The sequence below is a fragment of the Canis lupus genome, chromosome 6 (genome assembly GCF_011100685.1).
Source record: "Canis lupus familiaris isolate Mischka breed German Shepherd chromosome 6, alternate assembly UU_Cfam_GSD_1.0, whole genome shotgun sequence".
NCBI lineage: Eukaryota > Metazoa > Chordata > Mammalia > Carnivora > Canidae > Canis > Canis lupus.
The window spans coordinates 68,901,002-68,970,020 of NC_049227.1; the positions used below are offsets into that span (position 1 = coordinate 68,901,002).

Here is a 69,019-nt window from a genome sequence, read left to right on the forward strand (position 1 = left end):
TCCAGAAAGTCATATTCCCAGCTCTCCTTCTCTTGAGCTTTTGGAAGACACCAACTCCCCACATGAGCTCAGAAGTGTGATAGGGCCCATCTAAGGACCTGTGTTGGAGGATGCCTCAGTAGTTCAGTCCGTTAAGTGTCCAACTCTTGATTTGGGTGCAGGTCATGACCTCAGGGTGATGACATCGAGTCCCGCATGGGGCTGTATGCTGGGTGTGGAGTCTACTTAAGATTTTTTCTCTCTCACTCTCTCTTTGCCCCTTCCCCTTCTCCCTGCCTGTGCATGCATGTTCTCTTTCTCTCAAGAAAAAAAGAAATCCATTGTTTTAAAAACTTTGAAAATTATATTTTCACACCATTATTTAACATAGCTTGTTATTCTTCTTCTGCATCTCCACTCCCATTCCTACAGTCTCTACCTGCAGTTTTGCTTACGCTGTCATTCCTGTCCTGGAGTCTGGAAGAGCTCAAATCCATTGTGTGAGCTGTACCGGGAAAGGAAGGGGAGGGGGCATGCAGCTGGATATTGACCATAATCCTAAATTCTCTTGTCTGGCTGGCCCCTGCAGTCTGCATTTTCTCTAACACCAGAAAAAGGTTTTGCAAAGATTTGCAACTAGTATGCAAGTTTCCATCTTGTTCAGATTGATGGCAAAAATCAGATCTACTTACATCTACTATTCTCTCTAAATCGGCCCAGAGATTCACCACATTTGGGATGGGATCTGGGGACTTCCAAATTCCCACAGCTTTTAGGAGCACCATGAAGACTTCTATCAGCCTTGTTATCAATATAGCTGCTTTAGCGTCAGATTGAGTTTTGTCACTTCAAGATGATTACTCGTCAGCTGGTATCTGAAGCATCTGAGGGTTTATCTGAGTCTCTCAATCAACTTTGTTGTATTCAATGTGGACTTGCATTTTTTTTATGAAAAAGCAACATGTAATCTTTAAATTTAGCCTTCTAAAAAAGACACAGGCTTCCACACCACTCACCATAATACCATCTTGGTATATTATTAAGGTGGATGCTGGGTGAATTTGTACCATGCCACAAACTTCTGTCAGAAACAGCCACTTTTACTTTACTTTCCTCGCCCCCAGCTTTATTAAGATATAATTGATACAAGCAGACTTTTAGACATAGAGAACTGACGGTTGTTGGAGGGGAGGCAGGCAGGGAGATGGGTTCAATGGGTGATGGGCATTGAGGAGGGCACTTGTAACAAGCACTGGGTGGTATATGTAAGGGATGAATCACTAAATCCTACTCCTAAAATTCATAGTACACTCTATGTTAACTAACTGGAATTTAAATGACAACTTGGAACTGTGAACAAGATTAATTCATTACAATTAAAAGATAAATCAATAAATAGGACTCAAGAAAGTTGTTTTCAGACTGCATATGTTACTCAAGAACTAGTGGATTTTATTACCAAATAAATAAATAAAAATCCCCAGGAAAACAAACAAACAAAAAGATATAATTGACATATTAAAATTGTGTAAGTTTAAGATATTCGATGAGATGATTTGATGCATGTATATATTGCAAAATGGTTAGCACAATAAGGCTAGTTAACACATCCATTACCTCAAATAATTACCTTTTTTGTACATGTGGTGAGAACATGTAAGACCTACTCTCCTAGCAACTTTCAGGTATATAATATCTCATTGTTGATTACAGTCACAATGTTGTACATCAAATTCCCAGAACATTCTCAGCTTATAACTGGATATTTGTACCCTTCGAATGACATGACCCCATTCCCCTCACCCCTCAGCCCCAGGCAACCATCATTCTACTCTGTTTCTACGAGTTTGGCTTTCTAAGATTTCACATGATAAGTGAGATCATGCAGTATTTGTCTTTCTCTGACTTATTGTCCTTAGCATAATGCCCGTAAGGTCCTTCCATGTTGTCTCAAATAGCAGAATTTCCTTCTTTTCATGGCTGAAGAATATTCCAGTGTGTGTGTGTGTGTGTGTGTGTGTGTGTTTAGTATTCTTTATCCATTCCTCTGTCAACAGACACACTTAGGTTCAGAAAGTCATTTTTTAATGCCACAAGCCAACCCACCCAGCCACCTACCACACAAAGTCTCTTGCACTGATGCTTAAATTGTCTCCACCATCCCTTTCCCTTCAGGTGATGTTCTACTTCCCACTATGTTTGTGCTTTATCCACAATGTCCCTTCACACTGTTTTGTTAACACATATTTTAGTGACTTTGGCTGGACTGTACCTGTATGTACAGGTATTATGTAAGTTATGTAAATTATGTAAATTTTCCAAATCCTGGGTGGCCTCTAACGTGTGGCAAAGTGGTAAGTCCTCCTGTTAGGATGGTAAAGAAAAATCAGCGGAATCCTCAAAGTCAGGAAAGGTCCTTTCCCAGATAAAAGAGGAGTCTCCCTTTTTGAGGCTCCCCTCACCAACCTTTTCCAGCCTAAGTCCCAAATATACATTTAATCCCATTAAATGTTTAAGTATCCCCAAAGTAGTACAGTAGTGAAGGATTAGAAACTGTGACATCCTTTACCTAACACTGTCCTTTTTAACACACAAAGAAAGGGGGGAACTTAGCCTCAATTTTACACTCTCAAATGATGTTGATCCACCTGGACAACCCCTCATTGTTCCTCTCTCTTGATCTCTCCGTTATTCCTCTTTCTTTCAAGGTCTCCATCTCCTTCATGAGGGTATTCCAGGCTACCCCTTCAGAGTAAAGAAGTTCCACTTTGAATTTAATTTCACATCTAGCAAAACTTTCCTCTGCTCAGATTTTTGCGGAGTCCCCCTGGAGATTGATGAGCTATGGCCTGATAGGTGAAGATGTCCAGGAAGAAGTCTTTAATCACCTTCAGTCTTCTAACCAACGAGAGTCAAGGCTTGTTTTTGTCGTCAATTATGTGGAGAAAACACATCTTACTCTTTGGACCTGTTCCTCCCTACATCCACTTCCCAATCATCCTGGCTGGAACTCTGCTTCTGTTTCCAATATCCACTTCTGGCTCTCCCCTTCAATATCTGACCATTCTATTCCTTTCTTTTAAAGACCCTCCCCATCACTTCCGCTAAATCATGAATCCTGAGCATTCATTGGAGCACAGCCTTACCTCTAGCTTTGCTTTAGGAAATAGTTCTTTCTCCATAACTCTCCCCAAGGAATTTTTGCCCTCATAATACACAGGACTTCCCAAAGAAGACAATAATTCTGACTAAAAGTACATTAGATAGCTTTAATATCAATAACTATTGAACCAAAGTCTATTCATTTGAAAAATACAAAGAGATTTGGACAAGAGAGTTAGGGTTTTGCGGGGGGGGGGGGGGAATCTAAAACCTATCTTCTGAAATTGTTTTTTTTTTTTTTTCTTTACTAAACAGTCGTAACTTCTACAGCTGCCCAGAGGAACTTACAATCACTTATGGGCACTTGTATAGGGCGACCTTCTCATTGACTTACACTAGTAACCTCATTTGATCACTGGACTCATGATGAGGATGGTTTAGAATTCAATTCATGCAAGTCAGGTATAGGTTCATTAAAGGAAGAAACTCTTGTTGTTGTTGTTTTTTTTTACAGAAATAACATGTAATACATGTAAGTTCTTAAGAAATATTTGCTCTTTTTAATTAGCTTAAGTTCATATCTTCATCTGGAAATAAGTGAAACATTCTCATTCCTCTATGTACATTTTTCTCTCCTTCATTTCTTTCTCTTACAGTCTTCATTTCTGTAAGGAGAAAAATTTTAAGTACCTGTTATCACCCAGGGGAGGTTGGGAGGAATGCATAATGGCAAGCATGCTTACATGCTATCAGGCACTGTGCTAAATTCTATGAATACAAAGCTATGTAAAAGCCAAACCCTACTTCTTAAAGAACTCACCATCCATTTAGGGAAGTAACTATCCATTTTTAAATTGTTACTCCATGTGTTCATACTCACACACGTTTTAAATAAAGTGCTGTAGGCAAATAAGTAAGGGGCTAGTCCATTTTGCTGGGGAGGTTGAGAAGAGTGTCTCAGAAATTAAAATCCTAAACGGTGGTTTTGCAGTAGGGCATGTCTTAACCCACTTCTGCTCAGGGTTGGCCTTTGAACTTGAGATATGACTGATCCCAGAAGACACCATCAGTTAGAAGCTGTCAGGGACTCTAGACAAAACATGAATGAAAGCAGAAGTCATAAGGAAGCTGTCAGCAGAGATGGACTCTAACTGGGGCATGCCAATCCATATTTAGCCAAGTATCAGAACCAAGGCAACTGGTGTCAATGCAGAGCTGAAACATTCCTACAATTTTATCTGAAAACAAAATAGAATAGAAACAAAGCAGATATCCTAACATGGCTATTAGGTCTAGAGCAAGCAAATCAGCACCAGCTATCCAGTGAGGTAGAACTCTGAGATTTTCAAAAAGCACCATGCTTTATGAGAAGAGCAGAAAGGGGCCAGATTACCTATTTCCTCAAGAGGCATATCCTCTAAGAAGTCATCTACTATCCGTAACATCTGCCTTAGCACAAAGAGGATCTGAGTGTCCTTTAAAGGGTCCAGCTCCCATTCTGATGTATAATTTTCAACCATGAAGGTATTATAAATAGGAACACTTAGCATTTTGCTGACATCCATTATCTGTGGAAAAATTGATAAGCATAACTCATCTGAAAATTGACTGAATTCAAATGTAATTCAAGAAAGAAACTGAAAAGGCAATAGCTTGATAAATTCTCTTCTGAATATAATCACAATGCAAGTAATTATTGTTTTAAGCTGGGGCTTAAACTTGAATTAACCAGGCAATTGAATCATTTCTTCATTTACCTGTAAGTATGTAGTATAAACACACACACAGACACACACACATTCACACGTACACTATTAACACCATTATAAGAATGCCTGGTTAAAAATATATTCTTTACCTGGCTTTGAGAAGTCATAGCTTTAGCCATGTTTAAAAAGTTGTCTTGAGGAAGGGTACTGCAATTATCCATGTTAGTAAGCAAGAGTACACATGCTGTACCTACAGCAAAGAAATAAATCAATTATTTTCTATCATAAACAGCAATGTGTCAACAAGGTAATTAAGCACATGTGAAAGCAGCTTTCTATCAGATGAGGATCTAACAAATGAGATATCCCCAATAAATGAAAATATGAACCTGAAGTTCTTCTAATAGAAGAAATGATCTTTTTCTTTCAACACAAGAGATCATTCCTAATGCAACTAAATGCACATTACATTGCAATCATCTACTATTCCAAATAGTGTGTTATAAAGTGATCTGAGGGAGAGGGGGTGAAAGTGGTTGCTGCACACTGAAGACTGAGAAAGAACCCCAGAAAGTGAGGAGGGTTATGTGTGAATATTTGTAAAAGCAAGACACATATTTCACAGTTCTACTAAAGACCTCTTGCCCTCTCCCAATTGGCTTCTAACTGAATCAAAGTTCTGCTTCACTAACAAATGCTTCCCCAGGAAAATATATAAAACCAAGATTCATTTTCATTTTCTTTGATAAATACCCAAAAGTAGAATTTCTGGATTGCTTGGTAGTTCTATTTTTAATTTTAATTTTTTGAGGAACCTCTAGACTATTTTCCCAGTTTCAACAGTTTATATGCCCACTAATGGTGTACAAGTATTCCCTTTTTTTCACATCCTCACCAATACTTGTTATTCCGTCTTTTTGTTAACAGTCATTCTAGCAGGTATGATATGATACCTCATTATGGTTTTATTTAGCATTTCCTTGATGATTAATGATGCTGAGCATCTTTCCAGGTACCTTATGGCCTCCTGTGTATCTTCTTAGGAAAGCTATTCACTTGTATTCTGCTCATTTTTAATCAGATTGTTTTTTATGTCTTGTTTTGGTTTTTATTGGTATGAATTCTTATATATTTTATCTTTTTAAAGATTTATTTATTTTAGAGAGAGAGAGTGAGAGCAGAGAGAGGGAGAGAGAGAGAGAGAGAGAGAATCCTCAAGCAGACTCCCCACTGAGTGAACGCAGTGTCCAACTTGAAGCTCGATCCCAGGACCCTAAGATCACGACCCGAGTCAAAATCAAGAGTCAGACACTTAACCAACTAAGTCACCCAGGTGCCCCTTTATTTATTTTTGATATCAATCTCTTATCAGTTACATGATTTGCAAATATTTTCTTTCATTCAGTAGGCTGCCTTTTTTATTTTACTGATAGTTTCCTTTGCTGTGCAGAAGCTTTTTAGGCTGCTGCAGTTCCATTTGCTTATTTTTGCTTTTGTTGCTTTTACTTTTGATGCCAGATTCAGTAAATCATCTCCAAGACCTATGGTGAGGAGCTTACCACCTATGTTTTCTTTTAGGAGTTTTATGATTCCAGGTCTAACTTCAAGACTAAAATCCATTTGGAGTTGATTTTTGTGTATGGTGTAAGATAGTGGTTGAGTTTTGTTCTTTTACATGTGGCTGTCCAGTTTTCCCAACATCATTTATTGAAGAGACTGTCTTTTGCCACCGTATATTATTGGCCCCTTTGTCATAAATCAATTGACCAAAATGTGTGGATTTATTTCTGGGCTCTCTATTCTGTTCTATTGATTTTATGTATTCATTTTTATGTTAATAGCACACAATGCTTCCAGCCTTGTTCTTCTTTCTCAAATTGTTTTGGCTCTTTGGGGTCTTTGGTGGTTCCATACAAATTTTAGTATTGTTCATTCTATTTCTATAAAAAACACCATTGGAATTTTGATAAGGATAGCATTGAATTTGTACGTTGCTTTGGAGGGTATGTGCACCTTAATATGAATTCTTCTAATCTCTAAGTACAGAATATCTTTCTATTTATTTGTGTCTTCTTCGATTTCTTACACTAACATCTTGTAGTTTTCAGTATGCAGGTCTCTCATTTCCTTGGTTAAATTTATTCCTAGATATCTTATTCTTTTTGATATAATTAAATAAATTATTAATGTAAACTCATTATTAGTATACAGAAATGCAACAGATTTTTGCATATAAATTTTGTATGCTACAACTTTACTGAATTTATTAGTTTTTTTTTTTAATTTATTAGTTTTAATAGTTCTTTCGTGAAGTCTTTAGGATTTTATAATATAATAACTTGTCATCTGCAATTAAAGACAGTTTTATTTCTTTTCCAATTTGGACATCTTTCAGCTTTTCTTCAGTAAGTATGACTTTAGCTGTGGGTTTGTTATATATGGCCTTTATTATGTTGGGATAGCATTCCCTCTATATATGCTTTGTTGAGAATTTTTATCATAGGTGGATGTTGAGTTTTGTCAAATTATTTTTCTGCATCTATTGAAATGATTATATGATTTTATCCATCATTTTGTTAACTTGGTATGTCACACTGACCGCATGGAACCAATATACGTTTCCCTATTCTTCTTTCTAAATATAATTAGAAACACTAGACATTATTTCTAATCAAACACAAATATTGAAAGGTGAAGAGAAGAATTAACACTGGGAAAGGACCTCAGGATCCAAGGAACAATATGGTGGTGAGTTCTCTAGATTTTCTTTTTTACTTCATAAATCCTATATTGGCTGCTGGAGAAGAGCACACTATGGAAAAAGCCAATTGGAGCTGGTGAAAGGAAAAGGAATGAAAGGAACAAAATGGGAAGGAAAGGGAAAGGGAAGAGGGGGAGAAAGGGAGGAGAAGGCAGGAAGACTGCTGTCTCTAACCAAGCATGAGAAAAGAAGCAACCTAACAAGATAGAAAACTTTCACACAACAGATACACTATCCCAGCCAAACACCAAGAAAGAGCTGCAGTCCCATCCACAGAAGTGTCTCTTCCCTTCTCCATCCTCCACACTATGCCAGGATAGTATCACAGAAGAAGAACAAGTAAGGAGCCAGGACTTTTATACCTGTAATTTTCTAGGTCCCTCTTGATGGTATCAATGGAAGCTACTTGGGGTTCCTGGACTTCTACCCCAATCATTAGGGTAGGGTGCTCCCACCCTCTTCACCAGTGTCAGAGGAGGCCAACCGAAACAGCAAAACTTTAATCACCATTCATCCAGTCTTAAGAAGGCTCCTAGCCTCCTTTGGTATCAGTGAAGGTCATGTGGGGAGGAAGAACAAAGTTTGCTTCCCCCTGAAGGTGTCAACCAAGGCCTAATGGGGAACCTACACTTGCAGATCCACAAGCACAGTGTCACAAGACGTCTGCTAAACACAAGATTTAAATAAGATCCAGGGGCACCTAGGTGGCTCAGTCGGTTGGGGATTTGACTCTTGATTTTTGGCTTGGGTCACAGGGTCAAAGTCATGGGAGGGAGCCCCGAGTTGGGCTCTGCACTCAGTGTGGAATGTGTTTGTCCCTCTCCCTCCCCTCACTTATGCTCTCTGTCTTTCTCAAATAAGTAAAATCTTAAAAAAGAAAAAGAAAATAAATAAGATTCGAGTCTCATTGTATTATACCCCAAACATTAAAGGTATAAACAAAAATGACTTGTCATACTAAAACCAAGAAAATCTAATCAAATTTATAGAAAATACACATAATTTTCAAGCATCCGTGGAACATTTACCAAAATATACTATAGACTAAGACATAATTTAATTTCAAGAGCAATTTAAAGCATTTAAATCAGAGAGTGTCCTTTGACCATAATGGATCAAACTGTAAGTCAGTAACCAAGTGGTAACAAGAAAAACCCCCAAGCACTTAAAAACTATACAAAACATTCTAAATAACTCATGAGTCATAAAGGAAGTTTCAAGGGAAAGAAAAAAATACATTAAACTGGAAGATAATAAAGATACAGCATATCAAAATCTGTGTAGATCACTGAAGAACTGTTTACAGGAAAATGTGTAGGACTCAATGCTTATAATAGAAGAGGAAAAAAGTCCAAAATCAACAATCTAAGTCCCTCCCCTCAAAAACCTAGTAAAAAGAAAGCAAATTATATCCAAATCAGGAAGATGAAAGAAATCCAAAAGAGCAGAAATCAATGAACAAATTGAAAACAGAAAAACAATTTAAAAATCTATGAAACAAAAACATGGTTCCTTGAAAAGATCAATACAATTGACAAACTTTTAGAAATAGTGTCAGAACAAAAGATAAGACACAAATCACTAACATTAGGAAGGACACGGGATATTCCTACACACCCCACAGACATAAAAGGAATAATAAGGAAATGCTATGAACAACTCTACACACATAAATCTGACAACTTGGATGGAATAGACTGAACTAAAAACTACAAACTATCCCAATTTGCCTAATATGAAATAGATTATTTTAATAGCTTGCTAACTATTTTAAAATTAATTTTTTTATATTAAAAACACTAAAAAAGAAATCTCCATACTCAGATGATTTCATTGAAAAACTCTACCAAACATTTTAATAGAAATTAGCACCAATTCTTCACATTCTCTTCAAGAAAATGGAAGAGGAGGGGCAACTGGGTGGTTCAGTGGCTGAGCATCTGCCTTTGGCTCAGGTCATGATCCCAGGGTTCCTGAGATCAAGTACTGTATCAAGCTCCCCGCAGGGAGCCTGCTTCTCCCTCTGCCTGTGTCTCTGCCTCTCTCTCTGTGACTCTCATGAATGAATGAATGAATGAATGAATGAATAAATAAATAAATAAACAGAAAGTGGAAGAAGAATACTTTCCAACTCATTTTTTGAATTTAGTGTACTCTAACACCAAAACCTGACAAAAACACCAACCAGGGGCGGGAGAACTACAGATCAACATCTTTCATAAATATAGATATAAATATTTTAACAAAATATTATCAATAGATTCAGCACTATGTGAAAAGAATTATATATCATGATTACACGGCTTTTATTCTAAGGAGACAAGGCTGGCTCGAGAGATTCAAGAACCAATATAATCCACCATATTAAGAAGATAAAGAAAAACTCTGCATGATTATATCAATATGTGGGGAAAATCTATTTGATAACATTCAACAGCCATTCATGGTAAGGAAACAAAAACTCTCAGAGAACTAAGAATAAAGAACTTCCTCAAACTGACAAAGAACAACTGTAAAAAAACCTTTTGCTGTATTTATAATGGTGAAACACAGAATATTTTCCTCCTAAGATCAGAAACACCACAGAGTTATCTGCTCTTACCACTTTTACTCAACATAGTACTGGAACTTCTAGGCAGAACAACATGACAAGCGAAGAAAATAAAAGGCATACAGATTAAAGAGAAAGACAAAATTACCCCTATTGAAAATGTCATGAAAATCGAAAAAAATAAAAATCCTTTCCTAGAACTAATAAGTGAGCTCAGCAAGGCCACAAGAAACAAGATCTGCATGCAAAATTCTATTGTAATGTGAGGTACCAGCAATAAGCATCTGGAAACCAATACAAATATGATACCATTTTAAAAAATTAAACACTTAGGTATAAATCTAATAAACGTGTACGGAACTTGAATCTTAAAAAATGTGGAGCACTTTTGAAAGAAATCAAAGATCTGAATAAATGAATAGACCAAGTATGTTCACGGATTGGAAGACTCCACAGAATAAGATGTCAATTCTCCCCAAATTGATATATGTGTTTAATATAATTACTATCAGTATCCAATCAAGTTTTTTTTGTAGAAATAGACAAAGTAATTCTAAAATTCCCATGGAGGAGGAATTGAAGATGGCAGTATAGGAAAACTGTGAACTCATCTCCACCTGGAGACACAATAAATTTATAGCTACATATGAAATAATTTTTTCTGAAAAGGACCCGACAACCAGATGAATAATATCTCCACAACAAAAAAACAAAAGTAGTACATCTAGAAGGGTATGAGAGGCAGAGACACTGCCTTACCCAGGATCCCACTCCAGATGCAGTGACCCTACAATCAGGTGGGATTCAAAAAAAAATATGAACTCTTTCTCAAGGAATAAAGGGAATGTGCCCCACATCAGGCACCACAACCCTGGGGGTTGGCCCCAGAAAGACAAGCCCCCACAATATCTAGCCTTGAAAATCAATGGGGATTAAGACCAGGAGAATCATAGAACTATAAAGAACAGAGATCCCAATCCTAAAGGGTTTCCACACGAACCCAATCACCCTGAGATCTAGTAAGAAAGCAACAGACTGGAAAGCACCTAGATTGTAAGTCAAGGAGACCCACTCACTACTTTTAAATGTACACATGTAATAAAACAATACAGAGCCACACACACACATTATAACAGTGTCGATTTCCTGGTTTTGATCAGGTCACATAATGTGGGGAAGTGACTATCCTACCAAGCCACTGGAACATCACATGTGACAAAAAAAAATACATGATTGATCTGTGTCTGCTATTGCCACCAACCAACCCAGGACTCAGGAAGTAGGGTATAGAGTGCATAGGCCCTCTCTGAACTCTCTTTCCAACTTCCTGTGAATCTGTGATTATTTCAAAATTAAAGGTTTTTCATAAGGATAATGAGACTCACCACATTTCAAGACTTCTTTTTGAATTTGTTTTAACTTTGCCACCATCTTAGAGGAGAGATCTTGGATAGAGTTGATATCTAAGACATAAGCCACACAGTGAATCCTGTCCTTCAGCGATGGAGAGGAGATGAAGGTAGGATGATTGGGTGTAATTGGTCTATTGGGGTTCAACTGATATGGAAACATAAGATAACATTTAGAGATTATTAACTGAGTTCTTTATGACACATTCATGCTTCAAATGCAACTACCACTAACCTCCAACTTTTCTTCCTCTAGCCACTCTTCCCTCAAGTTAATAAGTAGTACCCCTTCCATACTTCCTCTCCACTATGAGTGTAATGTTATTATATCTTTCTTATGGAAAAAAAAACACTTCATTGCATTGGTGAAAATGAGAATTATACATACTTTATATTATCCATACTGGAAATATTTCAGGAAAGTACAAACTATTTAAAAAGCTAGTTTCACATTCCAGTCTCCAGAAAAACAAAACAAAACAAAACAAAACTACCATTGATATTGGTTACACATCATTTAGGACTTCTCTCTAAATATTTTGTGTACTTAAATGGACTAATGGATAGAGAAAAAAGGAGAGTGAAAGATAGATGGAAAATACATTTTAAAATAAAATACTATAATTTCTTTAATTTTACAGAAGAAAAAGAAATTAAGATAAAACAGAAGAAATACCAAATTTCAAGTTATTATCTCCTTACCACCGAACAATCATCTTTCTAGGATTAAGAAAATAGATTTTAAAGTATCATAAAGGGCTACATTCATTATTTTTTTACCCATATGTTTCAATGTTGGATTGAACTGACTGCCTCTCTGTTGTGAAAAATGAAGGTTCTCATAGGTTCACAATTTCTCCCATCTCTCTGCTCTGTTCCATCTCCCTGTAACTTATGTCTCCTTGGATTGTGAGGATAAAAATTATGTTCTTAGTCAGTTATGTGTTTCCAGTAACTAGCATAGTGTCTGGCACAAATTAGGTTTTTAATCGTGGTTTTTAAATATATAAGTACATAATTAAGGTTTCCAATCAAGCACAAATGAAAGGCAACAGAATTCACTGTTCAGAAATTGAGGCTGATTGTATTATACCCAATGCCTAAAAGAAAGGTGACAATAATGGTTGACCTTTTGAGAATTTAAAGTACATCATCTCATTTATCTTCTCGGGCACCCTATGAAGTGGGCATTATTATTATTACCTACATTTTACATATGAAAAATTAAAACTTACAGAGACAAGTGTATAACTTGCTTATGGGTACACATCGAACTCGTGGCAGAGTCAACCTTTGAATGTAGGTGTTTAAGTAGCATTTAAGTGTGATTCCTAAGTACTGACAGTATAACAATACAACACTTCAACAAAAAGTGTTTAATTGTTCCACTATTTTGTCTGATTGATCAAAAAAGTGCATGAGATTAAACTATTATTTTCCTATCTTTTACAATTTTACAATATTGTAAAGAGTGATATAAACACGACTTCTTCTTGTCCTTTTTCTAGAATCTGTATGAGTAAAATGCTGCCTTTTGGCTGTATTTCTTTTCTTTCTTTTTTTTTCCTCTGAGGTCCCATTTTTTTAAGTAATCGTCATATTCATTGTGGAACTCAAACTTATGACCCTGAGTTCAAGAGTCACAAGTTCTATCAACTGAGCCAGCCAAGCATCCCAGGCTTTATTTCTTATTGCTATAGAAAATAAGTTACTCTAGTTTACCTATATGAACACTTAATCACCCAACGTAGAATAGTATTGGTTGATGTTGAAAACATCTTAAAGACAGTTGAAACTGCCTTATGGGATAAAAATTTAACAAAAAGCATTGATGAAACTGATTTAAAACTTTTGAGAGATTGGAGAATTCTTACCTGGTATCTGTCTGGCACGCAGCCTTTTAAGATGTAGGGTATGTCTTCCATGCACAATCCTACTCCTTCTTTCTCATGTATCCCCATGGAGTCACACAAGCTAAATTGCAGACATGTGCCATATTTCCCATATTTAATAGGATATATCCTATACTATAAAACAAAGTATATCAAAGGTAAAAACTCATTCTTCAACTAGCATTCAAGACATGACAATAGGAAAAACAGAGTGGTTAATATTTTAACACTGTGGTCCTCAAACATCTTGGGGAAAAATTATTGAGAATCTCAAAGATATTTTATTTATGTAGGTTATATCTATTGATATTTAACATACTAAAAATTTTAAACTGAACAAAATTTCAAATGAATTCTTAAATCATTTAAGAATACAATTATAAATCTGTTGCATACTAACCTAAAATATATTTTTATGAAAAAAAATAAATTATCCAAAAAGCATTAAAAAGAGCAGGACCAATTTACTTTTTGCAATTCTCTTTATTATCTGGATTAATATAAGATGGCTAGAGTCTCATATCTGCCTCTGAATTCAATCTGTTGTGATATATCATTTCGTTTGAAGTGTATGAAGAAAATCTATCTCGCATACATGTATGTAGTAGGAAAAGGAAAGAGTGTTTAATTTAACAGCTTTCAGAGAATTGTGGCTATTCCTCATTAATAATCCATCAAAGCTCAATAAGTGATAATTTCTCCAAAGGTTAGCTACAATGTGGAATCTGTGACATTTTCATACTCAGCTACATTAAATTCATTGATCTATCTTATGCTTTGAATATATTTTTTACCCATGCATGACTTACTAACCCAATGCATTTGGTCATTTGAAAATATTGGTTCCTTGGCTTATCTAGATCTTCTAAATATTGGCACATTTCACCACACAATATTAAAACATCATATTTGTTACTAACACCATTAATCTCATCAGGTATGTCTTTCAGTTATGAAGTTATGGAGCTCAAAGTGATGGATACAGGTTTCCCAAAGTTCTAATTTTTCTTAAAAGTTCAAATGTTATCACTGGCAACAAACATTGCTGGTTGGTTGCTTTTCTTGTAATGATATGCTCACTTTGTGCATTGTCTATTAATGTCTACCAAATACCTAAGTATGAATAAGCAAGTCTGTCAATTGTCTTCTCAATTAAAAATAACATTACATGAGAAAAGTTCAGCTCACACTCAATTGCACCAGCATCTTAGCTTAACAACCACCATATCTTGATATACTTAAAAACCCTTTGAATGTACTTCCAATTTTATCACACAAAATATTAAAATAATGTGTTCTCAAAAGTTAAGGTCTTTTTTTTAAAGATTTTATTTATTTATTCATGAGAGACACAGAGAGAGAGGCAGACATAGGAAGAGGGAGAAGAAAAAAAAAAAAAAAAGGAAGAGGGAGAAGCAGGCTCCCCGCAGGGGGTCTGATGTGGGCCTTGATCCCAGGACCCCAGGATCATGACCTGAGCCGAAAGCAGACATTCAACCACTGAGCCACCCAGGAATCCCTCAAAAGTTGAGTTTAAATAAAATCAATAGTTGTTACTTAGTCATCAATTACATTCTTAAGTGAAATTAGCATTTTGTTTGTTTTACTGCAAGTGATAAGAGCATACACAGTGATTACTAATAGTGCTTGGTGCCATTGCTTGATTCATGCTAAAGTGCCAGCCAACAAGTAAAACTACTTTTGTATGATCAGTTCAAATGTCAGCATATGAGAATAAGCAAAACCATCTAAGTATTATTACACAAATAATTTTAAACTCACGGATCCCCTAAAATGTTCTCAGGAATCCTTAGGGGTCTGCAAATCTCACTTTGAGAAGCTCCACTTTAACAAGTCTTCTTTCCTAAAGAAACACACTCCATCTGATACCAAGAGTATTTTTCAGAACTCTGAAAATTTTTTATTGATCAAACACACTTCCGCACAGGCACAAGTATGGAAGACATAGGAAGAATCACACAGAAACGTACTTCTCAGAGATAACAGACAACACCTGAATCACAATTCTCCTGTTCCAGACCTGGCAGTTGAGAACCCCTCTAAAATGCTACTGTAATCTGGAATGGGGTCAAAAGCTCCATTGGGCGATAAGCCCAATGCCTAGGAGCAATCCCATTAGATATTCTGATCTAAGTGAAAGGGAACTACTACTGGTGCCTCCACCTGAAGGGACTTACACAAAGCAGTCGAGTTACATACTTAAAGTGCGTTGTAAAATTTCAAGATCAGTGGGCGCATTCATAGTCTTCATTAATCTGTTTTCTTCATAAATTTAATTCTTCAAAGAGAAAGGTCTCTTGAGAAATAAAATATTCTGTTTCCCTGACATTCTGTCTCGTGTTCCTTCAGTTTATATAGAAGTATTTGCCTTTCATTTGGACTTTCGGATCTACATCTTCCCTTAAAGCCATGCCTTTGGAGCTTTCAACACGAAAAAGAGGGAGATCAATCCTGTTCTGATGAGTACCTTTATTACAGCATCCATCACATTGAATAGTACTTATTTGCTTATTATCTAAAAATTTATTATCTATAAATCCCTGAATAAAAAGACGAGCTTCTATTTGTATTTAGGTCTTTGTTGCCAAGACAATATTTAACAAATAGAAATATGTCAATCAACGCTTAGTGTATTGAATTACTATTGTGATACCTTGCTTCGGCTTCTGAGACTAGGCTAATATACCAAAATAAAGCCAGTCAAATAAGTAGAATCTAGTCAACATCAAGAAATAAGATGAGGGTCTTGAAGGTCTTAGAAAATGCTTTCATTTATTAAATGTGACACAAAACTAAAATGGGCCATAACTGTCTTACGCTAAATTTTGCACTGACAGTGCACAGCGTATTTCCAATCAGTAAGGCACTATTTGCTTGTAGCAGTCACAGAAAAACAGAGTTGGATTATGAAATGTTCTATTCATTCGTCTTAATATTTTTACTTGAGTATGTAACATTGAAAAGCACAAAATGGAAGAAAGTTTTTCCACCGTACTTTGTAGATCTTTAGATGAACAGATGAATAAAAATGATATTAGTACTTAACATTTGTTAACAAGTAAGATGGTATTTGTAGGACCACTGATAGATTTACCCTTTGACGGTTGACCCACCAAAGTGAAATGCTATCTTGCTTTTCACGATCATTTCTTATAAGATGTCTTGTCAAATGGAAAAGTGTTGTAATACATCATTTTCATTATTTTTATCATAGGAAGAAAGAATTTCAATCCAGATACAACCATGTGGGGCATGAGTAAAACTGACTTCTGATATCATGGACAAAGATTTCTATAAAGTTTATTAAATTTTAGTGGTTTTTTTTTTTGCAAATACCAAAAATCATTCTCCCTGTAACTGCTTCTTGCATGCATAAAAATGGAAAGCCTCTCAGTGAAACACAACTCAAGGAGGGAATTCTGAGTTACCATTTGACTCTTGTTTTACATTTGATTTAGCATTTAATTGCTTGTGGATTGGGAGGAGGTTAATGATCTCAGAGAAAACAGCTAAGAAACAAACACACCACCGAATAGTTGTAATCGATAAAACAAAAGCCTCAGGAAATCCTTAAATAACTCACCTGCTCAGTAATGCTGGTGATATCAGCACCCACTGGGGCATGGCGAGTCCTCTGGCCTCGGAAAATAGACTTCACTGAATTGATAAAACTAGACTTTCCAGACCCAGTTGGACCCAGCAAGAGAATACGAATTTCTGAAATAATGTGTACACAGGGCTTGTAGGCTCTGAGTTCGGCTACAAGTGGATTTCTGTACCTGTCAAATAATACGCAGTACTTAAAGACAACAGCCAAATTTCCAGAGGAGCGGTACAATTCTCCTGCTGCTTCTTTTCTTCCCTTTAAAAGTATGTTTTAAGTACTTATTTATCTTGGCATTAACACCTATCATATGATTTGAAAGGGTCTAAGGTTACGCATTTTGTACTTGAAGAAAATGTGTTTATCGATATCCAAATAAAGTTGAACATTAACCAGCAACCAAATCACTGTTAAACTATGAGCCCTAGACCACCCAAGTCTAACAAATTCAGCTACTGAAGATGAGCATTATATCAGCAATAATATCATATTAAGGAAAAATAATATACATGCAATGCAGATATTTATCTATAAATTGGGGTGAGGGGGCTTTTTTTAAAAAAACTTACTGAAACTCCCCCAAAAAACTTTATTCCCAGGGAAAGGTGTCAGAGGAATTATCTGAAATAGACACCTAGACTTTTCTGTCTGGAAAACCTAGAATCTAGCAAGTCCAAAGTGAAACATAAAGTCAAACTGTCACCAGGTAGATTTTTAAAGGATCACAGTTGGTAGTGATTTTGCTTCTGTTGTCGCTGTAAATTGCCTCGAATGTTTTATGTAAGTAACATAATAACTCACTGGTATCACTCCAAGTTATGTGATCTTTATTTTACGATGTCATTTCCAATGCCATTTATAGAAGTGTTCTAATTAAAATGAGTAATAGATAATCCAAGAACCTAACTTACTTCATGGCTCTTGTTATCTTGCTTATGTAGTTTGTATCATCCTTAATCCCTGTAGGCAATAAACATAGCATAATAAGTTTTTTTTAAGTTACCTGGCTAAACCTCCCCAAGTCTACCTTCTAAATGGGAGCAGCGAGTCTTCCTATATAATTCAGGGCTGAGCCGTCCAGTTAGGAGTCAGAGCTGGCAACATCATGGGAAAAGAAAGGAAAATTATCCTCCCCACACATTAACTGGCTCTGGAAACTCTCACATAACTATGCCTAGAGATCCTAGAGCTGACCCAGAAGGGGTCATGTGCCAAAATAAACCCTGCTCTCATTAACTCTCCATCTCCAGGTCTCCACTTATACCTCTCACCTTTCTTTGCTCAAAGCTGCCTATACTTTCTGGGTAGTATACTCTTCTGCTCCCTGGGTTTCATTTTGAAGTTTATGGAAGAGAAATTCGATGGCGTGAAATCTGACTGCTCCTCTCATTTTTCCTTGTTCTTGCAGCTTGATTATGACCCGCAAACACAAAGATGAGAACCAGAATGCTGGATTATCTAATTTAACATACCTTCAACTCGAAAAACTTCACATTCCAAAAACCTGGTGTTGTGGCAGAAGTTTTGTCCTGAATCATTGTCTTTTGAAGTGTATGTAGAAAGTATGGCTTTGCCTAGATCTACAGAGAACTCCTTTTTGCCAAAGAAATAAAATTCCAGTTGTTTAGAAACAATTTTCATTTCTGTTTCTAAAATTCCAGTTATTTCACTTTCTCTATCCTTTCGAAATGAAAACTTGAGGGAAGGATTTGGCCTTGTTAACTTATCAGACTTTTCAGGATAATGCTCAAGCATAAAGACCACCCATAAAACTTCAGAAAAGTAAATTATTGTAACAGTAGGTCCCTGATGAATGCACCTCTCAAGCATATAAAAAATGTCACTTTGGTGAACACTAGACTTATAAAGAAGTCTCAAGGACACGTTCCCAAGAAGCTTTTGCAGTCTTTTCTCCTCATTCCATGTCAATCTGGTTGTGACTGCCATTGTTCTGTATCTGATAGGAAAACAACAACAGGTTAAGAGGCTAGTTAGTATATCATAGTGGTTTAAAGCACAGATTTCTGCTTCTAGCTCCAGAGCATTTTTTTCCTCTGCCCCAGTGAAAACATTATTTGGATTACAAGGCAAAAAAAACATATAGATATGGAACAATAGCGGTACATATGAAAAAAATAGATAATTTAGAAATAAAAAGACAAAATAAATGCAAGCCTAGATAAAGAATAAAGTAAGATTAATAAATTAGAACACTGATCAGCAAATGTTTTTCTTAATAACAAACAGTAAATATTTTAGGCTTTGCGGGCCATATGGCCTCTGCCACAATGACTCAACTTTGCCAATGTGACACAAAAACAGAGACAATATGTAAAGCCCTTTTTACCAAAACAGGTGGGTGTCACACAGGCCATAGTTGACCAACCCATTGATTAGAAGGTAGGAAAAAAGAACTTATATAGAAAACAGTTCCCAAAGAAAGAAATTGACCTATGAAAGGATTTAAAAGACATTGAGGTCCTACAGCAGCATAAACCATGAGCCATCATGCCAATTCTTTCAATTCTTTCTTATTCTTTCAATAAGAATCTTTCAATTCTTTCAATATTCTTTCAATAAGAGAACACAGGATAAATTGTAAATACATATATTTGAAAACAGTGGAGGGCTAAGATTTGGAAAATAAGTGAACACGGAGACATAAGCTTGGCATTTGGGAGCACATTTCCCTAAGGAGCATCTGTTAGCTTTAGAAGAGATGCCAAAGATGCTGAGATGTTAGGCAAAAGTTTTACTAGACTCCCAGACTTAGAGGACTATAGTGCAACAAAGAGGATGTCTTGGCAATCCTCCTCTCAGGTCATGGGCAAGGATTATTTTTTAAAATTTTTGTTTATTTATTTATATGAGAGACAGTGAGTGAGCAAGAGAGAGAGAAAACAGAAGCAGAGGGAGGGGGAGAGGAAGAGGGAGAGGCAATCTCCTGCTGAGCAAGGAGCCCTATTTGGTGATGTGGGGTTTAATCACAGGGGCTCCATCCCAGGACTCCAGGATCATGAATGGAGCCGAATGCAGACATTTAACTGACTAAGCCACCGTGGGCAAGGATTCTGAAGACCTACAGGGTAGAAGGAAGAGTGGACTGGAAACGGACAGGCTTGACTCCATCTCCTAAGTACTTCCCATCTATGATTGGGTTAGGATAAATGAAGATTGCTTATGTCTCCAAGCTGCGTGGCAAATACAAAACAAATCTTGTCTAGATGAAGAGAACATCTTTCTAGCTTCAAATGATCTCCACGTTTTTTTTTTATATTCAGTGATTCACGTTCATCATAAACACAAGAGGAAATGAAACAACAGGATAGGAAACCAAGAGAAAAAGTAGAACACATGAATAAACCCATACTGTTTATTCATTTGCTTTGTTTTTTTTAGATTCCACATGCAAGAGAAATCCGATGGCATTTTTCTTTGGCTTATTTCATTTACCATAATCTCCTCTAGATCCACCCGTGTTGTCCCAAATGGCAAGATCTCGTCCTTTTTTATAGCTGAGTAATATCATAATGGGTGTGTGTGTGCACGTACGTATGTCACATCTAATGGAAAAACCGTCTCTAATGGAAAAGCAGTCAAAGTATACGAAGAAGACATTCACAGATGAGGTAACTCAAATGAACTATAAACATAGAAAAAAAATGTTCAGCCATTCTAGAAACAAAGAACAGTAAATTAAACAATAATGAGATGTCATATCGCATTCAAACAAAAGTCCGGCAATAGCAAGTTGACCTGGATATGGAGATTCAATAATATTCACATTATTTGACAGACATGCATCATTCTGGGGAACAACTACATTCATAGCAGCATTGTTTAGGATGACATTAGGAGATTGGATGTACACATTTTGGCATATTCACACAATGAAATATTAAAGAGCACTGAAGTGACTGAACTAGACCTATTTGTATCAACATTGATAAAGCTCAAAAAATTAATCTTCAGTGGAATAAAGCAAGTTGAGAATGACACACTTAGTATGGACACACTTAGATATCATTTAAATGAACTGTTAACAAAGGACTAGAGATCATGTTTAGATACATATGTGTATACCAAAAGCATAAAAAACAGGCAAGACAACAATTTATACCAAAGTCTGGATAATATTTCCCTCAAGGAAGGAAGGGAAGAGAAAAGAATGTAGGAGAGATTCACAGAGAACTTCGACATTATCTGTAATGCTTTTGTTTTTCAGGAGTGAAAAACTGTCCTAATTGGATAAAGCAAGTCATTTAAAAATATCTGATAGAACTGTGTAAGATTACACTGGAGTTTACCTACTCTCTGCAGTGCCCTGTGTTGGAAACTTTCATTAAAAAAGAACAAAACAAAATTAAGGAGGAGGGCAGCCCAGGTGGCTCAGCGGTTTAGTGCCACCTTCAGCCCAGGGTGTGACCCTGGAGACCCTGGATCCAGTCCCATGTCAGGCTCCCTGCATGGGGCCTGCTTCTCCCTCTGCCTGTGTTTCTGCCTGTCTCTCTCTCTCTCTCTCTCTCTGTCTCATGAATAAATAAATAAAATCTTTTTTTTAAAAAATTAAGGAGGAAATTGCATTAGCAGCAATTTGAAATTCTTTTTCAAAGAAAGGAAAACAGATAATTTTCCATACACAGCTAGGAAACATCGGATGGCAAAAAGTCACTTACCTGCTTTTAAGAGTTGGATGGAGCTTCAATGTCTGGTTAGCAGCTCTGTTTGATGCCTCCAGCAGCCACAGTGTGGAGAACGAAGGTTCTACTGAGAGCTCTGTGGTTGAAAGAAAAGAAAGTGAAACTCAAAGTAGCAGGCAGCAGGCAGCTGTCATTAAGTTTCGTTTTCCTTGCTAGAGAAAAGAGACAGAGAAAACAAAAGGGAGAAAAAAGATTTCTGCCGAACACATGAGAAAGATCTTTGGTCCCCTCTGTAGCCTACAGTACGTAGGTCTGCATGAAATGGCCATTAATAAAAAACTGCACTAAATCTAATAGCTAACATTTCTGTACATTTAACTATGTGCTTGGCACTGGGCCACTGCATGCATTTTCCTAGTTTCTTCTCAAAACAATCTCACAGAGTAATCACTATTAGTATCTTCATTTCTCAAAGTATGAAGATGAAACTTAGGGACATTTGATGACTTTGCCCAAATTAATCCAGTGAGCAGAGTGGTGGCACTGGCTGGTGTTTAAAACCAAGTCTTTCTTTCTTTTTTTTTTTAATATTTTATTTATTTATTCATGAGAGACACACAGAGAGAGGCAGAGACACAGGCAGAGGGAGAAGCAGGCTCCATGCAGGGAGCCCGACATGGGACTGGATCCCGGGACACACACACACACACACACGCACCCTAGGTCTATTTCTACTCCTTTCTTGGCTTTTAAGTCCCTCTCTTTGGTGATAAGGATGTCTTTTTACTTATTAGTACAGGCAGGATATTTTTCATCGAAGAGATTTATTTCCTGCTTTCTGGGGGTCAGAGAAGGTTCTAAGTATCCTTGCACTGACTGTTTCCCAAGTAGCTTCAATTCAAAATAATCAATATGTCATGCATGTGGTACATTTGGGGGCAGCCTGCCCTGGGTACCCGCTGAGTACAAGGAAGAAGTGAAATAAGAGAGAGCACAGTTGTCATCAAGAACCTCCAAGGATTTTAGCCTGCCTGGAACAGATTGACAGCATCAAACTGGAAAGCAATGAGGCTAGGGAAGTGATTAGGATTTTAAAAGTCTTTAAGTTGGATTTTATCATGAAGACAATATTAAGACTCTAAAACCTGAAGAATGGCATGATCAAAACTGAAAGTCTTTGAAAGAAGAGCAATTAGTTTTTTCTTGCTTTGTAACAAATGTCATAAACCTAGAGGCTTTATTTATTTATTTATTTATTTATTTTGGTATTTTATTTGTTTATTTGACGGGGAGAGAGAGAGAGAGGAGAGAGAGAGAGAACAAGCAGGGAGAAGGGCAGAGGCAGAGGGAGAAGAGACTTCCTGCTAAACAGGAATCCTGCCTGACGGGATGAGCACTGGGTGTTATTCTGTATGTTGGCAAATTGAACACCAATAAAAAATAAATTTATTATTTAAAAAAAGTCATTATCGATGTTATGTGTAATGTTATTGGTAATGCAATTATTTTACACATAATATTATGGAATCCTCTTGCATATAACAATGTTATTGTGGATATAATGTAGCATACCTCTAAGTCTTAGGAGCAGCATATTAAATATTTTATGGCTGGAATGTCAGAAAAAAAAAAAAAAGGAATCCTGCCTCAGGGCTGGATCCATCCCAGGACCCCGGGATCATGACCTGAGCCAAAGGCAGATGTTTAAACCAACTGAGCCACCCAAGCGCCCCAACCTAGTGACTTTAAAACATTTCACATTTATTATGGCTCAGTTTCCATGGATGGGGAAACCCAGCATGGCTCAAATAAAATTTTTGCTCAAGGTGTCTCACTCAAGGTATTAGCCAATGGTGGTCCCATCTTTCTCGGGGAAAGAATCTGATTCAAAACTCATTTAGGTTATTGGCAGAATTTAGTTCTTTGCTGACTGCCAGCCTGAGGCTATTCTCAGTTCCTAGAGGTTGCTCAGTTGCTTGACAATGGCCTTTGCACTCCTCTTACACAACAGGGCAGCAACAGAATCCTCTGAGGTCAGCAGCAGAATCTTCCCTGTGTCAAATCTCCTTCATGCCTTGAGTCTCTGCCTTCAGAAAGGGTCCCTTTCTTTTAAGGGCTCACCTACTTTTTTCAAGGCCACGGAAGATAATCTCTTTCTTAAAGACAATAAATGAATCATGGAAGTGATATCGCATCATTTTCAGATCTCCACCATACTCAAGGGGAGGAAGTTGTACAAAGAGGTAGGCCACTGGGGAGCCATCATGGATTTCTGACAATAACAAAGGACAAGACTAGAATCAAAGAGACTAATTTTTAGCCTTTTGCATTTACTCAATCATTCTTTCAACCATTCATCCATCCATCCATCCATCCATTCTTTCTTCTTTAATAAAACATATATTGAGCACTAATATACTACACTCTGTGCTAAACTCTGGAGACATAAACAGACATAGATTCTATCCTCCTAAAACCAACCTGGAACAAGATTAAATGAGACAATGTATGACCCTAAGAATAAGATTAGGTGCATTAAAGAATTTAAGGCAAACACAAAATAATCTTCTGGTTCTTTTAAAAATATTATTATTTATTAGACCATGGGCAATAGAATATGAAAAAGCTACTTACACAGAAAAACCACAGGATGAATTAATGTCATCTATTCTAGATTAGGAGGTAATATGGCCACTTTTTTTTTTTTTTTTGAGCTATTAGAGTACTTACAAGATCTGCTTTGTATACTTTTAATCAGTTAAAATTATGTTTTAAAAACACATATGTAAAAATACATTGATATTTTCATAAATTTTTGAGAGCACTATTTATTTATAAGGAAATTAATCTTCTTAAAAAATATATAGAGGCTGTTTAAAGAGAAGAAAAATGGAAGATGGAGAAAAATGAAGAGAAGATATTCCCGTCTTCCAAGTCCTATGGCGGTAATAAGGAGTGGCTGAAATCATTCCCAGGCCTCCCTGTAGTAGGGCCTAAATCCTACACTCTGCACCTCAAAGACTGAAATGGCCAAAGTTTTTTGTCACTTGAGATATTCCTGTATTCCTGTATTCCTGGATAAGGGACCCACCTCTAAAAGCAGTGAGCATCACCCCTATCATGTGGCTGTTCAGGAAGACCAGGGAGCCAGAGCTATCTCATCTGACGGCCATTAAGGTGTGGCTTCGCCTTCCGTCTCCTTCATCACTCTTCCTGTTCTTCTGCAGCCTCTTCCTGGTACAAACTCGGGGTTATTTGTCCCCCAGGACTATCTTGCCTTGAAGAATTCATTTTCTCTCCAATTACTTGGCTTCCCATCTCATAGCTCCTTCTTTTGTTATTTCTGCCTTCTCAACATTTTTCCTTCCTTGGCCTTCTCTTTCCTCCTTTGTAGTTTCCTCCACCTCTGCTTTCCATACCCTAGCTGCTTAATATACATTACAAACAAATTAGGGTGTCTCAGTGGTTGAGCATCTGCCTTCTGCTCAGGGCGCTATCCTGGAGTCCTGGGATTGAGTTCCGCATCAGGCTCCCTGCAGGGAGCCTACTTCTCCCTCTGCCTGTGTCTTTGCCTCTTTCTCTGTCTCTCATGAATAAATAAAATCTTTAAAAAAATGAAATGAATTAAATGAAATAGATGTGTGACAACTTAGAAGCCCCAAAGATTAAAGAAGAGCCTGGTAATAACCCTTTTGACACAATCTGCTTTTCTTAAGGGAAGTAGACCTTATTTAAGTAAAATGGTCTCTTTGAGAAAATAAAAAGAATAAAAATAAATGTTTTTCTTATGATTAAATCATGTCCTTTATTTGTGATTAAGCGTTTACCATTTATTGATTTAATATTATTCTGTATTATAGATAAAAAGTGAACTGATTTGAACGCAGACTTAGTCTCAGGAAGAACAATTTATAATGCATATGTAATTTCAAATTGGGGGCTGTGAAAAACTAAGGTATGATAAATATCAAATTTAAAAATTCTGCTACAAAGACATTTATCATTTTTACTATTAAATGAAAAAGCATGTTTCATAAGAACATGTTCACAATAACCATGGACATAAAGTAGAGATAGTTTTTTTTAAGATTTATTCATTTATTTTAAGGAAAGAGAGCATGAGTGGGGGGAGGGCCAGAGGGAGAGAAAGAATCTTCAAGCAGACTCCCCACTGAGCATGGAGCTTGATGTAAGACTCAATCCCAGAACCCTGAGATCAGGACCTGAGCTGAAATCAAGAATTAGATGGTTAATAGATTGAGCCACCCAGGCACCCTAATAGAGACATACTTAAATGAAATATGAATTCACTCTTTCAACTCAAGTGTATAAGTCATCATTTTCTTTAAATCAATTTAAATTCATTTCTGGATCTCTGTGTCAGAGTTTTGGGACTTACTTCTCACCATTTGAGAAGGTCTCCACTTTCAGAATTGGACCGGGGATTGAGTGCAGCATCACTCAATCACTCAGGGTATGTACTAAGATAGTACATACCCTGTTGCGATTAGGGTAAGTGTCCTAAGTGAACTATTGCAGGGACAAGAGCTTGGCTGTGCCCCTGCTTCCTTGATTCCTGGACAAACCTACTTCCACAGCTTTTCTGTTGACATCCACATAACACATTCTTTTTCTTTAAGTCAATGAGTTGATTATGGTTGCTTGCTATAGTACAACCCTGACTAGTACACTGGCCTTCATTCTCTATCAAAAAAAAAGAAAGAAAAGAAAAGAAAGAAAGAAAGAAAGAAAGAAAGAAAGAAAGAAAGAAAGAAAGAAAGAAAGAAAGAAGAGAAAGAAAGAAAAGGAGCTATTTTGCACTCATTTTTGCAAATACAGGGATGAAAAGCCAGAAACTAAAGAGACTGGTTACTAACAGGTGGGAAGGGGTAAAATAAAAAGGGGATGAATAGGAGGTAGCAGGTATGAGGGACAGCATCACTTCTCTAGATATATCCTTTGAGTGGCTTTTACTCTTAGAGCTATAGTCAAATTTCATGTGCCAAAAAAAATCAGTATCTAAACAATTAAAGTCAATCAGGATGTGGGCAGAACCCAAAATCTCATACAGGCAATAATAAATGAATCTAACTGTGTGCACATAAATAACATAAGCACCCTTGGGGGGAGAGGGAGAGAGGAAAAGAACTAACCCGAGTAACGGTGGAAACAGTATTTTGACTGTACTGTAAGGCCGAAGGCAAAGGGAACCGTACAACACTGTACTCTAGTCAATCAATGTGTTAGCAACAGGGGCTTGAGTTACCAATTCTGAAACAAATTAATGTTGAAGAGAAAAGTAAATTTATTACAAATATTAAGAGCTGGGCTTCTCTTTGTCAGAGAAGTTACAAGAAAAGGAAGAAGACTACCGTCATATATTCCTGGATCTGTCCAGTGAGAAAGCCTGAAAGCAATGACCCTGTAGCAGAGAGCGCACTTGGCTCTAAGATCTTGGTTTCCAAATACCATTCTCCAATAAAAGGAACCAGAGCTCCCTGGAGAAATATTTGATTCCAGGTCTGGGACACGAAAAACATGAAATGAACCTATGCTATCTTGTGGTGCCCGAAAATAAGGGGGTGCTCAAAAAAAAATGGCTGCACATCAAAAAGACAAAGAATGGCCAAAGGAGGAATAATTTGAGAACCAAAATAAATAATGGTAATATTGAATTACAACCCACAGAATAAAATAGGTAGCCATGAGTCCATGCTGATATAAACAAACAATTTAATAAATGAGTGATAAACTACAGCTTTGAGTTCCAATTAATAATGGTAGAAAAAAATAAGAAAAATACAAAATCAACATTAGGTAAATTTCATGGTAATCATTTCTGTAGGGAAGCTCCATCAATGAATGCTAAAATTAGTAAGCATAAATTTGAGAAGAAATAGGATATTTACAGTCTCAAAGTATCTTCTCCAAGATATTTATTAATTTTGAAGGGAAAAAATAGTAATTTAAAGTAGAGAAATCCTACAGACACCACCTTTACTAAGTGACAGAGGTTAACATTGACAGGATAGACATATTGATATCATGTACTTCCAGTTACCATGTACTGAAAGGAGCACATCACCTATGATGTTCTTGCCAAAAATTCATTACCTTCATCTAATCATGAGAAAACATCTGACAAACTCAAAATGAGAGGTATTTTATAAAATAACTGACTAGAATTCTTTAAAAGTGTTGAGGCCATAAAAGACAAGGAGAGGATGAGGAACTCATAGATTGAAGAGTAAAAAGACAACTAAATACCATGCAGGCCCTTCTGCGGATCCTGAGACAAAGAAACTAGCAGAAAAACTGATGAACTTGAATGACACCTGTAATTTAGTTAATAGTATAATATCAATATTAAGTTCCTAATTTGGTAATTATATTATGGTTATGGAAGATGCTAATATTAGAGGAAGCTGGGTTGAGAGCATATGGGAACACTCCACTATGTTTGCAATTTGTCCATAAATCTAGAATTACCACAACATAAAAATTTAAAGGAAAATCTTCTTACAAAGAAAGGCCTAAACCCTAACCTCTACTAGTGAATTATTTTAAATATTAGAGGACTACGTAATAGTAAACTGAACCCTGGAGAAACCACAGGTTTCAGAACTTGCAGAACCAGGAAGCAAAACCCTTCTCATGCAGTGTCTCTCCAGTGACTCCTACTGACAAATCTGAACTTTGAGCGAGCAGGCAGGGAAAAAACATTTGAAGGGATCATTTCCATTTCAGAGAGTCCACACTAAAGGAAAATTTTAGAACTAGGAGAAAATAAATTGATAACTGAAACAGAAGAAGAAGAGCAAAACTTGAAGACTACATGGAACTATTGTAAAACCGAAATAAACATGAGGATTGATGAAAGAGAGACAAACTGACCAACTGAACAGAATAGAGGTCAGAGACAGACTCATACATAGTCACCTGATGTGCTCATCCCGCCAAGTGCCCCCCTCAGTGCCCATCACCCAGTCACCTCAACCACCCACTTCCCCTTCCACTATGCCTTGTCCATTTCCCAGAGTTAGGTGTCTCTCATGTTTTGTCACCCTCACTGATATTTTCACTCATTTTCTCTCCTTTCTATTTATTCCCTTTCACGAATTTTTATATTCCCCAAATGAATGAAACCATATAATGTTTGTCCTTTTCTGATTGACTTGTTTCACTCAGCACAATACCCCTTAGGTCCCTCCAGGTCGAAGCAAATAGTGGGTATTTGTCATTTCTAATGGCTGAGGAATATTCCATTGTACACATAAACCACATCTTCTTTATCCATTCATCTTTCGATGGACACCAAGGCTCCTTCCACAGTTTGGCTCTTGTGGACATTGCTGCTCTAAACATCGGGGTGCAGGTGTCCTGGCATTTCACTGCATCTGTACCTTTGGGGTAAATCCCCAGCAGTGCAATTGCTGGGTCGTAGGGCAGGTCTATTTTTAACTCTTTGAGGAACCTCCACACAGTTTTCCAGAGTGGCTGCACCAGTTCACATTCCCACCAACAGTGCAAGAGGGTTCCCCTCTCTCCACATTGTCTCCAACATTTGTGGTTTCCTGTCTTGTTAATTTTCCCCATTCTCACTGGTGTGAGGTGGGATCTCATTGTGGTTTTGATTTGTATTTCCCTGGTGGCCAGTGATGCGGAGCATTTTCTCATGTGCTTGTTGGCCATGTCTATGTCTTCCTCTGTGAGATTTCTGTTCACATCTTTTGCCCATCTCATGATTGGACTGTTTGTTTCTTTGCTGTTGTGTTTAATAAGTTCTTTATAGATCTTGGAAACTAGCCCTTTATCTGATAGGTCATTTGCAAATATCTTCTCCCATTCTGTAGGTTGTCTTTTAGTTTTGTTGACTGTATCCTTTGCTGTGCAGAAGCTTCTTATGTTGATGAAGTCCCAATAGTTCATTTTTGCTTTTGTTTCTCTTGCTTTCATGGATGTATCTTGCAAGAAGTTGCTGTGGCCAAGTTCAAAAAGGGTGTTGCCTGTGCTCTAGGATTTTGATGGATTCTTGTCTCACATTTACATCTTTCATCCACTTTGAGTTTATCTTTGTGTCTGGTGTAAGAGAATGGTCTAGTTTCATTTTTCTGCGTGTGGATGTCCAATTTTCCCAGCACCATTTATTGAAGAGACTGTCTTTTTACTAATGGATAGTTTTTCCTGCTTTGTCGAATATTAGTTGACCATAGAGTTGAGGGCCCATTTCTGGGTTCTCTATTCTGTTCCATTGATGCAGGCGTCTGTTTTTGTGTCAGTAACACACTGTCTTGATGACAACAACTTTGTAGTACAACCTGAAATCTGGCATTGTGATGCCCCCAGCTATGCTTTTCTTTTTTAAAATTCCCCTGGCTATTCGGGGTCTTTTCTAATTCCACACAAATCTTAAGATGATTTGTTCCAACTCTCTGAAGAAAGTCCATGGTATTTGACAGGGATTGCATTAAACGTGTAAATTGGGCTGGGTAACACTGACATTTCCACAATATTAATTCTTCCAATCCATGAGCATGGGATATTTTTCCATCTCTTTGTGTCTTCCTCAATTTCTTTCAGAAGAGTTCTGTAGTTTTTAGGGTATAGATCCTTTACCTCTTTGGTTAGGTTTATTCCTAGGTATCTTATGCTTTTGGGTGCAATTGTAAATGGGATTGACTCCTTAATTTCTCTTTCTTCAGTCTCATTGTTAGTGTATGGAAATGCCACTGACTTTTGGGCATTGATTTTGTATCCTGCCACGCTACCGAATTGCTGTATGAGTTCTAGCAATCTTGGGGTGGAGACTTTTGGGTTTACTAGGTACAGTATCATGTCATCTGCAAAGGGGGAGAATTTGACTCCTCTTTGCCAATTTGAATGCTTTTTATTTCTTTTTGTTGCCTGATTGCTGAGGCTAGGACTTCTAGTACTATGTTGAATAGCAGTGGTGAGAGTGGACATCCCTGTCCTGTTCCTGATCTTAGGGGAAAGGCTCCCAGTGCTTCCCCATTGAGAATGATATTTGCTGTGGGCTTTTCATAGATGGCTTTTAAGATGCTGAGGAATGTTCCCTCCATCCCTATACTTTGAAGAGTTTTGATCAGGAATGGATGCTGTAGTTTGTCAAATGCTTCCTCTGCATCTATTGAGAGGATCATATGGTTGTTGTCTTTTCTCTTGCTGATATGATCAATCTCATCGATTGCTTTACGAGTGTTGAACCAGCCTTGCATCCCAGGGATAAATCCCACTTGATCATGGTGAATAATGTTCTTAATGTATTGTTGGATCCTATTGGCTAGTATCTTGTTGAGAATTTTTGCATCCATGTTCATCAGGGATATTGGTCTATAATTCTCCTTTTTGGTGGGGTCTTTGTCTGGTTTTGGAATTAAGGTGGTGCTGGCCTCATAGAACGAGTTTGGAAGTATTCCATCCCTTTCTATCTTTCCAAACAGCTTTAGTAGAATAGGTATGATTTCTTCTTTAAACGTTTGATAGAATTCCCCTGGGAAGCCATCTGGCCCTGGACTCTTGTGTCTTGGGAGGTTTTTGATGACTGCTTCAATTTCCTCCCTGGTTATTGGCCTGTTCAGGTTTTCTATTTCTTCCTGTTCCAGTTTTGGTAGTTTGTGGTTTTCCAGAAATGCATCCATTTCTTCTAGATTGCTTGATTTATTGGCGTAAAGCTGCTCATAATAAGTTTTTAAGATCATTTGTATTTCCTTGGTATTGGTGGTGATCTCTCCTTTCTCATTCATGATTTTATTAATTTGATTCTTCTCTCTTCTTTGTAATAAGGCTGGCTAATGGTTTATCTATCTTATTAATTCTTTCAAAGAACCAACTCCTGGTTTTGTTAATCTGTTCCACAGTTCTTCTGGTCTCTATTTCATTGAGTTCTGCTCGAATCTTTATTAACTCTCTTCTTCTGCTGGGTATAGGATCTATTTGCTGTTTTTTCTCCAGCTCCTTTAGGTGCAAGGTTAGCTTTTGTATTTGAGTTCTTTCCAGTTTTTGGATGGATGCTTGTATTGCGATGTATTTCCTCCTCAGGACTGCTTTTGCTGCATCTCAAAGATTTTGAACGGTTGTATCTTCATTCTTATTAGTTTCCATGAATCTTTTTAATTCTTCCCTAATTTCCTGGTTGACCCTTTCATCTTTTACCAGGATGGTCCTTAACCTCCACGTGTTTGAAATCCCTCCAAACTTCTTCTTGTGATTTAGTTCTAATTTCAAAGCATTATGGTCTGAAAAATATGCAGAGGACCATCTCAATCTTTTGGTATCAGTTAAAACCTGATTCGTGACCCAGTATGTGGTCTACTCTGGAGAAAAGTCCATGTGCGCTTGAGAAGAATGTGTTTTCAGTTGCATTTGGATGTAAATATCTGTGAAATCCATCTGGTCCAGTGTATCATTTAAAGCTCTCGTTTCTTTGGAGATGTTGTGCTTAGAAGATCTGTCAATTGTAGAAAGCGCTGCATTCAGGTCACCAAGTATAAGTGTATTATTATCTAGGTATGTCTTAACTTTGGTTATTAATTGATTGATATACTTGGCAGCTCCCACATTCGGGACATAAATATTGATGATTGTTAGGTCCTCTTGTTGGATAGATCCTTTAAGTATGATATAGTGTCCCTCTTCATCTCTTACTACAGTCTTTGGGATAAACTTTAATTTATCTGATATAAGGATTGCTACCCCTGCTTTCTTTTGACGACCATTTGAATGGGAAATGGATCTCCAACCTTTTATTTTTAGGCTGTAGGTGTCCTTATGTTTAAAATGAGTCTCTTGTAGACAGCAAATAGATGTGTCTTGCTTTTTTATCCAGTCTGAAACCCTGTGCTTTTTGATGGGATCATTTAGCCCATTCACGTTCAGAGTTACTATTGAAAGATATGAATTTAATGTCATTATGATACCTATTCAGTCCCTGTTTTTGTGAATTGTTTCCTCTTTCTTTTATAGGGTCCCCCTTAGTATTTCTTGGAGAGCCGGTTTGGTGGTCATATATTCTTTCAGTTTCTGCCTATCTTGGAAGCTTTTTATCTTTCCTTCTATCCTGAATGAGAGCCTTGCTGGATAAAGTATTCTTGGCTGCATGTTCTTCTCATTTAGGACCCTGAATATACCCTGCCAGCCCTTTCTGGCCTGCCAGGTCTCTGTGGAGAGGTCTGCTGTTATCCTAATGCTTCTCCCCATAAGAGTTAGGGATTTCTTGTCTTTTGCTGCTTTCTTTAAGGATCTTCTCTTTATCTTTGGAATTTACAAGTTTCACTATTAAATGTCGAGGTGTTGAGCGGTTCTTATTGATTTTAGGGGGGGAAATCTCTCTATCTCCTGGATCTGAATGCCTGTTTCCCTTCCCAAGTTAGGGAAGTTCTCAGCTATGATTTGTTCAAATACACATTCTGGACCTCTGTCCCATTTGGCGCCCTTGGGAACCCCAATTAAATGTGGATTTTTCCTTCTGAGGGTGTTATTTATTTCCCTTAATCTATCCTCATGATCTTTAATTTGTTTTTCTCTTTTTTCTTAGTTTCCCTCTTTGCCATCAAGTTGTCTTCTATGTCACTCACTCGTTCTTCTACCTCATTAACCCTTGTCGTTAGGACCTCCGGTTTGGATTGCATCTCATTTAATTGATTTTTAATTTCGGCCTGATGAGATCTAAATTCTGCAGTCATTAAGTCTCTTGAACCCTTTATGCTTTTTTCTAGAGCCACCAGTAGCTTTATAATTGTGCTTCTGAATTGGCTTTCTGACATTGAATTGTAATCCAAATTTTGTAACTCTGCGGGAGAGAGGACTGTTTCTGATTCTTCCTTTTGAGGTGAGTTTTTCCTTCCAGTCATTTTGCTCAATGCAGAGTGGCCAAAAACAAGTTGTACTAGAAAAAGGAGAAAAAGAGAGAGGAAAAAAAAAAAACAGAAAAAAAAAGGGGGAGGTTCAAACAGAAAACAGAAAACAAGGGGGAGTATCCTCTGATTCTATATACTGTAAATCCCTTGACTTCCCCTGGAACTTTCTAGTGCTGCTTGGTCAATAACTTGCTTTTCACCTGTCTTTCTAGCTGGTCTTCTGGGGGAGGGGCCTGCTGTACTGATTCTCAGGTGTGAGCACCTGGGGGAGCTGCCCAGCACCCTGCCAGGTGCATGGCTCAGTGGGAGGTGTTTATCCTGTGAGGCCCCTGCTCAGTCCCAGGTACAAGGTGACCCCAGGAGGAACAACTACAGTGGCAACGGCCAGCTCTCCAGCCCTGGAGTCAGCTCCTGCAGTAACTCCCAGAGCTCCCAGTCTGCAGGGGCCTGGATGCTCCGGGGGCGGGGGCGCTGATCTGCAGAGCTTGGGGCTGCCGGGTGGCAAGAGTGACCTTGCTGTCCTGGGCCCTCCCGCCTCTGCCTGTCCCCGGGGGAGCGCCGGATCCTGGGCTGTGTCCCCATGCCCTGGGCTCCAGGGTAGCGCTGCAGCCCTTTAGGGAGCTCAGCCACGGTGGGGTGCTCTCCCTGGGGTGCAGGTGCTCTGTTAGTGCCCCCCGGAGCCTGAGCGCATCTCCTCCCCTCCTGGGCTCCTGCTCCAACTCCCTGCGAACGCCTTTGCCCAGGAAGATCAATGAAGCTCCTGCTTCTCCAGGCCTGGGCTCTCCTGTCCTGGGGGCACTTGCTGCAGGGCCTTAGCCCAGCTCCTCGGGGACCCCTCCCCCTTGGATGCCTTTTTTATTTCTTTATTATTTTTTTCCCACCTTCCTACCTTGATAGAAGCACAAACTCTTCTCACTGTAGCATTCCAGGCTGTTCTCTCTTTAAATCTCACACCAAATTCGTAGGTTTTCAGGATGATTTGAAAGTTATCTAGGTAAGTCGGTGGGGACCGGTGACTTGGGGACCCTACTCTTCCACCATCTGCCCCCTCCCCCCAGTCAGAAATGGTGATTTATTCAATAAATGGTTCTGAGTCAACCAGAGAGCTTTACAGGAAATGAAATTAATGTTGATCCATATTCAAAAATTTCCAGGTGGGTTGCCAATCTGAATAAATAATCTTACTTTTAGAAGAAAGTTATACGAGAACATTTCCAAACTTTGGAGTAGACGAAGCATTCCTAAACAAGATGCAAGACACGCTAACCATAAAATCTGATAAAGTGAAAAATCTTAAAAATGAAGGATTTCTTATCAAATGACACAGCACTGAAAATGAAAAAACCATCCCACAAATTCGGAGAGGAGATTTTTCAATTCTTGTATCCAACAGAGAACTCCTCTGCAGAATGTTTCGAGAACACCCACAAATCAGAAGAGGCAAACCAATAGAAAAATGAGCACTTCCTCAATGGCCAGTAGGTATACCCAAAGGTACTCGACTTTATCAGCCATCAAGAAAATGAAAAAGTAAAACCACAGCGAGATACTACTATTCACCTAAAACGAAAAAGAGCAACCATGGGTTATCCAGAATGTGGCACAATAGCCATTCTGGTTGTGTAGCTAGAAAATGGTGCGACTACTTGAAAAACTCCTGGGCAATAGCAATGAAAGCCGAGCACACGCATAGCTATGCTCCCAGCAATTCTAGCACATGTGCCTCCTCATAAGCACACCCACCAGAGGACGTGCACAAGAATGTTCGTTGTAGCGCTGTTTATAATTTCCCAGACTGAAAACTGCTCAAAACCCCACTAACCACAGAACAAATGTATTATGATATATGCACAAAATGCAATATGGTCCAGCACTGAGAACAGAAGAACCACACCTATGACACAATGAACGTACCTGAATCCACAGACACCATGTTAAGTCAAAGAAGCCAGATGGAAAAAGAATACATACCGTTCAAAGTCCAAGCATAATCAAAACCTGCCTGTGGTGTTAAACATCAAAACAATGGCTGCCCTTGCAGGGGTACTGATTAGAAGCAGGGACAAAGGGAATATTCTGGGTGCCAGCAATATCCCTTTCTGGATCTGGGTGCTAGTTACACAGACGTGTTCAATTTGTGATAATTCAGGGAGCTATACCCTTGTGATTTACATACTTGTCTCTGTGTGTCATACTTCAAGAAATTGTTTTTCAAAGAGAGAAACGAAAAGCAAACAAAACCAGAAAAAAAATGGTGACATCAAGTTGGTGGATGGGGTACAATGAACTCCTGATTTAAGAATACTGGGTCTCTGGTAAGAAAAATCTGACTAGTTCTAGTTACAGTCCTCATCCACAAGGGGGTTCTCTTGCTACACTCCTTTATTTATGATAGTACATATTTCCTAGATTCTCTTGGTATTCTAATGCATTTTACCTATTTCTCTTTGAAGGGTTCAGCATGGTACACTCTTTGTTGGAAATCTGTAAATGTCCAGAAAAACATGTACAGCATGAAGAGTCTTCACAATTACTCCGAAAAATAGTCAACCAACAAGTACCAGAATATGTTGCTCCCAAAACTTCTCGGATCACTAGAAAAATGCATCCCAATTTGATATTTAAATCTACTGCTTGCCATTTCTAGTCCTTGTTCTTGCTCTGCTTCTTACAACAAAATTCTCTGGTTTGGGACAGAGTATAAACTTCTATGAGGGCCATCGAGGAATTTTTGTAGGCTCCGTCCTGTCTGACTGCTCTTGAACTGGCAGCTAGGTAACTTTCAGATGTTTTTTTTTTTTTTTTTTTCCTGAGTGTCATCATGTTTAAACCAATTTGGACAACCCACGTTGTAAGAGTCTGCTAATTCCTATGTTTACCCTTATTGGCTTTCTGTTAAGTTTAGACAACCATTTCAGCCTATTACAATATTTTCATTCTGATTCAGTTATCAAACTAGATTTTACAAGTCTTACATTAGACACAAAATGTACTGAACACCTCATATCTCATAATGCGTCTAGTGTAAAGTAATAATAATCATTTCATCAATTGGGTGAAATAATATACTAAAGAAAGGAGCAATTTGAATCCAAATAATTGTAAACTGAATTTACATTTCTCTATCTTGTCCATATATATTTTAAAATATTTATCCTTTTTCTTTTTTTTTTTTCCAAAATCCGTATTTCTGCAGCATGACCCCAAGTCTCTGGGTTTAGCAAACCCACTTCACAGAGAATTGGGTTTTTCCAGCAGAAACTGTTTTTGACTAATTTATGACAGTACTTGATGACAGTTGTGCTTCCTTGATAAGTTGATTTGTTTATTCATTCAATCATTCATTCACCAAACATATATGGAGTGCCTGCAAGGTACTAGGTACTTTTTAGAAGCTGGGGATGGGGACCCTGTATATGACAAACACTGTTCCTACCTTCAAAGAGCCTCATTTTCAGTGGGATAAAAATGGAAAATAAACAAGCAAATAAATTAGTAAGTTAATATCACATTGCAATAAGTTCTGATAAGCTAATAAAAGTAAGCTTGGGGCAGTAGAGAGTCACAGGGAGAAAAGATACTTTAGATAGGAAAGCCCAGGAAGATCTCTGAGAAAAGGATATTTGAGTTGAGAACTGACTCAGTCAAGTTTGGGCGGGGGGAGGGTATGTTTAATTTCAAGTGTAATAGGGAGCTACTGAAGATTTCCAATGAAACATATGATTTGCTTGATAAGTTAAAAGCAGTATTATGGATGTTGGGTAGAAGACGGGTGCTAGGGAGGGTGGCTTATTATCCAAGTGGTTATGATGAATTGGTGTAGGTGGTGATGGTCAGGATAAAAATAAATGAAACGATAGGGAAATACTTGGAGGTAAAGCCAATCCAGCTCGCTGTTGGATTGTGATGGACTGGCAGGAGAGAAACAAAGAACAACTCCTCAATTTTTGGCTTAAGTAATTGTCTGTATAGAAGTGTCCATTTCTGAACCCAAGGGAAACCGAGGAAAGATTGGATCTGGCGCTCAGATCCGAAGGTTCCATCCTGAATGTCAAGGCTAGATGGTAAACATCCACGTGGTGTTTTATGGCTGTTCGTCATGAGAGCGTTGAGGGGATCCTTAGGAGTGCTTGACACTTATAATTTGCTCAGCCCCTTACCTTCCCCTCCTCTCTCTCCATCTGCGAGCTGATTTTTGGAAATTCCAGTAGAACGTATATTCCAGCTTTTATTTAGATGATGTTCAATGATTCATACCTCAACTCCCACAGCCTAGCATGTCCCCCAACAGCTGTTACTTAAAACAGAGAGTGCAGTGTAATCTACCGTATATACTATATATTTATCTCATTCCCCTCCCCAGAGAGTAAAAAGTTGCAGGAATCAGGAATCATTTCTTATTGTCAGGAATCAGGAACCGGATTTTTTTTTTTTTTTGGTCCATTTTTGTATTACCTGAACCAATGCTAATATTTACATAAAACACATTAATTAAACAGAGATTATGTAAACAAAATGTTACCATTTTAAAAACACTTTTAGGGGTGCCTGAGTGGCTCAGTCAGTTAAGCATCTGCCTTCGGCTCGGGTCATGGTCCCGGGGTCCTGGCATTGAGCCCCATATGGGGGAGATGGGGCTCCCCCTTACTCAGCAGGGGGCCTGCTTCTCCCTCTCCCTCTGCTTGTGCTCTCTCACTCTCTCTCAAATAAATAAATAAAATCTTTTAAAAAATTAATTAAAAGATAAAAACACTTTTAAGCCAGCTCAAAAAGCAAAACTTTGACATTGTTTTTAAAAAGCAGATAAAGCATTGTTTGCCTGACTTGAGTTTGTTTTCTCCAATAATTTGATAGGTCAAGTCAATCCTAGCAGCCAAACCTGTTTGGCAAAGCAGATGGAGGTTTGCCTAAGTGGAACTGGGCACCACTTAAGTATTGGTCTCACCAAATGACTTCACCTTCTGATTTAAAGAAAACTACTTCTAGGATCCCTGGGTGGCGCAGCGGTTTGGCGCCTGCCTTTTGCCCAGGGCGCAATCCTGGAGACCCGGGATCGAGTCCCACGTCGGGCTCCCGGTGCATGGAGCCTGCTTCTCCCTCTGCCTGTGTCTCTGCCTCTCTCTCTTTCTCTCTCTGTGACTATCATAAATAAATAAAAAAAAAAAATTAAAAAAGAAAAAAAAAAGAAAACTACTTCTAAAAGTTTATGTTTTAATTTTAGTCAGAATGTAGCATAATGAGAAGGCTAGGAGAGAGGGGGAGGGAGTGACAGAGACAGACAGGCAGAAGGACAGAGGGAGTCAGGGAGAAAAGGAACGAAACAGATTATAGGGAAATAACATTGGTTTGTTCACAAATATTTAAGTCTGCTGATAATTAAAGATTTTATGTCTTGGAGGAGTGGTAAATAAAGGTCTTCAGTTTTACAGTTTATTCAGTAAAATATAAAAACAATGTTTAGTCAAAATAATAAGGGGATATATTAGTAGTGACAGTGCCGTGGGCAACAAATGTGTTTTCTTAGCATGGAAACTATCTACAAAACAACAAATACTAAAAGAATTATAAATAAATCTCTCTTTTCTTTTTATAAGATGATCATAAATAATTGAAATTAAAGAGAAGCAACTCCAGATGAATTCCAGATCAGCAAACATTGTTCCCTGCAAGAATTCAAAAATTGAAAGACAGGGCTCCTGAGTGACTCAGTCAGATAAGCACTCTTGATTTCCACTCAGGTCATGACCTCAGGGTCACGGGATCAAGTCCCATGTCAGGCTTCTAGCTGAGTGTGGAGCCCACTTGGAATTCTCTCTCTCCCTCTCCCTCTGCCTCTCCTCCCCCAGCTTCCATCTCCCATGCTTTCTCTCTCCCCCAAAAAAAGATAAAGAATGATGAGAGAAAGTATATGTCTATAAGTAAAAGCTTCTCTTATCATTTAAAATCTGATTTTCAATTCAGTAATAAATAGTGTGTTGTGGAAAACACCATGGTATATTGAAAATAATTGATTGCAGCTGGTAGGACCTGCATTGGAATCTTTGGTTCCATTTAGTTCCAATCAACACATAATTCTATCTTATTTGTCAACTGCAGCAAATCATCAAAATTCTAGCTTACTAAATCTCTGGAAAATCTTCCAAGAAAATTGAATAAAATACTGAGAGAATTAATATTGATCAAGTTTCTTTCTCACTGTTCTAGAAAGTCAAATTTTAAAGCACCTCTTCATTTGTATTATTCATAACCCTACTATCTTGCTTTAGATTTCTGTATATCTAAACTGTACCAGGAAGGATCGAGAGATAAAGAATTAACAACTGGAAAGCAATGGCAGGATTGGAAGATTGGACAGAGAGATTTTAAAACCATTTTCCATTATTATTAATTTACCTAATCTTTTTTTAAAGATTTTTATTTATTTATTAATGAGACATACAGAGAGAGACAGAGACACAGGCAGAGAGAGAAGCAGGCTCCATGCAGGGAGCACGACATGGGACTCAATCCTGGGTCTCCAGGATCACACCCTGGGCTGAAGGCAGGCGCTAACCCACTGAGCCACCCGGGTTGCCCTAATTTACCTAACCCTTATTGACCATCTTGTATGTGCCTGTTACTAAGCTACCTACCAGCGAGAGAGTCGTATGTGAAATAAATATAGTCCTTGTCCTCACAGAGCTTCCCACGTAGTGCCCGACATAGACCTTGAAAAGCATTCACTCAAAAAACTCCAAGCTACAGAGGGTAGTCATAACAATTTAAATCTCCAACCATTTTCTATCACCCAAAAAATTATTTTTGAAATGTTTGCATCAAGATAGTTCCGTAAAAGTAGGGTTGAATACAGCTGGATGGAAAATTTACGAGCTCGGATACAATTGGATGAGATCACACATACCTATGGACAGGAAGAGACAAGGAACAACATTGTTATAATCACTGAATTTTTGTGACATCAGACCACATACTAGCCAGTGGCTTTGGGGTATAATTTAGAAATTTGTTTTCTGGTGTTCTCCCAGATATTTGGCACTTTAAAAATATGTGCAGTAAGAACATTGCATCTGACTATCTTTTACTTTCAGTCTCTGTAGGTTTCTCAAATACTAGTCCCAAAAATGATTTTGGACTTACCATATAATCCTATATCTATAATTGATGAAGTATTATCTGGCAGGATTTTTTCTGGAAAACACAATTTTGTGTATCAGCCAAAGATTCAATACTGGATGAACGTTATGTTTATTTTTTCAAGCTAATAGATAACTTACAATTTTTTCAAAGCTTAAGATCCCTTATATTCCATTCTATAAGCAGTTATGCTCTCCAATTTCTTAATATCTTTGTTAATATAATGTTAAATATGCTTGAGTGTATTGTATTTGACACGACTTCATTTAAAATGTCAAAGTATCCAGAACCTAACCTTTATATATTTCACAGCTCTTGCTATTATTTTTTAAAAATATAATTATTATCCTTTTTTGGTATATATATATATATATATATTATATATTATATTATATATAATATATATATATAAACTAACCTTGGTGAGAATTATTCAATTCACTAACTCTCAGAATGGTTTCCATATCATTATTTGTCTCAAATGTAGGGTTATTTCTCTCATGATTTCATAAATGTTCGGTTTTACTTTAAATCACTGGTTAGAATCTAGGAAGAATGATTAAGGAATTGTGTGTGTGTGTGCACCTTTTCCAAAATATAATTTTACTCAAGTTATTTCAGTTAATAAGGATCTAGTTGGTTGAATCTCCAGGGAAATGAGAGATGTTAGAATTATAGGTACATGGTTAGTTGTCAGGAGAATTCAAGAAAAGCCAAGTACCCAGACCCTACAGAAAGAAAAGGTACCACATACTGTTGGCCCTCAGAGTACCAGGACAGTTTAAAAATCTGGTCCACCTGTCACCCTACCACAGTCAGAGTTCTCACATCCCACCCTAGTCTTCTGTCCAACGGCTCAGTTACTATCTCCATTTCACCTCTAGCTACCAATCTCAGGTTTCAAGATATATTACTAAGGTATAGTAATTAAAGCAATGGAGTACTGGCACAAAAAATACACATGTAGATAAGTGGAACAAGACAGTCTCGAAGTAAACTCATGCTTATATGGTCAGTTAATATGCAACAAGGGAGGAAAGATATCCAATGGAAAAAAGACAGTCCCTTCAATAAATGGTGTTGTGAAAACTTCCAGCTATAGGCAAAAGAATGAAACGAGACCCACTCTCTTACATCACAACTCAAAATGGATTAAGGACCTAAATGTGAGACCTGAAGCTATAAAACTCCTAAAAGAAAACATGGGCAGTAATCTCTTTTTTAAAAATCTATTTTCTTTATTTATTTGGCAGAGAGAGAGCACAAGGAGGCAGAGTGGCAGGCAGAGGGAGAAGGAGTTCTCCAAGCAGAGATCCTGATGCGGGGCCCTATCCCAGGACCTCGGGATCATGACCTGAGCCGAACACTGAAGCTTAACCAACTGAGCCACCCAGACACTCTGGTAGTAATCTCTTGGACATCAGACTTAGTAACATTTTTCTGGATATGTCTCCTCAGCTACGGGAAACAAAAGCAAAAATAAACTATGAGGACTACATCAAACTAAAATTAAGCTTTTGCACAGCAAAAGGAAATCATCAACAAAACAAAAGGTGACCTGCTGAATGGGAGAAGGTATTTGCAAATGATTCGTCCAATAAAGGGTTAATATTCAAACTATATAAAGAATTTATACAACTCAACACCAAAAGCACAAATAATCTGATTAAGGTAGAGTACCTGAACAGTCATTTCACCAAAGAAAACATACAGATGACCAATGGACACATGAAATGATGCTCAACATCACTCGTCATCAGGGAAAAGCAAATCAAAACCATGATGATATATGATTCACACTCATCAAAATGGCTAATACCAAAGGGCAAGAAACAACAAGTATTGGCGAGGTTGTAGAGAAAAAGGAAACCTCATGCACCGTTAATGAGAATGTAAATTGTCACAGCCTCCATGGAAAACAGTATGGAGGCTCCTCAAAAACTGAAAAATAGAAATGCCATATGATCCAATAATTTCTCTGTTGGGTGTTTACCCAAAGAAAATGAAAACACCAATTTGAAAGGATATATGCACCCTATGCTTATTGCAGGATTATTTATAACAGCCAAGCTATGGAAGCAGCCCAAGTGTCCATCAATGGATGAATGGATAAAGAAGATGTGGTGTATATGCACGATGGAATATTACTCAGCCATCAAAAAGAATGAGATCTTGCCATTCATGACAACATGGATGGGCCGAGAGAGTATTATGCTAAGTGAAGTAAGTCAGACAGAAAAAAATAAATGCCATATGATTTTGCTTATATGTAGAATCTAAAATACAAAACAAACGATCAAACAGATACAGGTTCACAAATACAGAAAACAAACTGGTAGCTGCTAGAGGAGGAAAGAGTAAGAAGATGCGTGAAATAGGTGAAGATAATTAAGAGGTACAAACTTTCAGTTATAAATGAATAAGTCACAGAGATGAAAAGTACAACATAGAGAATATATGTAGTCAATGATATTGTAATAACGAATGGCAACCACACTAACCATGGAGAGCGTTGTGTAATGCATGGAATTGTCGAATCACTAAGTCGTACACCCGAAACTAAAATAGCATTGTGTGTCAACTATACTTCAATACCAAGGAGAAATTCTTTTATGCTCAACACTGCCAGGTGCTATTAAGTTAATAATACCTGATATAAGTTTCAAATTCTCATTGTGCTTTCTATTCTTATAAGAGTAATATCGACCACTCAGTTGCCATGGGCTTAATGATTAATGTGTGGTTTTAAAACAAGGCTTTTAAAATTAGGAGATATTGAAAGGGTTTAACAAATATTTGTTTCGAGGGAAGGAAGAATCAGTACTTCCCATGAAGATGATATAATGTTTCAATTTACACAGACTTATTAGCACAGGAAAATTAAGCACCTGTTTTGAAGAACACCGAGTGCAGAGAGCAGGACCCAACAGATGTTGTTTCTATTGATGTACAACGAGCCTGCTCATTTCCTAATGCTGTTTCATTGCCATGCTTTTATGCCTGATGACTTCATTGGAAATACTAAGAAGTTAAAATTTGTCTTTCATTATTTATGGCCTTAGGAAAGCTGAGATCAAATGAAGCATGGACTTCTCACTGAGGTCGTTTATTTTAACCAAATTTCCAAGACCACCGAGGCACAAGGCATTGAGGGGAAGCTGTAAAACTAAATAAATGTATGTGGATATTTTGGTATCTTACCAGAACAAGTGTATATTTTGGTGTTTTGTGAAGACCTGCCAAATGATCTCCACCTTAGGAGCTAGCAAACTGCATCGAGAAAACTTAAAAGAGTTTTGCAAATATTGGATGGCTCACAGGAACAACATTCGATGAAAGACAGGATTAGAGATGGATGAGAAATAAAGGATCAGATAGGTAGCTAGAGTATGCAAACTTGTTATTAGAGAAAGTGGAGACAAAACAGTTAAATAATAGAACAAACAATGTTTTGACCAAAGTAAACAGTAATAGTGTCTAGATTCTGAAGTCTAATTCAGCCTGTGCTGTTGTAAAAGACAAGTTAAATACTGTTCACATTTTTAGCTTTATTGAGATATAACTAATACACAAAAGTATTGCACATATTTAATGTATCCAACTCTTGAGTTTGGACATATTCATAGTTTCTGTTATGCAAAACGAACAAGTAGTAAAGATCTGCTCTACAACATAGTACCTAGAGTTAACAACGATAGGTTTTGTACACTGTAAAATCCTGTTCATTGTTTACAACATGTGTTGATGTAGGAGAATTGGAATGAATAGAAATAATCAACTGTATCCAGTTTACTTGGCATATAGCATGGAATTGTGTATAGTATTTTCTGAATTTTAAAAAACAATTCAGACGTGTGCTACTGTATCTGGTTTCCCATTATTCATTTTAGTTGTTTCTTTTTTAACCCAGGTATGTTTGCTAGGCTTTTCAAGAACATTGGATTGTTGAGTTTCTCTCAGATAAGCAACAGTTTTTTTAGATTTTGTCAATTTTCCTGTTTTAACTATTTTCCAAGTTCTTGGTTCCTTATTTGCTCTATGCTCTGTATCATTTTTGACATTGGCGCTTTCTCTGAACTTTTGGAATGAGATTACTTTCACCTTTCCTACAGAATTTTCCCTTAAGTCCATAATGTTTTCAATAACTCATTTCCAAATATCACGGGTTAGATGTCTTTGTGTTTTGCTGTTGTTGTGGTTATTTTTAAAGATTTTCTTTATTAATTCTTGAGAGACACACAAAGAGAAGCAGAGACATAGGCAGAGGGAGAAGCAGGCTCCCAAGTGGGACTGGATCCCAGAATCCTGAGATCACGCCCCCAGCCAAAGGCAGACGCTCAACCGCTGAGCCATCCAGGAGCCCTGATTGGTTAGATGTTTAATTCAATTATTTTTTTGAATTTCATTTGCTTGAACTATTAAATATTTAAGGTTTTGGATTTGCTGTGGAGTAGTTCTTTGGATACATTTCATGTTTTGATATGAAATAGTCTCTCTTTCTCTAGTGTAAATTGAGTTTGGATTTGATTTTTATATCTAGTAATAATTTAGATGGTTGTACATAATAATTTATTTTTTAATATATACAAATTTTAAGATGATTGACTTTGTTCTTGAAATATCTGGCCTTTAGGTATAATTTATTTCATTAGTTACATGTTTTATAATATTCCACAATTGTTTTTATCAAATTATCTGTATACTTCTAACACATTTTTATATGAAATATCTCAAAGATTCATATCCTGCTAAAATGATTCATGACTATTTTATTGTCATAGTGAACCATACCTACTGACATAAAATTATCTTGTTTAATAATTTGTCTTGAATTAGCCCTTCTTTGAAATTTAATGTTGCTTCTTTTGCTCTTCATTTCTACTTGCCTTATAACTTTTCATCATCCCTTCATTTTTTAATCATCAGTGTCACTACCTTAGATGCACCTTTACACACAACATATTGTTGAAGTATCATTTTTAAGTCAATACAAGAAAGTTGCTATGCAATAGGAGAGATTAACCCATTTGTGTCTATTTTTATTTCTAAAATAATTGCTCTCTTATTTCATATTTCTTCATATTATTTCATATTTCACATCAAATTGTTATTCACAGTATTACATGTTTTTTTCATTCAATAATTAGTTTTGACATTTGAGATATTTTAAAGCAGTTTAAAATAATTGCTGATTACTTATTTTGTATTGAAATGTTCTCTATACTCATCTGATTCCTTTAATACCACAAACTCTTTACTCTTGGATTATAAACCTTTATTTCTCTGTTGACTTGTGGAGGCCTGGACATGTTTCTCAAGAAGCATACTTTTGGAGTTATATGCTCTGCACTATTGTGTATCTGAATTTACCTTTTCATTAGCATCATATATAAATGATAATTTGAGTGCATATAATTTTCTTTGATCAAAAATTTCCTCTTCACAATTCTGTAAATGTAGGCCCAAACTGACATCTGATAGACATTTGGGTTGTTTCCACTTTTAGTAGACACATTGGTGCATGAGTTTTTGCGTGAATACTTGTTTCAGTTCTTCTCTGTATATTTCTAAAAGTGGACTTGCTGAATCACATATCAATTCTATGTTTAATTTTTTGAGGAACCTCCAAACCTCCATTTTTCACAATGATCTCACCATTTTACATTCCCATCAGCAATGTGCAAGGCTTCCAACTTCTTCACATCCTCACCAACATTTATTATTTCCTGTTTTATTATTATTATTATTATTGCCATCTTACTGGCTGTGAATGATATCTCATTGTGGTCCTACAGAGTTTCAATTACTGTAATTTAGTAACACATTTCATGTCTGTTTTAGCAAGTACCTCTTCCTGTTTTCCTTTGGAAACAATTTTTGTTTATTTATTTTTCCAAATGGGCTTTCTAATCATCCTTTTAGGTTTTAAAAGAAAAGAAAAGAATGCAATTTTCATTAGTATTGTGCTAGTTTTAAGAGTAAATTTAGGGACAATTTGCATCTATAATTTCCAAGTAATCTTCTATATCTCTCAATAGGACTCTGTGTTTTTCATTTAAATCCTGCACATTTTCATTACATTTTTTTCCCTAGAAACTTGATACTAACTGGTTTTACTATCATAAAGGAAAGCCAGCTACTGACATTATAATTTTATTTTGTAACTGGTAATCCAAAGGCTGAGTCCAGACTAAAAGCAAGATATTTAACTCTGATTTTTTTTCCATTTCAAAAACTTTAATTAGCAATACTTCTAACTTCTTTTGAAAAATTAAGAGATCTGGTCTGTTCCCACAAGTTATCAATTGGCTGCAGTTAAATTGCTGTCTCCTTTGTGTAGGGAATACCCTTTCCAAGTTACTTTCATCTCTACTACTCCTTTTATTGCAAAACTAAGGCTGAGACAAACATGACTATTTTTTTAAAGATTTTATTTATTTATTTGACAGAGAGAGAGAGCGTGTGCACATGCAAGCACACACAAGCAGGGGGAGTAGCAGGCAGAGGGAGAGGAAGAAGCAGGCTCAGGGAGCCTGATGTGGGGTATCCCAAGACCCTTGGCTCATGACCTGAGTTGAATGCAGATGCTTCACCACTTAACCACCACCCAGGTGCCCCAAATATGACTGTTCTTGCTGAAAGGCTGATTGTTGGCAAACTGAATTTAAATAAAATATTAAAAATAAAATTTTAAAAAATGCTGGTGTATTTATCCACTGCTTCCCACATTCCACATTAGTTGGGGTCTGTACCTAGTGACACTTCTGTCCTACCCCATCTCCCAAATCCCAGACTCCCAGAGCTTTGGGAAAACCTTGAGGCAGAAAAACTAAGAGCTGCAGATGGTGCTTGAAGTGAGACAAGCAAGGAAGTAATCACCAGATCAACTCCAGAATCAAAGGCAGGCAGAGAGGATGTGGCTGGAGACCCCATCAGCATCTCCAAAGGTATTTCTCTGTCAAACGGGAAAATAAAGATAAAAACCAAATGGAATACATGTTTGAATAAAGTATTACTGTGTCGAAAAAAAAGATACGACTTAAGACTCTATGATGAAATAAACCATAATGACAGCTACAACTGTGGCACAAAAAAATGCAAGTTATAAAAGTTAATGTACCAGGAGAAAGACTGAAATTTCCACTGTTTTTTAAATTCAAATAAAATATCTGATATTGCTATAAAATAATGAGTTAAATGAAACATTGTCCCAGCATCAGAATGTTTTTAGAGACAGTAAATTTATCTTAAAAAGTGCCAGGAAGCACAGCAGAAGTTGGGTGCCCTGAATGAAAACAAGCATTCATCAAGTTAGTCCTTTAGGAAATACTGGTGTTCAGATTACTGAAGCCAAGAAGGATAAATCACAAAACACCTTTCTTTTCACATTAAAGAATAGTAAATCATTTGTGTCTTCTAACACAGTTAATGAGTGTTCAGTTATAAATCAGAGCACCTGGTGACCTATAGCTATTTGTGGTTTCGATGTGTATTTTGATATGAATAAAGGCATTTAGGGCATACTGCTTAAGACAATTAAAATATACAAAGTAGATTTATTGCTGCATATGGGTGGCTCAGTAGTTGAGTGTCTACCTTTGATTCAGGTCGTGATCCCCAGGGTCCTGGGATTGAGTTCCACATCAGGCTCCCCAAAGGGAGCCTGCTTCTCCCTCTGCCAGTGTCTCTGCCTCTTTCTGTGTCGCTCGTGAATAAATAAATAAAATCTTAAAAAAAATTTTACAAAGTAGATTTATTTTTGTGCTGAGAAAATTCTGAACATCTCAACGTCGCCTGCTCAAAAGCAGTCAGTACACATGACATTGCTATAACAGGTGGGGTTAACACTGAGCTAGTTAGAATATAAAATATGTAACAATTATATACCACTATGTGCTAGGCATTTTACCAAACAATGCATTTGTGCATATGTGTGTATACATATATTTATGTCTATTCAATTTATATTTATTCAATGTATACAACCTTATTGGGTGGTTACCATTATTGTTAGAATTTTACAGACAAGGAAAATGAAGCCCTTGCTCCTGATTACTAAATTTTAGAGCCTGGGTCCCATCTAGTCACTTTTTCCTCCAGACTTCATGACCTTCATTCATTCTACAGTATTTATCAAGCACCTACCTTACACTTAACCTCTGATTTATCATATATGATCCCTGTTGCTCACAAATTCAGTTTACCATTCTTTTAGTCATGGTAGGATTATTTTGATACGATGTCATGACTCTGACTTTATCTCAGAGACTTTTACTTACCTTGTCTCTTTTCTGGAATTCACCCTTGGCCCTCCTTCCCTTCTTTTTGTCATCCTATCTCATCTATCCATCATTGTCCCTCTTGGTTGCATGCTAGGCTAGGTCCATTCTTTTTCATACTGAATTAATTAATCCTAATGCTATCATGGAAAGAGTATGAGTTCAGGTCCTGACCGTACCATTTATGATCTGTATAGTTTGGCAGACTCAGTGTCTTCATATTTATAACATAGTTTTTACCTCTAGAGATGATTAATCCTTTTCCATCTTTCTTTGCCTTAATCTATGCCCCAGTAGGCTGACATCAATGGTTGGCATCCATAGACTCCCTTGCTAGCATAGCCTAACAATAGAAGATTGGAGAGTAGGAAAAGAGAGAAGGTGGGGGTATTTCTTCCCTATTCCCCCTCCATCTGTACTAGGAGATTCAGGCAGTGGCTGAATGTTTCAGGACTTCAACTGCTGTCAGTTGCACCTTCCTTTCTGGCTCCAGCTCTCCTTGGACTCTGATGATACTCCCCTTGTCCCTTCTAGCCTCCTTGACTCGTAATCATTTGCCACTGTTGCTGGACAGCTAGCCTCCTCAGCGTCATTCATTATTTCCCTTAACCCTGTCCCCACCCTCATTAAAGTCTTTTCAGTAGAATCATCTATGTGGAATTCTATTTTCCATCAAGCCTCTCACTGATGCAGGAGTATTAAATATAATGCAAGCATATAACATAGCTATTGATAATAGATAGCTATTATCATGGAAATCTATTATATCACCTTTTCAAAGTTTTCAGTAGAGCTAAATATTTATCCAGAAGTTAGCTTTGAAACTCATTCTCTTCCCACAGATTTGAAATATACTTGGTATGTCAGAAGTATTTTGATACAACCCTAATATTTCATGGTAGTTAGCAGTTTTAATACACACTTTTAAAATGACATCTAGGCCAGTTTAATGGAACTATATATACACATCACTTTAGCATTGAAATAAATATTATTAACAAAAGCTTTTAGGATAAGAATAAAGATTAGATGTCTTTTATTCTACTGGACTATAAAAATTTGAATGGCATTTACTAGAATATTAGATGTGAAGCAAGCAAAAGTTAACACATCCTCCAAATATTTACTATGGTTTTCCAGTCGTCTGGCACCCTAAATAACACAGATTTGCAAGTCTTAAGAATGTCAGTTAGTTGAACAAGCTGTTGCATGACTTCTAGTTAATAATAATCCCACATATTCATCCAGTATTTCTAACATACAAAATTGAAAGTCACTTCTCATGTATTCTAACTTGCCATAACCCATTTTACTTTTTTCTCGCACTCTACCACTTACATGCTCCTAATCCATCCTCAGCACATATTTGTGCATGAGCATGTGTGCAAACATACACAGTGACTATTTAGAAGAGGCTACCCAACATAGAATAGTTGGATTGTAAGAATCTGTGAGCTGTTGAGTGCCAGGGCAGCTGGGTGCCTCAGTCAGTTAAGGATCTAATTCTTGATTTCAGCTCAGGTGATGATCTCAGAGTTGGGGGATCAATGGGGCCCATGCTCAGTGGGGAGTTGGCTTGAGATTTCTCTCTCTCTGCCCCTCCCCCTACTAGCACTTTCTCTCTAAAAGTAAATAAATAAATCTGTTTTTTAAAAAAGGCTATTGAGTGCCACAAGATAGTTTTTTAAAAAAAAAAACTGCTTATATTAACTTTATAATTATACCAAGAACAATCTTTTTGAATGAACCAATGAATATGTGAATATAAAGTACCTACTGTGTTTTGGGCTCATTCAGTGCCACATGGGTGGTTTTGTTTTAGTTTCACAAAAATCTGAAGTGACAAAATTAGTCAATCTACTTCATAGATAAAGAGAGTAGCTCACAGAAGTCAATGCAATAAATGTTTGCTGCCCATTAATTTGTTCAACTTATGTGTCACAGATGAATTGAGCTCTATGCATGGATGTTCAGAACTTCTAGAAAAACATCTGTGATAAAACTGTACTTGCCTAGAGTTGATGCCATGTGGTTAAGTTTAAATTCTCCTGTTGCTGCCATTTCTCTACAAAAGGGCTACCTTTTGTCCAGTAGTCACTTCTTGACGGAATTCATTCAAGGTCATGGCTTATTATCCACAGTCTGCCTCTATTGCTGACTGTCTCCAGCTGAATTAACTCTGTGTTTGTAATTCTCTACTCCCATATATTAAGGTGAGAATAAATTATGTTTTAGGGAAATTCTAGCCAAAATATTGAAATACTTCCAAAAATATCAATTGAATGATGGTAGTCTGGCACCCTTTTAGTATAAATAGCAAGTTTATAAACAAAATAACTTTGAATTCAAGCAAAATATAGAGTTTCAGTGACTGTCAGACCTGTTTCTATGAAACATAACTTATATCCATTCATTCAGTAAATATTTATGAACTTCTAAGGGCCAAGTGTGATTCTGGATGCCAATGATACAACAGAACAAAGTTCCTGTTCTAATGGGATCTCACTTTTAGAGTCGTGAACCTATGTGGAAAAGGCAAACAAACTAATAAACAAGATGGCAGAGTAATAAGTTCCATGGGAATAATAAACAAGATATCTGATTGCATGGAGGCATGAGAATGGGTGAACAGTATTTCAGTCAGATGGATCAAGGAAGGCCTGTCTGAGAAGGAAGCATTTATTCAGAGATCTGATTAAGAAAACTGAACCAACCATAACTTACAGATCTGGGAAAGGTCCTTCCAGCAGAGAGCCAAGCCACTGGAGCTAACAAGTCTGGCTTGTCTAAGGGACAGAAAGAAGGCCAGTAAAGCTTGACATGGTGAGCTAAGGTGAGAATATACATCAGAGGGACCTTGTTAGGACCGTAATTATCCTTTTAAAAAGAATATTTTTATATATTTTTGGTTCTGTCACCATGTTCTGGAAGTTTCAGGATATGAAGCCTAACTATCAAGCAATAGAAAGTTACCGATCTAGTTGCTCGTTGTATGTTATTCATGATACACACACTATGTAGATGCACACGCTCTATTTATATTTTTCTTGGTGAGAAAGCAACCTCCTAGTGAGATCTCATTTTTACTCAAACATAAAAGGTTGATTCATCCATTCCCTCCATTGTTTCAACTTCCTGAAGAGTAAATCTTGGTTTCCTCCAAGGAAGACACAAACCTTTGCCATGTCTCCTCCTCACGGGAAAATATCTTTTGTGACTCAAGGGATTTATACTCCCCAAGGCCATGAGAGGGTTACCAAGTGTGTCACTGGTTGGAGCCAAAATGGAGCACACTAGTGCGACCTTCCCTAGGACATCCCATTACATGCAAACACAGTGCGCTTGGCATTCTTGCAGAAAAAAAAAAAATGAAAAGCCAGTGTGTTCAAACTTCTTCCAGTGGCATTATAATGGATTGTTTCCTGAAGAAAGCATTCTCAATTTGCTCTATGAAAGCTAGAATCTTTGTTTTTTGAGCAATAAATCCCAAATACCTAAAACAATGCCTTACCACAGAATGGGTGCATAATAAATATTTGATGAATAAATGAAAATTGACAAGGTACTCTGCTACAAAGCGTTATTTATACTCAAATTAGACTAGTTATTTGTATACAAATTAGAGAGAAATTCTTATTCAAGATTTTAATATGAATTGAAAAAATGTTTATGACTGACATATCCCTGGGTCTCTGCACTGCATTTGAATTGTTAAGGTTTGCTAATCAGTCTGGGTATGACAATTCTAAAATGCCTATTTGTTTTGAACGTGCACTAAGAATAGAGAGCCATGCTGAGCTAGCAGCACTAAAGCAATTTGCAGGAAAAGAAAACTCAGTTTCTCCAGATGAATTCAGAGGAAAGTTTCTGTAAGTGTTGAAACTCAAACTTTATACTATAGTTCTTCATGCATAATGAATCATTGAAAAGCAATTTGAAGCTGGAATGGTTTGCACAAAATGATTTATCACGAGACTCAAGTTATTATCATTTGCTCTTCTTGCAAAGGATGCCTCGATGATGTTTTAACAGCCACAAGAATACAGTTGTTGATTTGTCGACAGCTCTACAATCTCCCCAACTGCTGAACAGCGCCTTCTAACAGAACCAATACAATATGGGGGTTACAGGCACAACTTTTCCAGCCATGCTACCTCCTTACCAGCCATATAAACTTGTTCGAGGCTCCACATGCCTCACTTTATTGATCTCTAAAATGTGAATAATAGTACTCATTGTTCTTACATCTTGGGAGTCTGTACCAAAATGTCATTTTATTTTTAAATCAGGACCCAATTACAGAAAACTCTCTTTTTAAATTTTGGATTAAAACAATTCATAAAATCATCTAAATGTTTTATATGCTTGAAGTAATTTCTTCTTTACTAATGAATTGAAGCTGCTTCATTTGCTGACAGTTTGTTCATAAAAAGCTTCAGTTAATCTGATTACTAATTCTGGTAAATAACCATGAAAAAACATCTTCCTGAATCTCAGTGGTTAAGCCAAGAGAAGTTTATTCTTTGTTCATTGACCAAATACCCGGTACCAGGGGGCTGGTGGGAGAGTGTCCCTCTACTGAATGGTCATGCAGGCACTAGGCTGACGAAGCCACCACCAGCTTCAACACATGGCTCCTAAGGTTGCCCTTAGTTATGCTGCATCCTCCCAGCTCTAGAGAAAGAAAGACTTACAGGAGTATGCAAGAGGTTTTAGGAGCCAGCCCTGGAAAAGTATACATAGCTTCTAGCTACCTTTTATTTATTCCATGGGCCAAAACATAGTTTTCACTCCTAACTGCAAGTGGCTGAAAAATCTAGTCTTCCCCAATGGCCTGGATGAAATGAAATAAATTTAATGAACACGTAGTATTGCTATTATCAGAGTGTCTTTCCAGGGCCCCTGTCATCCTGCTATGATGTTATGATCTATATCATGATATGACTGTGAAGAAACCTGGCTGGGAGAAATTGCTACCATCACTTTTTAAGTGACATCTCAAAATGTAAAATGCTCATGTTACTCTCACAACAGGAAGAATAAACAGTGTTTAAAATATGGTAAGTAAAATAGTAGAGGTGGAAAACAAACACAGCAAAATTCTTCAAGTGAAAATTAAAGTTTGCAAACTACTAGAAGTAGTACAATCCATGAGCTGGTACTGCAGCATTTTTGGCTGGGAAGTTTTGTCCAACATGAAAAATATGTAAGACATTTACATGAAAATAAAATGAGTTCGGGGTCCTGGGTGGCTGTTAAGTGTTTGCCTTTGACTTGGGTCATGATCTCAGGATCCTGTGACTGAGCTGTGACTGGGCTCCTTCCTCAGTGCAGAGGGAGTCTGCTTCTCCCTTCCCTCTATGTGAGCTCTCTCTCTCTCTTTCTCTCTGTACCTCAAATAAATAAATAAAATCTTAAAAAAATAAAAAAGTAAAAATGAGCCCTACGTGTATACCATCTTTGGTTTGTTTGTTTCTCCTCTTTATCTTCAATATGTAAAAAAGCAATGAAAATAGAACTTTAAATTGCATGGGTTTTTTTTTTCTGGAATAGCAATGAAAAGAAGCTAAGTGATTTAAATTTGATTTTATACATTTTGTGCAGTAAGCCTCCATGTTTAAAATTGTTAAGAATTTCAAAACACTGACAGCAGAGCATAAGCCAAGCACGGAATGCCTTCGAGGACAGCCACCTGTCTGACTGCACAGATCACATACCTATTAAGCCAGCCCTGTATACATGTCTATTTTCTTACCCATACCATAGCACACCATCTTCATTACTGTAACTTTATGGTAATTATATCAGCAAGACTTGAATTCGCATCATGTGAGTCCTTCAACTTTGATCTCATTCTTCAGAACTATTTTGGCCATTCTAATTCCCTCACCTTTCCATATTATTTTATTTTATTTTATTTTATTTTATTTTATTTTATTTTTTAAAGATTTTATTTATTTATTCATGAGAGACGCAGAGAGAGAGGCAGAGACACAGGCAGAGAGAGAAACAGGCTCCATGCGGGGAGCCCAATGTGGGACTCCATCCCAGGTCTCCAAGATCACATCCTGGGCTGAAGGCAGCGCTAAACCGCTGAGCCACTTGGGCTGCCCTCTATATAATTTTAAAATCAACTTGTCAATTTCTATAAAATGGCTGGTTGGGATTTTGATTAAGGTCTCATTGAAGCTATAGATCAAATTGGGAAGACTTGACATCTTAATAATATTGTCTCTAGTCCATGGACACATGATATTTCTCCATTAATTTAAATCTTTTTTTTTATTTATTTCATTAATGTCTGTGGTTTTCTGCATACAAATCATGTTCATAATTTGTTGGCTTTCTACCTAAAGGTTGCTGGTGCAATTACCAATGTTATATTCTTTTTTATTTCAAATTGTAGTTGTTCACTGGTGGTATATAGAAATATTATTGGCTTTTGTGTATAGACTTTATATTCTGTGACCCTGCTAAATTCAGTCACTGCTTCTAAGAATTTTTTGGTAAACTCTTGGGATTTTCTATATAGACATTCATGTCACCTGAAAATAAGGATAGCTTTATTTCTTCTTTTCCAATTTTCTATTTATATGTCCAATTATACTCCAGAAGCATTTAACTCTGTAGAATTTTCCCACATTATTGAAACAAAGATTGTGTCCAATATACTGTCAATTAGAATTTTAATCCATATGATTCTGTTCTTCTTAAGGAATTTAGTGATAATATTAAAGCAGATTAAACTTAATATTTGCATCTTTGCTACCCAGTTCTTAGCTCTATTTGAACATAGCACTATTCTTCTTTATAGAATTTAAACAGTAATCAGTAAATTTTATTATGTCTTTCTTCATATCCAAATTTGTATTTAATTAAATTTTTTAAATCATAAGGCTACTTTTAATCGGACATTTAAATTGTCCATATAAATATTTATTTTGCTTTAAGAAACCAGAAAGCTTCCTAATAATCAGTCATAATTTGCTGTAGGAACCTCTAGTTGTATTTTCTTTTTTTTTTTAAGGTTTTATTTATTTATTCATGAGAGACGGAGAGAGAGAGAGAGAGAGAGAGCCAGAGACAGAAGCAGGCCCCTCACAGGGAGCCTGATGTGGGATTCGATCCCAGTTCCTAGGATCACACCCTGAGCTGAAGGCAGCTGCCCAACCACTGAGCCACCCAGGCATCCCCCTAGTTGTATTTTCTAACTGAATAATCTGGAATTTTTCCACCTCTTTTTTTGTTGTTGTTATTAATATAAGCTTACATAAACCCAGTCATCCATATCTCTAGGTGAATTATCATTTTAATGGATAAATGATAACAGAGGTGATTGATTTCTTCTAGGTTGACCTGATGACCCAATTCAATAGGTAGCTGATTATCAATTTTCCCAGACTTGACCTACCTGAGCTTATTCAGAAATGAGAGCATGTTACTTAGATTTATGTAGGAATACATTAATAAGAACTTGAGATGGAACTACTTAAATGATTTGCCTCTCTTCTCTGCAAGTCTCTTTCAGTTGAACTATTCATGTAATTGAATAGAAGTGGTTATATTGGCCTAATGATCAAGAAACTGTCTCAGTTCTCCATTTCATTTGTTTCCTCAGAAAATCATCCATATTTCATTCAGCTTCCTGGGTCCTGTATTAATTTTTTATTATCATGACTACCACTGATGTTATTTTATGATATTGAAAATCCAAATTGGGTTGGTTTGTTCAGAGCATCTCTAGAAATAAATGGTTTCAGTTAGGTAGGAGGAATGTAGACTCATTTGGGGGATCAATGTCTGCTATTGTAAGTTGTTCTCAAGTGAAAAATGTGAGCCAATGCTCTAGCTGCGTAAAATAATGTAAAACAAAGGAAGATCAAGCTGTTAAACAGTATTCAGTGCATGGTATTGCATCAATACACGAAGGAAGCCTTAAGGTATAAAGAAGTCACCCTTCTGGTTGTCATAAAATCATAAATATAGTGGATATCATAAATGCACTGGAATACCCTTTATGCCCACTCTCAGCCAATGAGGAGTTGAGAGGATGAGTTCAAGTTTCATCTATATTCTAATCAATTTCCTGGCTCAGTCATTAGTTACTCAGCAGTTTCTGGACAAGCCATTTCAAATGGTATCTGTGGCTAATATTTTGTCCAATAGCTTGCCTATTTGTAAGAGATACTCTGAATTGAGGTTGCTGTTCTTTTGCTGTCAAAAATATAAACAAAGACTATAATAAAGGGAAACAAACAAGCCAAAACATGAGGAGTAATCAAACTGAATGCTTTTTGAACCTAGCAATTAATTATGAGATTCATTTCTAATATTTGGAAAAATATTTTGCAATTTTTCATTTAAATATGGTCACTCCCTCTGATCACCTCTTTTCCCCATCTGCAATTTAATGTTAATCCTTACCTCTCATTTAGGAAAAACAAAACAAAACAAATCTCTCTTAAAAATAATAGTCACCATTTTTTTCTATCCAAGTTCAAGTCCTGTTCATGATGTCCATCTTCCAGAAATCTCGATTTCTAGCCTTATTATCTTCTGTTCCAACATCGTTAAGAGTCAGATAATCTGCATATCTTTTGTACAATATTTATAAAAGTGGAAATTTTGTTGTCATTTGTAAGATAGGATTTACCACCACATATTTGGCTTCTGATTAAAATTATCCAGAATTAAAGAGTGATTGAGGTGGGGAGGCACCTTTATATATTTCTCTTTCTTTACTCAATGCATTTTTATTGAATGAGTGAAATCTATGTTTTCAAAAAATGTTTAACTTCTGAGGAAGCTTTAGAAATCAATCTGTCTCTCCTTCCAAAAATTGGATAACCAGTAAGTGAGCTTTGTGATTTGTCTCTCCTCCCAAAAATTGGATAACAAGTTATGAGCTTCTCATCACTTCCCTTAGTAAAAGTCCTGATGATGGAACTTGAAACCCTGCAAAACCTTAGACCTTCAGAAGATAGAAAAAATCTGTGTGAGGGAGAAAACTCCACATGGTACAAGGAGTCAACAAGAAAACAGTATGGCTTCCCTGTAGTTCCAGGTGGGAAAAATAAAGGCCATCGGGAGAGTATTCCAGGGACAGCAAGTGTAGAAGTGCTTAGCATGTTCAAGGAACAAGGAGGTGGACAAGGATAGAGTGAAATGCAAGATAAGAAATAATTTCAGCCTTTGCAGGACCTCAAGGTAAGATCTTGAGAAAAAGAGAAGCTCCAGCTGCTATCTGGGGAATAGATTAGAAAGGGATAAATGTGGAGACATGGAGAACATTTGGGTGGTCTAGCATAATAATCCAGGAAAGATTAAAGGTGACACAGTGAGTTAGGCTATGTTGGTAGATTGAGTTGAGAAATGGTCACAATATGAGTTAATATATTTTAATAAGCATTTCCTTTCGAATTAATTTTAGATTAAAAATATTTTCAAAAAAAATATTTTCAGAATAGTACAGAAAATCCCCATATGTCCTTCACCTACTTTTCCCTAATATTGACATCTTATATGACCTTGGTCTATTTGTCAAAACTATGAAGGCAGTACATTATGACTAAACTGCAGAATTTATTTGGATTTATTTGGATTTTGCTAGTTTTTCTGCTATCTTTTTTTTTTCTGTTCCAGAATCCAATCCAGGATATTGCATTGCATTTAATCTTTTCTGACCTGTAACAATTCCTTAGTCTTCCCTTATTTTTCACAACCTTAATAATTTTGAGGAGCACTGGTCAGGTATTTTGTAGAAGGTTCCAAAACTTGAGTTTATCTGATGTTTTGCTCATGATTAGACTGGGGCTATGGGATGTCAGGGTAGATGCCACAGAGGGGGAGTTGGAGTGCCCTTCACATCACATCACAGCAGTGAGTGTCAGCTAACAATATTTTTGCAACTTTCCTCTCTGAAATTATGTCAAAATAAAAAGGTAAAAGAAAATAAATGCATCAAAATTTTCTTTTAACCTTATTTTACTCATATGAACTTAAATGTGTGTTCATGCTTTACATTTCTATTCTGGATACTTACTCTGTAGTCGCTAAAATATTCTGACGTATGCATAATTGTTCACAATGCACAGCTATGTCTCTGATTATTTAGTGTCCTATAGGTCTAACTTAGCTGTTTTCTTACTGGTGAGTCTAGAGCCTAATCAACATTAAGTGCTTGACACATTTTATGAGCCTTATTCTCAGTTGTATTCAAAGGCAGCATAGATCAATGACCAAGATGGGTCAGGATAGAGTTCATTTTTGGATATAGCACTGCTGTGACCTTCTGCTACAAAGCAAATTCTCCTGGGCCAAAAGGGTCATAATGGCACATATCCAGAATACTAAGTTAATGGTTCAGTTATGTATTTGAAGGCCAATAATTCCCCAGGTCTAGTAGAACAAATGAAGCACAAAACACGGGAGTACAAAGAGAGAGAAATGAAGAGAGAGAGAAGAGAGGAATGGTTAAAAGATTCATCCCTGAGTGTCAGGAAAATAATAGTGAAAATGTGAGGGCCTTGAAAAGGTAGACCCCAAGGACAAGGCTCACTTAACTGTGAGACCAGATGGCCAGAGGCAAGAGTACCACCCTTAGAGTGGAGACACCTGTGGAGGTGCTCTCCCTTACCACCTATGTGTCTGCAGGTGCTTCACTTAGATTTCACTAGATTTTTTTTTAAGTGAAAAAAAAAAAAAGTGTCCTTGGCCTCTAAGAGCAGAGTGTAAAAGTAATAGGACCTTACAGTAGAGTGCAGATGACAAAGAAGGTGTCAGGGGGGAGGAAATCCTAACTCTTAAACCCTTCTCATTCTCAGAGTACAAAATTATAGGGTTAATGAAGGTTATAGAAAGGGAGCTTATGAAGAGATTTCGCTGGAGAACTCTGCTGTGTGTCCCGTCTCTCCGAAAGGCCACACTTTCTTCTTACTTCGAGCCTAGTGACATGGTTTTGGTTATGGTCTGAAAGTTTGTACCCCTATAAAATTCATATGTTGAAGCCCTAACCCCTGACATGAGGTTATGTATCAGGAGTTGTTCCATGGTATTAGAAGGTGGGGCCTTTGGGAGGTAATTAGGTTTAGATGAAGTTATGATGGTAGAGCCCCCATGATGGGATTAGTGCCTTTACAAGAAGACACCAGGTTCACCCTCTCTCTCTCCTTCCCTCCCTCCCTCCTTTTCCTTTCTCTCTGTCCCTCTCACTCTCCCTCCTTCCATCTTCACTTCCCCCACCACCACCGCTCATGTGAGGATACATTGAAAATGGGAACCTCTGCCAGCCAGGGAGAGGGCCCCTGCCAAGAACTGAATTTGCAGGCACCCTGATCTTGGACTTCCCAGCCTCCAGGACTGTGAGAAATAAATATGTGTTGTGTAGGCCACTGAGTCTATGGTATTTTTCTATAGAATTTTTAAGCTATGACCATTTTCAGAGTCTCCTCTGGGAACTTGATTTGTTTCTCTGGCAGTTAGGAGATATAATGGAGTGATGCATGATGTCTTAAAATTTTAAGACAGAAGGCAAGCTGACTAAAACCTGGTAGAAAATTCTAAGGAAAAGTGGCTCATGGCAATGGCTGGGAGTTGGCAGGAACAAAAGTTGCAAAAGTGTTTACGGGGACAAGATGGAGGCCCCACGACAGTGAGCCCTTGTGAAACTGTATTTAGATCCCATCCAACTGGAGGAGGAAAACCTCAGAAAAAAAGAAGCCATGCTTAAATTTCAGTTTTGATGGGCCCCGAATTGTTTCCATCAGTGCTCAATGCAGATATTTTGAGGAACAAAAGTATATAATAACATTATTTACTTTTATTATTCTGTATTGTTGTTATCTTAGGTCAGCAAACTTTGAAGTTTGAACTGCCCTCAGTTCACAGCACATTTGTCAATTGGTCTGGACGCAGTCTCTCATCTTTGATCTCCTTTATCCCCCTAACTTTACTTGTGTTCCTCTCCACCACCTCTCACACCATACACTGCAGCACATTTACCCTTGACCCTCAAAAACTGTGCTTTTGAAATGTTGTTATCTATCAGTTTGGACGTATTTAGACCTAATTAATCCCTTTGACATTGCATGGTATCTCACGACACAAACAGTTTGTCCATCCATTCCCTACTCTATTCATTAGAATAGTTGTTTCTAAGTCTTTGTTATTTCAAAAAATGCCACAGTGAACACTCCTATGCATGCATCTTTAGGCATATGGGAAAGAATTTCTCTGGCAATGTGCCCAGCAATAGAATTTCTGGGTCTTGATAATGTGAATCTAATCTGGTTAGTTTTGTGGAACATTTTTTAAATTTCCCCCGATTTTTAAAAAATTTGGGGGCGCCCAGGTGGTTCAGTGGTTGAGCATCTGCCTTCAGCTCAGGGCATGATTCCTGGGTCCTGGGATCGAATCCTGCCTCGGGCTCCCTGCATGGAGCCTGCTTCTCCCTCTGCCTATGTCTCTGCCTCTCTGTGTCTCTCATGAATAAATAAATAAAATCTTCAAAAAATTTTTGCTTACACACTGGCAGTTTAGAGTTCTCATTTCCCCATATTGTTGTCTCTACTCGGTATTATTAACTTTTTATTTCTGTTGTTTTAGTAGGTATAGGTAAGATTCTATCTCACCATCTCTTGAAAGGAATATACAAATGTATCTTAAAAGCATTTGAAAAATCACAATTCCCAAATGACAGACGCTGGAAATAGTAGTGCCTACTATGTACCAGGCACTCTACAGTGAACTCGTCTCATCCATCATCTCACTTAAGACTTAAAAGTCCATAAAAACAGCTATCGATTTTTATCTTTTAGGTGAAGAAACAGGCTCAAATTATTAGCTAAAAAATATGACAACACAAAATAGTGAAACAGGATTCAAACGTATTTTAATTCCAAACCTCCTGCTTTATTTACAAGAGCATGTTTTTCTCCTAAATGCCTCTAAACATAAATATATAGAAAGTAGGAAAAAGGATGCAATGCATGTGACTTTTTGCTTTGTTCACTTTTATACGTTGCAAGCTCATCTACCACAAAGAAAAAAAAAGAAGAAGAAGAAGCAGCATTCCTTGTGAGGTTACTTTAGAACTAATCTCATGCTATTTTAGACCATGAAAAACAAACAGTCTGGGCTAAATCAGTTCTCTAAAACTGAAGGTACAAACAAAAGGATAGAAGGGAAAGATAGATCATCAAGAAGTGTTCATAAGAATCTGAGGAAAAAATGGGCCGTTTTCCTGGCAGCATTAACAATCCACTCTTCAGTCGTTATTCATAAAAGGATTGGTGGATTTGGGTACCACATGTTGAGAAGAGCCCTAATTTCCATTTCCCACCCAGTTATTACTCCACCCTCCTGGAGGTCCAGCCAAGAAGCCCCATGGGTTTAGGGCTCTTTAGATGGATACTGGGAAAAAAGTTTCCCAGATATGCTTTTCTCCCCTATATTATAAACACCAGATTGGGAGTACATGTGTGCGTTCCTATGTTCATGATAGTAACAGGCCAGAATGTTATGGTTGTTGGGGCCTGAGAAGCTAGTTCACATTCTACTTACTAGATTAAATAATGGGGAAAAAAGAAAGCAATGTGATTAACTCTTTTAAGACCTTAGAAGGCAAACTGTAGTCAATCTCTTCTGTTCACACTGGTGAAGTTCCTGGGTGTTTTGCAATCTCTTTAATATTGAGAGGAATGACTATCTCTTTTCCTGGGTGGAGGCAAGAGAGCATACGGGTGATAAAATGAGACCTGGCATCACAGTGCAGAGGGGCCCCCGCCAGTTGGAACTTCACCCCTCCTCATTGGTGAACTGAAGACAAGAACTCTCACCTCATAGGTTCACTGTGAAGATTTAATGAGATAATAGATGTAATAATTTGCTAACAGTGCCAAAACAAAGGATTACAAACCAGAGGGTTTAAACAACAGAAATTCATTGTCTCATAGTCCTGAGTCCTAAAACTCCAGAATCAGGGTTGGTTCCTTCTGAAGGCTGTGAGGGAAGGGTCTGTTCCAGGCTCTTCTCCATAGCTTTATAGGTGGCTGTCTTCTCCCTGTGTCTTCCCATCAACCTCTTTCCATAGATGTCTCTTCCTGTCCACAGGGTGTTCTTGTTAGAAGGACCCCAGTCATGTTGGGTTAGAAGACCATCCTATTCAAATATGACCTCTTCTTAACTAATTACATCTGCAATGACCCTATCTCTAAATAAGGTTACATTTTGAGATCCTGAGATTTACACTTCACCCTATGGATTTTGAGGACATAAAATTCAACTCGTAGCAATGTATATAAAAAGTGCCCGATTCATGATTTATCACCACTAAACATCGGGTACTTAAATTTTTGTATCTATCTCTAGCCAATAGGTCCTGTAAAGTGCAGGTTATAAAAGATAGCAGCATATGGATGGAACCAATGGCTTCCTCATTACTCTCCTTTGAGGTCCTCAGACATCACTTCTTCACGCTGATAGATTCTCAGTTGGCGATTCAGAAAGTAAAAACTAGAACAGTTTGAATCAAATTGTAATATTTTATCAGTTGCACTAAAGTCACGTAATAGAAAAATACAGTGGCACTGCGCTATATATCTGTGTGCTCTGGATGTGTGTGTGTGAATTCATACATATATATGTAGTGCAAAGGTGCACCCACATTATATGGACGGGCACACTAACTAGTCTGACAGGTGCAGCGTCACTTGCCCTATGCTCAAATCCTGGCTACCTGATTGTTGGCTTTTCTCAGTGTCAGATTCATCATCTGTAAACTGCTCAACCATCCCTATCTCATGGGGTTGTTGTAATATTAAATGAAATAAAATATCTAAAAGCATCAGCAAAGTTCTGGTGAAGATGAAGCCACTCATTAAATGGAACCCACACTAAAATAATTATTAATATTATTCAATGGGGGCGGCCGGGTGGCTCAGTCAGTTGAACATCTGACTCTTTGATTTCAGCTCCAGTCATGATCTCAGGGTTGTGAGATCACACCCCAAGTCAGGCTCCACACGGGCGAGAAGCCTGCTTAAGATTCTCTCTCTCCCTCTCCCCCCAAATAAATAAATAAATAAATAAATAAATAAATAAATAAATAAATAAAATATTATTTCAGTGGGGTCACATCATTTGCACAGTTGAGATTGTACAACCTGATATTGAACTGCCTGCTTGGTAAGAAAAAAAGGGAAAAGTATATAAATAGTGATGAAGATTGCTCTGCATATTACCATTTTTTATTATGCATTTCTATATTCATTATCTATGCATATTACACCATATTGTTGCATATACAAAACCTCAAATACTGTGCTTCATAGATGATATAATACTTTATCAAGTGTTTATCAAGAATAATTCTCCCTCGTTGCCACAAGTGCTAAGTTCAAAAACGAAATAGCCCTTGACGAGCCACCCTTTCATGTTGTTATCATATCAGACTCTGCACCATCATTTGCCAAGTCTCTGAGCTTTCCCCACATTTGAGAATAAACACTTCGAGAAATAAGGAACAATCATGGACTTGGTTTACATTTTGCTCATTCCTGCTTTTCACTGGAGTCTTAAATATCACAAAACTTGGTAAAAACCCTTGGATTAACATAATGCCCAGCACTGGTAAGGCACTCTCCTGCTTCAAGTCCAATTTCTCTTCGTTAGTTTGCGCTGATGGTAATTTCATCACTCTTGCTGGGGCCCAGGCTGTCCTCCCAAAAAACAGATAGGTTGAACTCTGTAATCTGTCCAATTATAGGAATCTTTCATATACTTCAATTTGATAAATTTCTGTGTTAATTTCAGAAATAGCTCCAATTCTAGCTTTCTAGACATAGGATTCTCAACCATAATTTAAGATTTAGTGAACATTTATGTTTATGAAAGCAGCTTGAGTTTATCCCAAGTGCAACAGTATCCCTGGCCTAATCTGTTAAATAATTATTATTCTTTGGTTTTTATTTATTTTATCTATGTATAAGACTGCTGGTTTGTAAATAAAAAGCACATTTCAAATGAATTTGCTCTTTATTCTTACTTATAAGATTTTCCACATTGATTTCTAAAGTTCTCAGTATAATATTTTTCACCTAGTGAGTTCCATAATGCACTGCAATGATTAATTAATACTGAAGAGGTTCACACCAAGAAGATTGGGTTCATTCTCTTATTGATTAACATACTTAATTACTCTGTAAAGCACAAGCCTGCTGGAACCCTGGTATTTTTTAAATTTCTTTAAAACATCACAAGCACAGTCAATATCTCAACAATATCAACTATGATTCCAAGAGCATATATATTACTGAAGCATTTAAGAGATGAGTGGCCAATGATTTAAAATCTTTAACAAAAGATCTTCCATAAACAGGTTTTATTTAGCCAATTCCAGGATACAAGAGAGAAAAAATTTGTTTTGTTTCCCAAAAGCATTTCATAAAGTCCATTGCTTTGCAAGCTAATGATAAAAACTGTCAGACCAAAGCAGATCTTCTTCAAATATTACTTGCAGGATAAATAAGCTGTAGGAGTAGAAGAAATAAGATGGTGAGCCACACAATTCACTTTTTTTCTTTCTTCTAGCAACATGCAGTATCTGAAAATTGAACCAAGATTAAAAAAAAAAAGTGTTTTAAGGAAAATGAAGAGGGAGGATAAAAAAAAAAAGATATAAAAACAGAACAAGAAGGAGGCACTTTTGAGTTTCTTCTAAAGTAGGAGGGGAGTGAAGAAAGCAGAAAGACTGGGAGGTTGGAAATAGGTAATGGGCAGACCAAGGTCATCGGGGCAAGGCCCCTCCCCTGCATTCACACCGTGCAGGTCAGATAGATCAGGCCAAAACGTGCAACCTTCTCGCTGCCGCCCAGCTTTAATCCAGGAAGCTCACAAACCTGAAATTTGTCTCATCCTTGGTTTTCACTTCACTTGATATTCCATCAACCCTCTTATTTCACAGGTTTTTCCAGTATTTTTCACAAGTGTCAGGGTTTTTTTTCCCCTGAAAACTATGAATATCTTTTAAATGGTATATTTGATTACTGTGAATTTATTTTTTGGTAAATGCGTTTGTCCATATTCTTTCTAGAAAAAGAAAAAAACCTACTGGTTTATTGATCCTATTTAATCTTCTGTAAGATATCTTTGCCTAGATACTTGGTGCCTCCATATCCATACAGATACTTTGTCTTATATTTTGTGGGGTGCATGGGAACAACATGATACCTAATCACATTTCCAGGAGAATTCTGGAATCTTAACTCGGAATGTCTCATTCCCCGGAGGGCTATCTTGTGTTTTAGCGTAGACACGTAACCCCTGTAGTTTCTCCCTGGCAAATTCGCATGACTGATACCGCAATGCAAAATTGCTGCTATAACCTCACAGCACTCTACTAACCCCACGTGAATGTAGTTTAGATCTTTGTTTGAAATGTGGGTTAAGTCGTGTTCTGAAATGTTCTGTTATGACTCAATAAATTCACTATTCCTTCACAACTCCTCTGTGACTCTTGTACTGTGCAACAGCAGTGTGAGGTAGTGTGGAATTATTGGTGGATGCACCACCAGTGCAAAGACAAACACCACTGTCTTTCAGTCACAAAGAAGCCTACTCTGTCCAATAGCTGATTGAGATTTCCCACCAGGTAGGGAAAACTTTTCCTCATCTTCAATAGTAACTGGACAAATGACCCACTTCGGAAACTCTCAATCCCGTGGGTTTACGCATCTATGTGATCATAGATACATCTATCATTGTATCCATTCCCACTTTCTCTTTCTGCTTCAGCCTCATGGAGAAGAGTCTATGAAAGTCAGAAATGTCAATAACCATCTCTAAGAAACAGTGCAGAACTTCCTTCAAACGCCTCGGGGGATGGAATAGGTTCCAATGAGCCATTCTACTGCTCCAAGTAACTGACAGTAGCAACATGGCCAGTGATGATCAAGATGGAGACTTTATTTTGTCTGGTTTAGATTGTTTTCACACATTTCCAACATTCCATAAAATTCAATCTGCAATATTTCCAGGGGTTCATATCCTAAAAGAGAAAAACAGGCATATAAGAGAAACCAACTAGGTAGCCAAAGGAAACATATTATTCCCAAAATACATTCCCCATTTCCTTTGTCCTACTTCCTATTTTACTGGTTAAAGACACATTGAATACGCTGTGCCTTTCCACTGGGCCCTCCTTGGTCACGACTAATTCAAAGAATCTGATTTCATGGACTGATCCTACGTTTCTCACTATTAACTAATGCTTGCATTTGCTTACTTTGCTATAGGAAGAGCACTCGAAAAATCGGGGATGGCTAAGAGTTGACCATGCATAGTACAAATTTGAGGCTGGAAAACAGTGCTCTGCAGGCCAGAAGAAATTTCTTAAATCTATGTCAAACTTCTCCTTTTCGGCGAGCTTCCATTTGACGCCTTCTCAGTTCATTAATAACTGTCGCAGACATTCAACAATGAAACCACATCCAGCATTGCTTTGGGATATGAGAGCAGAAATATCTCTATTTAGGAATGAGTAAACACTGGAAAATAAAGCAGCAATGTGTTACTTCATCTCGTTTCCCAGTGACTTTGATCCTTTCTAGTTATCATCCTTTATGGTAAATACGAATGTTTAGGAGTCAGTAAAGCATCTAATTTATTATTTCAAAGATCAAGAATACATAGTAGTGGGGTGCCTGGGTGGTGCAGTGGGTTAAGCATCCAACTTTTGCGAATCTTTTTTTTTTAAAGGACACAGTGGTACTGATGATTCTTGGAATTTTTATTATTGTACAGCTTTCTGCTCTAGAATTTTCCTTATATAATTAATATCTAAGATAACTGTACTAAGAGAAAGATCACAAACTATAGCTAAGAATAGCAAGAAACTACGTCCTGCTTATCAACAATTGTGCTTTCCAAAATGGTTTTAAGGGATTCCAATAAGTGTGCCATGCAAACAGTTTTTTGCCCTGGCTAATACATTTTTAAAACCATTCAAGAAATTAAATAGGCTTTTAATCCTATTGTAGATTCTGGCACACCCTGGAAAAGATTTAGAATAAGTTTCTCCAATACACTGCACCAAGGAAAACTTTGTTTAAACAGCATCAATTAACAGTTACATGCGTTATAGTTTTGAAAGGAGCTAGTACGGGAATACGGAAATCCTGAAGGTACAAAAATACCAAAGTCAAAGAGAAAACATGAACATTGCACCTTAGCCTTTCAAGTGTACCAAAAGGGTCCCAAATGTACAGTCAAGGAGTGATTCCTGTAACTCTCTCTCCTGCTGCCTGCCCCAAGTGCTGAACTAATCTATTCTTTGTGATGTTTCTCTAGACGACCTTCTTTATCTACCCCAGTGAAAGTGATACAGATAATTTTTAAAACTGAAGAAGTTTACAAACTTCTAACATCAGCTTTGCATGACACAGGTTGGTAATTCCCAGAGAGATCTCACTGGAAAGAATGACTGTCGTAGATCTTCTCTTGTCCTGCCAACCAACACTGTTATCAGTGGAATTGTCCTAACAGTTCTTTTTAGATTTTGGTGTTGGTTTTTGTTTTGTTTTGTTTTTAACAGAATCCTCTACAGCACTTAAAATTTAATAGTATGGTTTTAAAAATCTGCAAAGTGCTTTTTCTTTACTGTAAAATAATGATAAGAATACACCTCTCATGGGGTTTCTCGAGGATTCAGAAATGTGTATCAAGTACAATGACTGGAATAGAGTGTATTCAAAAATGTATTTCCCACTTCTCTGTGCTGTGCACACATATGTTCCTCCTTTCCCAGCTAGTCTTTTGCAACTGGTGCAGAAATATATGGGCATAAGAAATGTCAAATGACTGTATTGCCCCTCAATTTTTTAAAGCCAATTGTCAACCGGAAATAAATATTTCTTTTAAAAAATTACATTCAGGGCAGCCCGGGTGGCTCAATGGTTTGGCGCTGCCTTCTGCCCTGGGTGTGATCCTGGAGACCTGGGATTGAGTCCCACATCGGGCTCCCTGCATGGAGCCTGCTGCTCCCTCTGCCTGTGTCTCTGCCTCTCTC

The 69,019-nt window shown here is 37.3% G+C and overlaps 1 protein-coding gene across 3 annotated transcripts; it reads right to left on the bottom strand.

Annotated features, from left to right (window-relative positions):
* Nucleotides 1–1,408: 1,408 nt before the first annotated feature.
* Nucleotides 1,409–21,857, bottom strand: IFI44L (interferon induced protein 44 like). Of its 3 annotated transcripts, XR_005361376.1 has the most exons (10): nucleotides 21,705–21,857; nucleotides 18,501–18,985; nucleotides 17,940–17,988; nucleotides 17,008–17,203; nucleotides 13,386–13,538; nucleotides 11,488–11,659; nucleotides 4,940–5,040; nucleotides 4,475–4,649; nucleotides 3,962–4,170; nucleotides 1,409–3,746 (listed from the first exon to the last, which is right to left on the bottom strand). XR_005361376.1 is itself a non-coding variant. In XM_038541581.1 (9 exons), the coding sequence occupies exons 2-9, from the start codon at nucleotides 18,973–18,975 to the stop codon at nucleotides 4,148–4,150; spliced, it is 1,344 nt and encodes a 447-aa protein (XP_038397509.1). In that variant the 5' UTR covers nucleotides 18,976–18,985; nucleotides 21,705–21,857; the 3' UTR covers nucleotides 1,409–4,147. The 3 variants fall into 3 exon arrangements, 2 of the variants coding, with proteins under 2 accessions (XP_038397509.1, XP_038397508.1); XM_038541581.1 differs by having other exon boundaries at nucleotides 1,409–4,170; XM_038541580.1 differs by lacking the exon at nucleotides 3,962–4,170 and having other exon boundaries at nucleotides 1,411–3,746.
* Between the last annotated feature and the right edge of the window lie 47,162 nt (nucleotides 21,858–69,019).

Bases quoted from the DNA above. Each gene is read 5' to 3' on its own strand.
- IFI44L (XM_038541580.1), bottom strand. From the start codon at position 18,975: ATGGCAGTCACAACCAGATTGACATGGAATGAGGAGAAAAGACTGCAA. The intron at 17,989-18,500 runs GTATGTTAAATT...TATTGCCTACAG, and splicing joins TGAAGTTTTTCGAGTTGAAG to GGATTAAGGATGATACAAAC. The intron at 3,747-4,474 runs GTAATCTGGCCC...TTCTCCTTACAG, and splicing joins TATGCCTCTTGAGGAAATAG to AAATGAAGACTGTAAGAGAA.